At 38.7% G+C, this 72,089-nt stretch overlaps 1 protein-coding gene, 1 non-coding gene and 1 pseudogene across 2 annotated transcripts; 2 read left to right on the top strand and 1 right to left on the bottom strand.

Annotated features, from left to right (window-relative positions):
* Positions 1-28,482: 28,482 nt before the first annotated feature.
* On the bottom strand, positions 28,483-28,589 carry LOC132604800 (small nucleolar RNA R71). Its single transcript, XR_009568898.1, has one exon. It is a non-coding gene; the product is annotated as a small nucleolar RNA R71 (small nucleolar RNA).
* An 11,608-nt stretch (positions 28,590-40,197) lies between these two features.
* LOC132602174 (uncharacterized) lies at positions 40,198-45,309 on the top strand. Its single transcript, XM_060315159.1, has 2 exons — positions 40,198-41,226; positions 45,133-45,309. The coding sequence occupies exons 1-2, from the start codon at positions 40,227-40,229 to the stop codon at positions 45,159-45,161; spliced, it is 1,029 nt and encodes a 342-aa protein (XP_060171142.1). The 5' UTR covers positions 40,198-40,226; the 3' UTR covers positions 45,162-45,309.
* Positions 45,310-51,876: 6,567 nt separating this feature from the next.
* LOC132601325 (probable inactive purple acid phosphatase 27) lies at positions 51,877-67,782 on the top strand (annotated as a pseudogene).
* The last annotated feature ends 4,307 nt before the right edge of the window (positions 67,783-72,089 follow it).

Below are 72,089 nucleotides of genomic sequence, written 5' to 3'. Positions count from 1 at the left end.
TTAAAACTTAAATAAAAAAACAGGTGTGAGTAGGTACTGCAAACATCACACAGGTATAGGAAACTGAATTTGCACTCTTGTAATGATGAACAAAGCCCAAAATACCACAGTAACAGATCACTTAAGTATAGGACAAGAAAGAAAGATCGTCATTTTAGTCCAATGGACTCAAAGAGGTCCTTAATCCTTATTCATTTTTATCAAACAAAGAGAGAAGCTAGAACTGGCTTCCTGTTTACTAGGCTTATTACAAAATAAGTAGGTTTGAAGTGACAAATTCCTTTTGAAGTAAGTAACTAATATAATCAATCAAGGATATCAAGTTCTATTTCTTAAAAAAAAAAAAGGCAAGTGAGGGTATGCCAAATATTAGTGTTCTATGTTTGGTGAAAAAGGAAGCTGAAAATCTAATCTCAGAAGAAATTCAACTATATCAAATTATCAATGGGTCCATGACCTTAAGGTTTGAAATCAGTATCAACAACACTTTTTAGAAAAACTGAGTATGACAAATATGTAACATTGATTCTTCCCAGAATAACTACAAGTTTTAGCGAAACAAGTCCCATCAGGATTCACTATACACAGAAGAGAGAGAGTTCACATAGGCAAGTATTAAGCACATAGATCACAACAAAAATAAACCACACTAGTTTATGAAACATAAATCCCTATTTTCCTGAATCAATCCATGAGAACCAAACAAGCACATATGATAAAAGATTAGATGTTATTTTTGTGGAAAAAATGTGTTGACCAGTCCATGTCAACTACTTAGATCAAGAATGACAATCAGACACTTAGCAAACCCCAGAACTTCTCTTCTTGTCTTTTAAATAAAGTGATAACAAACAACCAAGTACAGAAATCCAGGCAGTCAACTTATGTCAAATAGTACTCAAATCAAAAGAGAATCCAGGATTTAACTTTACCCTCCACATACCTTCAAACTAACTCGATTTCTATTAACTTTTCATTCTTTTAATACTACTTAAGCTAAGTGAGACATGATAACATAAAAAGAAATGACAATGTTCTTTTTAGACCAAAACAACCCACAAGAACCTTTTCAATCATTTAACACTATTCCATCAATGACATACTTATACAAATAAGACCCTTAACTAAAGTTTGAAAGAAACAGAAACTACAAAGGGGATTTTATGATAAAAACTAGCACTTGACTACAGAACAAACTTTCAGATGACAATAAAAGAGCAATTAGGACTAAGTAGACCAAAGCATACCGAGAAAATCAAACCACAAAACTTTTTTGAACTTAACCCTTTTCCTAGTCTCATCCTTTACTTTGAAACTCATTTTTTACAGGAAAACAATCAAATGTAATGCAAGCAAGTTAACTGAACATAAGGTAATCCAAACAGTTTCAACGAACCATGTTGACCCTTTTTGAAAAGAACAGAATCCATTACTTAGCCATCTACTAGTGAAATCTTATTCAATAAAATATCACTCACAAAGTGATTCGAAGTCCTAGTTCTATATTATTTTAAATTGTACCAGCAAGAAACAAGGTCTTGGACACATCCATTGCATCTAAATGCCAAATTTCAATCCCGATGATCACCCTTTAACTACTATTCAATCTCAGACAATTAATGCAACTTTCTAAACAAGTTCATCAAAAAAAATTCATAAGATGACTAAATTTCACACTGCAATCAGATAATCAAATAGTTTGCAAACAGTTTACAAGTAAGGAACCTTTTTTACTTAAAAACTAATATTTTAGACAATCAAACCTATGAATTAAGTAACTAAGTGATACTTACACCTAGCCGCCTCCTTCTCCTCCTCCTTGCACACAGGCCCCCGTCTTTTAGCTACTTTAATGGACTGGATTCGGTCCTTTTGTTGGACTGGGCCTGGTCCTACCCGTTTTCCTTAAGGCTGGCCAGAGTTCATCTATATATACACACATATGAGTGTATATGCACCATGAATATTGATATGTACATATATATATATATATATATATATATATATATATATATATATATATATATATATATATATATATGGTGTATATACATACATATATACAGAGGGTCGGGGAAAAATAGACTAATACATAAATAAATATTGAAAAACTAATTATTAGTCCATTAGGACTTAAATAATTTAAGAATACGAATCATAAATAAAAGTAAAAATCATTTTGCAGATTCCGATTTTTTTGAGTTAATTAACTAGATAAAAGAAAATTAATTGATTACGTAAACACACACAAAATCAGGATTTAAAGGTTAAAATGGTCATTTCTTTTAATTACTCAAAGTGCCTTGGACAATAAAATTGGAATAAAACTACTCATTAATCTAATTTTTCTTGATTGAATTAACTAAACAAATAATTATCCAAAAAGGATTTTCCTGCCCCTATGATTAATTACAATAAATATTCTTCAAAAATATCAATTTCCACAAGTTTAAAAATACCCTAGATGTTTCATTTTCAACTCAAAAGGGGGAAATACTATGCCAAATAATTCATAAAAATTACCTAGACCACTTTGGGGTGCACACTTGATTTTATTTACTGTCCAAGGACTCCGACCACTTAAAATATATTTCGGGAGGTCAAAAATTAGGTTTCAACAACTGTCCCTTCGGTGTTTGGGATGGCGGAGCCATCCCTAAGCAACGAATTTTGACTAGCCATAATTTTTGACAGACCCGACTCATCTTGCCTTCAAATTTCAAGCAATTCACACATGTGTGGCCGGACCCTGACTTCTTGATTTCTTACACATCTCGAGTTATACGAGAATTCAGGCCACTTGTAGTTTGACTCTATTAAAGCTTTCATATGCATAGCTAAAAGGTCCTGAGATCACCGGTGTTGTGAGGTTTTCTCAGAGACTTGTGGGAGGGTGACCGACTCTCCTTTCTTGAGTTTGCCTACATTTCCCTGGTCTTAGGGAATCAGGCCACATGTAATTTGACTCGCAGGAGAAGAGTGTGTCCCTTATGCGGGAATACCTTCGGACTTCCCGGTGTGCACCCGACCGGTCGCGATTTTTAGTAAAAAGAAATCAAAAGCAAACAAAATTGGCTGAACTTGGGAGTAGGGTCCTCCAAATCCTGGCCGAAGAGCTTGAATCTTATGGGCACCTTTTTTTGGTCGGCTGCGTAAGAAAAGTTCCACATTTGCTCTGTAATTTGCCCGGATCCGATTCAGCAGGTTGACTCTTTCTTGGAGATTGTGCACTTGCTTTCGAAATCTAAATATATCACAGATGTCTTCATGATATCTGCATGAATGATCCTTTCTGCAGCAAAATCAAACATGTGATGGCAGTATGTAATGAAATGAATGAATGGCCCTCTCGACAGTATGAATGAGTGAATGACCCTCTCGACAGTATGAATGAATGTCCCTCTCGGCGGTACAAATGAATGAATGGCTCTCTCAGTAGTATGAATGAATGGCCCTCTCGGCAGAATGAATGAATGAATGAATGACCCTCTCGGCATAATGAATGAATGAATGAATAGCCCTCTAGGCAATATGAATAAATGAATAAATAGCCCTCTCGGTAGTATGAATGAATGAGTGGCCCTCTCGGCACCAGAAAATAAGTGTGCAATGGCCCTGGGAAGCAGAAAATAAACATGCAATGTCCCTTTTGACAGTAGAAAATAAACATGCAATGACCCTTTCGGCAGTAGAAAATAAACGTGCAATGGCCCTCTCGGCGACAGGAAAGTAAAGAATTGAAAAAAATTTAAAGAATAGAAGAACTGAAAGGAATTAAAAGATACGGATATGGCCCTTGCAGTTGGATGATCTTGCTTTCGTTCGTAATGTAGGCTGCGACCCTCGTGGTCAGATATGCCCCTTTGTTTTATGATGACCCTTTTGGTCGAATATGTCTTTGTTGTTTCTCTATTGTGACCCTTTTGGCCTGATATGTCTTTATCGTTCATTCTTTTGTATAACCCTTGTGGTCAGATATGTCTTTTCTCGTTCATTTGTTTTTGTTGACCCTTTTGGTCGAATACTTTTTTGCCATTTTCTTCTTTTGTTGACCGTTTTGGTTGAATATGTCTTTGTTGTTTGTTCTACGTGTGACCCTTTCGGTCCACTGTACTTTTCCATTTATCCCTTTCGAGAACCTTTGGTCAGCGTAGCCTTTGTTATTTATTCCTCTTACGACTTTTTTGGCCAGTTACTTCCTTCAAATCCAGTGTGCCTTTCCTTTATTTGCTGAGCCTCTTGGTCGGTCATGTTTCTCATTCTTTCCTCGTGCAATCCATCTCTTGGTCGGATGTATTTCTTTTGTTCATTTGTTTTGTAGTGCACCTCATATTTCGACGAGTTATTCTTATCGGATTTGGCTTTCGCAGTTTCGTCGTTTTCCTATTAAGACCTTCATCCATAGAAAAATTGTGAGTTTCCTAAACGGCTGATTAGTGTTGTCATTCTCCCGTTTGACGACTTCTCTATACGTTCTTTTGAATCTTCTTGGCGTCAGTACTCCTAGAGATGATTTTAGAGCGCGCTTATACTAACGAGTGTATATATTTTCTTGAAATATGCAATACAAATTAGCAAAGTGCATTGTTCTATATATACAAGTTCGTTATTTTTGTTATATATATAGGAAAATCTTTTGTCATGACATGTGACTTTGAGTGCGATCTTCCGGATCCCGGGAGTTATGACTATTGATTCCTGATCTTGATGGAAAAACCTTAAGACCTTTCTCAAAAGTTCTGTCTAAGCTCGGGCTTGCCCCAAGCGGCTCTCGCTGTTTCTCATCATGCGGGAATTTTTAAGGCCCTCTAAAAAATTCTACCCCACTGTAGGGTTGTTTTGCTATCTCCCCGTTGATTGTTTCTGATAGGAATTTTTAAGATTCTCTTAAAAATTCTGCCCCAGAGTGGAGTTGACACAAGTCGGCCCTTGCATCGACCCTCATAGCTCAAGTTCGCCACTTCTATTTTGCTTCATTGTCTCTGGGGTTTTTTTAATGGTTTCTGGATTTTTCTTTTATGACGATCGAGCTTGAAAGCGCCTACGTATCCTGTTGCAGTAGGAATTCAGGTGAACGTAGTTCAGAATAAAGTAATAGAGTTTTTTTTCTAATAAAGCAACCGGGTCCGATATGGACCGTCTACATATCCCACCATAGGGAAGCCAGGTCATTACGTAGTTCATTACATAGATGATTTGTTTTTCTCCTATTCTGGTACAAGTACAAGCAGAAGGTATGATTACAAGGAAATAACAATGCGATTACAAACAAATGGAATTCCAAGTTATCTCTTGAGTGCATCTGTGTTGATGGCCTTGGGCCACTCTTGTCCATCCATCTCGGTTAAGACTACGACTTCTCCCGAGAGCACTTTCCTAATCATGTACGGCCCTTACCATTTCAGCATGAATTTTTCCTTATATTCTTCTTGGTGGGGGAAGACTCCCTTAAGTCTGAGTTGTCCGATCTGAAAAAGTCGAGCTCTGACTCATTGTTGAAAGCTCAAGACATCTTTTGACTGTATAGCTATCTGTGGCATACTGCCACCATTATTTTCTCCTTTATCATAGCCATTTGTTCGTAACAATGTCTAACCCATTTCGCGTCTTGCAGCTCCACATCTTGGATGATACGGATCGAGCAGATCTCCACTTTTGTGGGTATGACCGCTTCTGTACCATAAACAAGGAGGTATGGAGTTGCCTCGGTGGAAGTGCGGGTCGTCGTTCGGTGCCCTAACAAAGCATGAGGCAGTTGTTTGTGCCAATCCCGGTAGTTGTCGATCATCTTTCTTAGGATTCTCTTGATATTTTGGTTGGCTGCCTGTACAGCTCTATTCGTTTGTGGTCGGTAGGCAGTAGAGTTTCTGTGTGTTATCTTGTTGTTCGCAAATGTCCTTTATCAAGTGACTATTTAAATTGGAACCATTATTCGTGATGATGGATTCTGGTACACCAAAGTGGCATATTAGAATGTTTTTGACAAGGTCGGCCATGACTTTCTTGGTCACTGACTTGTGGGAAGTGGCTTCCACCCATTTGGTAAAGTAGTCAATGGCGACTAAAATGAAATGGTGTCCATTGGAGGCCAAGGGTTCTATGGGTCCTATGACGTCCATCCCCCATGCTAAGAAAGGTCATGGTAAGCTCATCGCGTGTAGCATGGTAGGAAGAACCTTGATCAAATCCCGATGTATCTAGCATTGATGGCATTTCTGCACGAATTTGCACAAGTCATGCTCTATGGTCATCCAGCAGTATCCTATCCTTACGATTTTCTTCGCAAGGACGAATCCATTCATGTGAGGACCGCATGACCCTGTGTGCACCTTCTTTAACAGTTTTGTGGCTTTCTCGGCGTCCACACGCCTGAGTAAACCGAGGTCAGGCGTCTTTTTGTACAACACTTCTTTGTTCAGGAAAAAACTATTGGCCAGCGTTCTGACGGTCTTTTTCTGATTTGCTGAACTCTCTGAGGGGTATTCTCCTGTCACGACCCAACTAGGGGCCGCGACGGGTACCCGGGGTTAACCACCGAGCACCGCTCGTTCTATTACTCGTCATACTCATTTACACTCTTTTATCAAATTATATTCAAATCATAGAAAATCATCTTTCATTTGAAATATACACACTTTCGTATACATTGGCCTTTCGTCTATCTAAACAATATATACATACATATATCCGGAATAGCAACTTCGTGAGACCATATAACCCACACTGCGTATCTACGAGCCTCTACTAGAGTACTAGACATATGGATGGGACAAGACCCCGCCGTGCCCAAAATACACATACATATATATATATACACACAAAATTATAAACCCGATTAGCACCTCCAGAATAATGGAGTGCTCCTGAAAATCTGCTAATAGCTCCTATAGGTCCGCGCTGTCTCCCTGTCTACCTGTGGGCATAAACACAGCGTTCAAAGAAAACGGACGTCAGTACGAATATTGTACTGAGTATGTAAGGCAAAGAAATAAACATAATAGAGAATCATAAGTCATGAGGTGAAGGCAAAACCTGTGCGACCTAAGGGTGAATGCATTTCATACATATATCACATATACATAATCGTCGTACATGAATCATCATAGCGTATACATCATCATGTCATATATTTCATCATCGTAATACCGTATCTTCTCATACACATATAACATTATCCGTATTCGGCCACGTAGGGCTCCACAATATCCGTATTCGGCCACGTAGTGGCTGAACTGTATCACACACACAATATCCGTATTAGGCCACATAGTGGCTCGACAATATCACATACATGTCTTCCATATTCGTCCACGTAGTGGCTTGACCATATTACATACATCATAACATGGATTGGTACATATCATTATCATAATTGTCATCACATATATCTCATAAGCGTATTGTAACCTTTCATTAATGCACATATTTAAATTCAAGACAATCTATGAAAATCACATCATATTCGTAGCACGAATTTCTAATAAGTATCGTATGATAGTCTTTATAATCTTTTCGGCTTAAGCTCATCATTACCATTATCGTTTCTATAGCATATCTCTCTCCTTTATCTCATACGAAATCTTTTATGAACATAGACTCGTAATTTTTAGGAACATTGGTCACAGGACATGTATCAAGGCTCATGGACAATCTATAACAATGTCGGGGTGACATAAGGTCGAGAACCCCCGAGTCCATTATGGAGCATTCATAAGCACTATGCCTCACCTTGAAGGAATTAACATATAAGGTGAATGTAGTCAATGAACAATATCAATGGATCGTAATATGGATCATTAGCCTTGTAGAACCATGATATTATAGGCCTTAGTATCTTTATACTTAGACTAATCATCATCATTATCGCATTCGTAACATGCCTCTTATCTTATCCCATATGGCTATTTATGAACATAGGCTCTTAGTTTTTCGGAAAGTAGGAAAGTCATGGAGAGGTAAGGAAAATACTAACATAGGAATCATATAAGGATCATTAACTTCGTAGGAATATCATATCATGAGCTTTATGACTTCTAGAATTAGATTCATCATCAAAATCTTCATGCTCGTAACATGTCTCTTTTCTTTATCTTGTGATGCTCTTTATAATCGTAGACTTATAGTTTTTGATACGTAGGAAAATCATGAAGAATGAAGGAATATCATATCATAGGAGTCATGCCTTAGAAAGACGGGACTAGACTTGCATACCTTTGTCGTTTAGCTATTCTATTGCTTGCTCGTTCTCCTTCAATGCTCGCGTCTCTACCTTCAAGAGAATTCACATGAGCGTTAGCTAATCAACTACAAGAACATGTTACTATTCCTAGAGAATATTAAGCAGCACTTCCTTTTTTTATACTATTTTCCCCACATTTCATTTCAACTCCCAAACGTTCACAACAATACTCACAATATCATGTCAACAATCGTCATTTATCCACATTTACTACATTCCACCATTTTCTCCAATTTCCCTACTTTTATTGGTTTTAGCTCATCATCACGTGTTCTCATACATAATACTTATTCTTGGTATAAACGTCATTTATAACATATTTATACTCACAACACACCAACAATTATGATTCAATCCAACTATCATCCAACTATGGCACTATTCACATTTTATGACCCATTTACTGCACTTTCCTATAATCCAAGTGTTTGAACGTATAAATACTTCAATCGTCATGAGAAAGTCATAAAACTTACCTTAGATAGTGGTTGAACAAGCTTTGAGTGGAGTTACTCCTCTAACACCAAAACCCTACTTCACTTCCCTTGGATTTTCTTGAATTAGATGAACTTTTACTAAGTTTCACACACTTGTTTTTATGGATTTGAAGTGGTTGATCTTGGATTGCCTTTGATTTTCTTGTGGATGAAGAGTGGAGATAGTATTCTAGAGTTTCTTGACCAAAAATGGTGAAAAAATGAGTTTTGGGTCGAGTTTAATATATATATATATATATATATATATAGTGGTCCAGAAAATTCTGGACCGACACAACATGCGGCACACTTTGCGAGACACAAAACATGCTTTTCTAAAATCATGTTGTGTCGCAAACCATGCAAGTCCAACAAAAATTTCACTGGAACACTTTGCTACGCAATTGCGTGGCCGCATGTCATGTTTGCGGGCCGCATGTTGCGCCGCAAAGTGCGCCAGAATGTGATTTCGCCCAAACAGTCTGTCGTAAAATGGCCATAAATTTTGATCCCGATATGATGTGAGGGCCCACGACCTATGGTTGGAAATCTATTTCAATTATCTAAAACTTTAATTTGTAGAGTTTTTTCCAAATTCCAAACTTATAATGATGTTTTGTCCCCTCCAAGTAAGATCATCCGAAAATGTTTCTTTAAATTGCCCTTTTGGGATGGCTTATGCCCATATTTGGCTTATGGATCCTTCTTGACACTTACTTAACACTTCATTATCAATATAAGGGACATCATAACTCTTCTCCAAAATGTCATTAAGCCATCATTAATTCGATACTCAAAATTCTTGCCCGACACACAACATATACCTTGCTTTCCTTAACAACTTTCGTCTCCTACCTCAAATGTCCTTGAAATCTCATTTAGAATCATTGAATATTTTTTCTTAATTATCAAAACACCGTATGTATCATGACCTTCGCCAGTCAATTCACTGTGTATGAACGAAAAATTTTCCGAGGTATAACATCTCCCTTCGCTAAGTGTGTCTTGATGTCGGCGTACTACGGTCGACCATCCGACTCGACCTCGACATGGGCTCAGTGAGCTTATTTTTCCCTTATAGTGATCTCCAGATGGTCGATGTAAGCGCTTTCAGAGTGCTGGATCATAGAGGCTATTGTAGTTAACGCATCTGGAAACTCGTTTTGGACTCTCAGGGTATGCCTGAAGTCGATATTCTTGAATCTCCCACATAGTATTTGCACCAAATTCACATATGGGAGTATCTTATCGTTCTTGGGTGCCCAACTTCCTATTACCTGATTTACAAGTAAATCTAAGTCCGCGATTACCAACAAATAGGTATATTTATGTCCAATTCCATCCTAAGGTCGAGGACACATTGCTCGTACTCTGCCATGTTGTTAGTACACCTAACGTTGAGCTTGCTTCCATCGGATAGTGTTGTCTTATTTCTGATATCAATACCGCCCTAGTGCCTGATCCTTTGTAATTGACTGCCCCGTCAAAGAATATCCTCAATCGTTTATATAGATCTGTTATTTCTTCTTCCATAGCTAGTACCTCCTCGTATGGGAAGGAAGTCCGCAAATGCTCAAGCTCGTCATCGATAGGGATTTCTGCTAGCAGATCGGCCATGGGTTGTCCTTTGATTACCTTTTGTGCTACGTATATGATGTCGAATTCACTTAGCAATATCTGCCATTTAGAAAACTTTCCCACGGGCATGGGTTTCCCGAAAATATATCTCACAGAATCTATTTGGGATATGAGGTGTGTGGTGAACACCGATAGATAGTGCCTCAGCTGCTGAGCGATATCAGTCAGAGCGCATCAAGTCTTTTTACGAGCGTGTACCGCGCCTCGCAGGATGTAAACTTTTTGCTCAGACAATAGATGGCATGTTCCTTTTTGCCTTCTTCATCATGCTGGGCCAGCATACAACCGAAAGCGTTCTTTAATACTCACATGTACGGTAAGAGAGGACTCCCTTGCCTGGGCGACACCAGAATAGAGGGATTGGAGAGATATCTCTTGATTTTGTTGAATGCCTTTTGGCATTCCTCCGTCCAGTTCATGGGAGCACTTTCTTGCACAATTTAAGGATTGACTCTATGATCACAGTGGATTGGGCTATGAACCTCCTAATGTAGTTCAACCTTCCTAAGAAAGCCATGATTTCTTTCTTAGTTTTGGGCAGCGGTAATTCCTGAATTGCTTTGATTTTGGTAGGATCCAGTTCAATGCCCCTGCGGCTGACTATGAATCCTAACAACTTTCTAGCAGGTACTCCAAACGCTCACTTAGCAGGGTTCAACTTCGAATTGAATTTGCAAAGCCTGTCAAAGAAGTTGCACAAGTGTATGGTGTGTCTCGATGCATCATATCATGGAATAGGGTGGTCATGACTTTTATATATGTGGTGCCGATATTCTTTAGGCCGAACGACATCACCCTATAATGATAGATCTCCAGGAGGTGATGAAAGGTGTTTTCTCAGTGTCTTCCATGCTCATAAGTATTTGATGGTACCTAGTGAAACAATCTATGAATGACTGTAGGTCGTGCGTTGCGCAATATCTATCAGGATGTGGATGTTTAGGAGAGGAAATTTATCCTTTGGACTAGCCTGATTGCGATCTCAGTAGTCCATATAGATTCGGATCTTTCCGTCCTTCTTGGGCACTGACACTACATTGGCCACCCAAGTAGGGTAGAACGTTATTTCCACTATTCTCGACTCGATATGTTTTTCGATTTCATCATTTATCCTGATACTCATGTCTAGTTTGAATGTTTGCATCCTTTGTTCGATTAGGGCAAAACCTTCCTTGATGAGCAATATGTGGGCCACTATCTCATTTCTCAACTGTAGCATATCTGCGTACGACCAAGAAAAGACATCCACATATTCTTTTAGTAAAGCTATAAGCTTTTCCCTTTTCAAGGCCTTTTAGTGAGCGCTGATTCGTGTCTCCTTGAAACCTTTTCTGTCACCGAGGTCGATTACCCCAGTTTCATCTATATTTGGATTTTTCTTTTCTTCTAATTCTTCTACCATCCCTTCTGGCATCATTGCTGATTCATCGTACTCTTCGTACTCCTATTGGTGTTATGCGCCCTATTATTAAGGATCCGTACTATACGGTTGACTTTCGAATTTCCATGTGTGAGTATTTGCATGAACTGTTTATTTTCCACAAAAGATTTGTCATGTTGTTATCAGGTTTTGAAAAAAGGAGTTGAATATATCCCCTTTATATATAGGGTATTTAGGTTCAGATTTATGATATCCGGGTACAATTAGTTCCTTTTATATATAAGGATAGTAGTTTTTCTTATGTGGAAAGATAGAAAGCTCATTTATTTTTTGGGTAACCGAGTTTTATCCATGCTTTGCTCACACGTGGACCAGGTTAATCCATTTAATTCACTTTCAGAATACTCTTACCTAAATTCTATAGTTAAGCGTAATTTGGACTGTTTTGATTTTTAAGGAAAAGAACTCTTTATATGTTTCATGTCATTGGTTTTAAAAAGATGAATTGTACCCATTGTAAAAAAAGAGGCCTTTCATTATTTTTGTTTTCAAATATCAGACCAAGTGCGCTCTAACCCGAAATATTTGATGATCATTCATTTTCTTGAGAAAAGACAAGTGGGCTATGGCCCAAAAATTTCAAAACCTTTTACCAAAAACCAAAACCAGGAAAGATATGCTTTCAAATCATTTTTAAGAAAGAAGCCTTTTGCCTAATCTATTTATCCTCTAAGTTTTAAGAAAGAAGCCTTTTGCCTAATCTATTTATGCCAAATTTTTTCTAGTTATTACTCATTAAAAATGTAGCAGTTGCCTCCCATTTATTAAATCTTCAAACATCAGTACACATTCTCGAGGTTTTGAAAAAATTTCAGGTGGTAAGTCAATCTAAACGGCATATGTACTATTTGTATTAAATTCCTAATTCATAATAAAGTTTCCAATAATATTTGTGGGTTTACAAACAACAAGCACAATACAAGAAAGCCAAATATAATAGAAATACGATGGAATTTAACAAAATAAAATGTGGGGTGTACCAAACCCAACCATTTTCATCCATGGCTGGGCCTTCATATCATTTTCACCTATTATTGGGCCTTCAACATACTAGCTTCCCTTTCTTCCTCTTGGACTCAAATACGTTTGAAGGAAATTTTCCTTATTGGGCTTCTAACCCAATAAGCTGGCTGGACGTCAGCTCGATGGCCATGCAGTAGAGAGGGAAAAATGAAAGGCCCCGGTTAGTTTATATTTTTTGTTCCTACCATACATATGATATGTACACATAATATACAAAGCATTCTACTATTTTACAAATCCTATTCTATGAATGAATATACAACATATATAAACAGTATATCATATTTATTCAAGAGACCATGGGGAAGCATGTGTTTCCATCCCTAAACTCAACATCCTAAACTTGGGGGTAGGAGGCCAAGTCATCACCTCCTTTTAATCCCGAGCCGCACAAATTCCAAGAGGTTTCATGAACCTCCGGCATAGCTGGTCACCAGGGAAGGGTTCAAACTAGATCCCCCCTTTACCTAAACTGCCTCTCAACCAACAAACGGGGAAGACACAGATTCACACACCCGCACATGGTTCAGAATAAATAAGATATACCTAATATATATATGTATGGAATCACTATCAGTCAACAAGAAATAATGGTACTAGTAAAGAAAAACATGATTTATGCAACAAAAAAAAAAATGGAAGTAACCTTTGTGGGCACATCATAGCCTAAGTTAAACTTTAACCAAACAAACCACAACAGATCAGTCAAATGCAGTTCTAAACAACATGAAATCAGACAGATGGGATGAAGTGTAGAAACACAAAGAGGAAAATCATTCTCTAAACACAATGTCATTATAACAGGTTTAGCATACATAGAGTATACATGTGGCTTTCTAAGCATAAAACCAACTGCCTAGGACCTTTTAAGCTATTAAGTTCTTATATGGAGTATACAAATTCTAAACCTGGTCAGTTACACCCTTTTAAATGACTTAAGCTAGTAAGCAGGTCATAGTCTCAAAATGCATAGGGATAAAATATTCTTTTATTCTAGGTGTCCTAACCTTTACTCTTGATCCTATCTTATTTGCAAGAAAGTTTAAATCAACTCAAGGGGTGCACTTAATCTTAGCTATGACTTTATTTCTAATCTTCATCTTTTCTTTAAAACTTGAATAAGTATCACATACTTCCAACTTTACATGTTGCATAGAAGGAAACCAGCTTCATTAAAACATGACTAGAGTAGGGCCAACTTTATCTATTGCCGGGCCTCTGTATTAATGGACTCATGACTTAGTTCAGAGGAAGAAATGGAAAGAAAACATGAGTTATTGTTTAAAGATTCACAGAGAAGAAAGGTCAAATATAACACCCCCTCCCCACAATATCAGCTTGCATTGTTATCCTGATTAAAAAACAATATGATAGACCTTCTTACCTTTTAAAAGAGTCACTTATTGGGACTTAGGGTGAAAGGAAGAAATAGATCACTTTTCAGAACACAGATTGAAATCACAAAAATACACACAGAATCTACATATGATCTAAATCATAAACCTAACATAACTGATTGCTAAAAGTTCTGTCATGTGTCATCATGTTCTTTTCACAAAGAGGAAGGGCTTCTCCATGTTTATTTATCAAAAGCAAGCAGTGTCCCTGGAAAAAAAAACAAATTTCTTTTCTATTTTTATTACAGTTTCCAACTAATCCAAACATTTCCTTAAGGCACATTAAAATATACACAACAAAAATCGAACTAAATCAGTTCTAACAGTCCATTACAAGTGTATAAACAATTCCATCCGTTAAGACTCAAACAACTTTAACAGAATGACAAGATGAAACCAAAGTACAAAGGGTGAAAGGCTATACCTTATAGACTTGAAAGGGATTCCATGACAATCTTTCATTTGGGAGAATAGATACTATGGGTCAAGCATTAATCCTCTCCTAAGGTGTCTCTAAAAGACCTCCCCCATCTAGCCAAGTGGTTTTTAACCTTACCCATACAATTATGACCTTTTATTACTCCCTCTTCCAATCATACACCAAATGACACTAGGCAGTTTACAGATCAGCAGACAAGTTTCTTTTTTCTTTTTTTGGCTCTCACATCCTGCTTTATTCTATTTCGTTCCTTCTTACTCCCCTCTTTTACTTAGATTATTATCATGAGGCTTTTCTTTCTAACTTTGCCTATTTTTTAATGCCTAGGCAGTATGCAAACAAGGGATTTGTCATGCCCCGAACCATGGCCTAGGCGTAACACAGCACTCGGTGCCTGACTACATGTGACCGAGCGAACCACATGACTTTCTGAACTATCATGAGGCATACATGAGCAGAAATATAACATGAAGTGCATGATGAGCTTTTATAAAATATAGTAAGTCATAATATTAAACATAAATACTTGATTAAGTCATGAATGCGGACAATATCATAAATGAGCCAAACCAGCTAACTAACTCTGGAAGTCTAACATGACACCTGTCTTGTCGGTGAAACCTCTAACATGAGTCTGAAAAACACGTAATATACTTGCTAGGACAAGGCTCCCACATACCTGTAGATGCAAAACTAGATAAAGAAAGATAATGCCAAAACCTCAAATGAGATGGGGCTCACCAATAAGCTGGTACGTGCAGATCCTAATGAGCAGAAGCGTCGTCCAGTAAATCCGTACCTACATCGTGAAATGCAGCCCCCCCCCCCCCCCCCCCCCCCGACAATAAAAGGGGACGTCAGCACATTGAATGTACTGGTATGTAAAACAACTGAAAGAAACAACATGGAACATGGAATAACATGATAAGAACTGAAACTGAAAACCTGGACGTGAACATTGAACATGAGCATAAGTGTAGATATATATATATATATATATATATATATATATATATATATATATATATATATATATATGTATAACGTAAGTAAAACATGATAAGTAGGGAAAGCATTTCATAAATCGACATGTGATATCACCACGTGGGTATGTGGAGTATGGTCCTCGCCGTGATCAGTAGAGCCCTCATACCTTACCAGGGTATAAGATGGTATCGTACCTGATGGATCCATACAGTGTAAAATTAAGGTATCGTCCTAACTGGGCGGAGCGATCCTTGTCCTATGGTGGGTACATAGTTTCAGGCTATCTGAGCCTTCTCGGTAATTCGTGCAACTCCCAAAAACATTAACATAGTATAATTAGCTAAGAAGCCCATGATTTTCGTGAATTAACTTGTACTTGTCTTGTAATCACGATTTCACGAAATAACTTGTAAACATGTTTTCATGAAATAACTTGTAAACATGGTTTCATGAAATAATTTGTAAATATGGTTTCATGAAATAACTTGTATTTAGTACGTATGTATCTTGTATCATAGCCTGAAAGTAATTATATAATACGGTTACATGAAAACTTGTAGACATGTAGGATATTCATGAAACAATCATTCTTAGTCAAAAACATGCATGCAAGAACCCATGAAATACAAGATATGGGTTTTCATGGATTAAAGACTGATTCTCAATAATCATATGGAGTTATTAAGAATAAAATGATAGAATAATAGCAATTCATACATAATATAATCATGGGCATGGACCTAGGGTTATCATGAGTATGGTATAGAATAGAAACCCTAATTTTGTAAAGTTTCATACTTTATGGATTACGAGGCGTTGGGAAGAACAATGATGTTCCCACACATAGATAGTTACTCTACATACCTTACTCGCTCCAAAACTTGAATTAAAGACTTGAGTTTTGAAGAAGATTTCCAAAATCTTGAATTCTTGAACCTTGAGATGGGTTTTCTTGAAAATCCTAGTTTAGGGATGATGATCTCTTGTTTAGATTAATAGAGTATATGTTAGAATTGAGTTGGAATAATTAGAGTAGGCTTACCTTGGTGTTCTTGATGATGGGGGAGGGTAGGAAGTCATTCTAGGGCTTGAAGGAATGAAAAATAATGACTTGAACTGGTATGGACGAATATATACTGTCCTGGGAAATTGCAGTTTACGTCCAATACAGTGCTCGAATGATGGGTGGGCTGATCATGGCTTGAATACATAAACTCAAAGAAAACATGACATGAAACATGAGACATGAAATGATGTGATTACTTGAAAACATAGATACTTCTGGCATGAGACAGGAAACATAAGCGCTGGATACATGACATGAGCGTGAAACATGAGACATAACATGACATGGGCTACGGAAAGTTGCCTTGAAGGTTCTCTGCTGGCTGTTCAAACAAAAATGGGTACTTGGATTTCATATCCTCCTCGGCTTCCCATGTAGCTTCCTCAACCTTCTGGCTCCTCCATAAGACTTTCACTGAGGCTACTTCCTTAGTCCTCAACTTGCGAACCTGACGGTAAAGAATAGCTACGGGGATCTCCTCATAAGTCAACCCATCCTTAACTGTTATAGTATCAGCAGGAACAACCAACGATGAGTCTCCTATACACTTCCTCAACATGGACACATGAAACACGGGATGTACGGCAGCCAAATCTTGTGGCAACTCAAGTTCATAAGCTACTATACTGACCTTTCGTACAATTCTGTAAGGTCCAATATATCTGGGACTAAGCTTCCCTTTCTTTCCAAATCTCATAACACCCTTTATGGGTGAGACTTTAAGGAACGCCCAATCATCAACTGGAAATTCTAAGTCTCTTCGCCTTACATCTGTGTAAGACTTCTGGCGACTCTGAGCCGTTTTCAAACGCTCTTGTATTAACTTGACCTTCTCCATATCTTGGTAAACCAAATATGGTCCTAATAACTCTGCTTCACCAACTTCGAACCAACCAATTGCTTATCTACACCTTTGCCCATACAGAGCTTCAAACGGTGCCATCCCAATGCTAGCATGATAACTATTATTATAGGAAAACTCGATAAGAGGCAAGTGATCATCCCAATTACCTTTGAAATCCAAAACGCATGCTCTCAACATGTCCTCCAGAGTCTAAATAGTACGCTCTGCCTGGCCATCTGTCTACGGATGAAAAGTTGTGCTAAGGTTCACTTTGGTACCTAATCCTTTCTGAAAGGATTTTCAGAAGTTCACTGTAAACTGAGCACCATGATCTGAAATAATGGACACTGGTGTCCCATGCAATCTGGCAATCTCATTAACATACAGTTTGGCATAATCTTCTGCTGAATCTGTGGTCTTGACTAGCAAAAAGTGTGTCGACTTAGTAAGCCTGTCAGCAATCACCCAAATAGAGTCATGTCTCCTGGCTGAGCGAGGTAGACCTGATACAAAATCCATATTGATCATTTCCCATTTCCAGACAGGAATTTCAATAATCTGAGCTAAGCCACTAGGCCTTTGGTGTTCGGCTTTCACTTGCTGATAATTCAGACACTTAGCTACAAAATTTGCAACATTTTTCTTCATATCGTTCCACCAATAAATCTCTTTAAGATCATGATACATCTTAGTGGAACCTGGGTGAATAGAATACCTGGAATTGTGAGCTTCTGACATGATTCGCTCTCTGGGGCCATCTACATCTGGAACACACAAGCTACCTTGGTACCTCAAGGTACCATCATCTCCCCCTTGTTCGAAAGCTGTCGTCTTATGCTTGTGAATCCCCTCTTTCAGCTGCAACAAGTAGGGATCATTAAACTATTTCTCCTTGACTTCCATGACTAAAGAGGAAAGAGACCTATTCTGAACAACCACACCACAATCCTCGGAGTCCAAAAGTTGAACTCCAAGATTGGCTAAACGGTGAACTTCCTTTGTCATAACTCTCTTATCTACGTCCATGTGGGCTAGACTTCCCATGGAACGCCGAATAAGAGCATCAGCTACAACATTCGCTTTCCCCGGATGATAAAGAATATCTACATCGTAATTCTTAAGCAATTCGAGCCATCTCTTTTGCCTAAGATTCAGCTCCCTTTGCTTGAAGATATACTGCAGGCTTTTATGATCTGTGAAAATATCAACATGCACCCCATACAAATAATGACGCCATATCTTAAGTGCAAAAACTACAGCTGCTAACTCTAGTTCATGAGTCGGATAATTCTTCTCGTGAACCTTGAGCTGACAAGATGCATAAGCTACGACCTTACCATGCTGCATTAAGACACATCCGAGACCAACTCCCGAAGCATCACAATAAACCATGAACCCTTCAGTTCCCTCTAGCAACGTCAAAACTGGAGTAGTAGTCAATCTCTTCTTCAACTCTTCAAAGCTTCGCTCACAAGCATCTGACCATTGGAACTTTACTTTCTTCTGAGTCAACTTAGTCAACGGAGCAGAGATAGAAGAAAATCCTTCTACGAAGCGTCAATAATAGCTTGCCATACCTAAGAAACTTCTTATATTAGAAATTGAGGTGGGTCTGGGCCAACTCCTTATGGCATCAATCTTCTGAGAATCAACTTTAGCACATTCACCTGAGATCACATGGCCTAAGAATGCCACTGATTTATGCCAAAACTCACACTTTGAGAATTTTGCAAAAATTTCACAATCTTTAAGAGTCTACAACACTATTCTGAGATGTTATGCATGATCAGCCTCGTTACGGGAATACACCAAAATATCATCAATGAAGACAATGACGAATAAGTCAAGATCATGCTTGAAGACCCTGTTCACAAGATCTATGAAGGCAGCTGCCGCATTTTTCAACCCAAATGACATAACAAGAAATTCAAAACGACCCTGACGGGTTCTGAAAGCGGTCTCCAGAATATCAACTTCCTTTACCCTTAATTGATGATATCCTGATCTGAGGTCAATCGTGGAATAATATTGAGCGCCCTGTAGTTGGTCAAATAAGTCGTCTATTATAGGAAGAGGGTACCTGTTCTTAATGGTAACCTTGTTCATCTGATGGTAGTTTATACACATACGTAAGGAACCATCCTTCTTTCGGACAAATAATACTGGCGCACCCCAAGGCGAAACACTGGGCCTAATAAACCCCTTATCAAGAAGATCTTTCAACTGGGCTTTTAACTCTGCTGGAGCCATTCTGTATGGCGGAATAGATATCGGCTGAGTATCGGGAAGTAGATCAATTCCAAATTCAATCTCCCTGTTAGGAGGGACTCCTCGAAGATCTTCGGGAAACACCTCTGAAAATTCATTTACAACTGGAACAGACTTGAGAGTTGGAGTCTGGGAATTTGAATCCTTTACTCGAACTAGGTGGTATATATAACCTTTGGAAATTATTTTTCTGGATTTTAGGTAAGAAATAAATCTACTCCTGGGTACTACTGAATTACCCTCCCATTCTATGTCTGGCTCATTAGGAAACTCGAATCTTACAACTTTAGTTCTACAACATATTGTGGCATAACATGAAGCTAACCAGTCCATACTCATGATCACATCAAAGTCTACCATTTCTAATTCGGCTAAATCAGCTATGGTTCTGTGGTGATAGACTAAAACTGGGCAACTCCTATAAATACGTCTAGCTATGACTGATTCCCCAACTAGGATGGACACCTCAAAGGGTTCATACAATTTTTCAGGTTCAATATCAAATTTCTTAGCAACAAAAAGGGTTACATAAGATAGGGTGGATCCCGGGTCAATAAGGGCATATAGTTCAAAAGTGAAAACTGTAAGTGTACCTGTGACAACATCTGATCTAGCCTTTGTATCCTGACGACCTGTCAATGCATACAAACTGTTCTGACCACCGCCTGTATTGTCAGACCTTGCCTTTCCACGCCCCTGCTGGGCCTGATTGTGATGAGGAGCTGCTGAATTTATAGACTGCGTGACATTACCTCCAGTACCCTGTTTGGCTGATGGATAGCCTTTCTGAAAATAGCCCTTCTGACCACATCTAAAACAGGCATCAGTACCCACACGATAATCTCCTGAGTGTCTCCTATTACACTTGCCGCATATCGGATGAGTATAAGTCGACTGACCCACACTAGCCTGAGAGTAAGAATTTGATGGTCTAAAATTCTGCTTCTTATCATTACGGAACGTGGGGAGTGGGGCACTTGTTGTGGACGGAGCAGGTCCTCTGACCTGTTCTTAAAGAATTTCTTGTTACCATTCCTGCTAAACTGTCCGGTAGACTTGACTCTCTTGTTGAACTCCCTGTCTTTCTCTTTCTACAAGGCTTCCTCTTCTTTTAGCCTTGTCTCATTTCCCTGTACGAAAGCAACCATCTTGGAGATGATCATTCCCCCATTCTATGCAACAATGTTGGCCCTATCATACAAATGGGAATCAAGTCCTCTAACAAACCTCCTCACTCTTGCCCTCATATCTGGTACCATATATGGAGCATTCTTAGCCAGACTGACAAATTCCAGATAGTAGTCCTGAACTGACCTGCCATTCTGCTTAAGCTTCAGAAATTGCTCAGCCTTAGCCTCTTTGACTTCTATTGGCATGAAGTGGTCCATAAATGCACTTGTAAATTCATCCCATGTAGAATCAGGTGCATCCTCACCTCGGGATAATTCCCAAGATTCATACCAAGTGTTAGCAATGCCATGTAGCTGATGAGCTCCAAAAGTAGCTGCTTCAGTTTCTGTAACTGTCATAATTCTGAAGATCTTTTGTCGAGCATCAATATAGTCCTGAGGGTCCTCATCTTTCTTTGTCCCAGTAAAGTCTAGGGGATTCATCCTGAGAAAGTCCTTAGTCTTAGAAGACTCTCAATTACCTCTTGAGCTTGACCCAGATTCCTGACATTGGGCCTGAGCTGCTACCAGTTGTGTGAGCATATTGATAGCATTCCTAACATCCCCATCCGAATCACTAGGAGGTGTAACTGTACGAGCGGTTGGGGTTGCTGTCTGGGTCAGAACGGTTTCTTTGCGAGTTGCTTCAGCAGTAGCCCCTTGGCTGGTGGTTGTAGCCTTTCTAGTGTATTTCCTTTTCATAGGCGTTTTCTAAAAATACGTACACGCACGAATTATAAAGATATCCTAAAAGAAATGGTCTAAATGCACGATCTAGAATATGAAAGAATATAGACAATCCTGAATGCCTTGGTGGTCAACTGTTTATATGTGTGGGGCCTTCACACATATAAAAGTGACCCCACTAGACACGGATTCATAGAATTCCTAAATACACTTGAACCTAGGCTTTGATACCAAGCTTTGTCACGCCCCGAATCGTGGTCTGGGCGTAACACGACACTCGGTGCCTGACTGCATGTGACCGAGCGAACCACATGGCTTGCCGAACCATCATGAGGCATACATGAGCGAAAATATAATGTGAAGTGCATGATGAGCTTTTATAAAACATAGTAAGTCATACATAATATAATCATGACATAGACCTAGGGTTATCATGAGCATGGTATAGAATAGAAACCCTAATTTTGTAAAGTTTCATACTTTATGGATTAGGAGGCGTGGGAAATAGTAACTCTACATACCTTAGTCGCTCTAAAATTTGAATTAAAGACTTGAGCTTTGAAGAAGATTTCCAAAATCTTGAATTCTTGAACCTTGAGATGGGTTTTTTTAAAAACCCTAGTTTAGGAATGATGATCTATTGTTTAGATTAATAAAGTATATGTTAGAATTGAGTTGGAATAATTAGAGTAGGCTTATCTTGGTGTTCTTGATCATGGAGGAGGGTAGGAAGTCGTTCTAGGGCTTGAAGGAATGAAAAATAATGACTTGAACTGGTATGGATGAATATATACTGTCCTAGAAAATTGCAGTTTACGTCCAGCACAGTGCTGGTCGTATTTTCAGTTTACGGGTCGTAAACTGAAATACGGTCCGTATTTTGCAATACGGACTATATTGCGTCTCTTCAGTAAAATGGCCATAACTCTTTGCACAGATGTCCGTTTGAACCCCATAATATACCGTTGGAAAGATATTTCAAAGCTATACAACTTTCATCAAGAAAGTATTCTCGAATTCCAAATACGTTTAGAAATACGGGTCATAAATTAAAATACGATCCGTATTTAACCATGTGACATCAAAATGCCAAATTTCAGAATGTTCAGAAATTCTTGATTTCAGTTTACGATTTGAAACGGGCCGTATAGTGAAATATGGTCCGTATTTAACCATATGATATTCAACTGCCAAATTCCAGAATGCTCAGAAATCCTTGGTACCAGTTTACGACTTGGTTTACGGCCCGTAAACTCAAATACGTCCACTATTCATGGGAGTAAACCACTATCTCACAACTTAACAGAAAAATTCCAATTCCCACATTCTTTATCTGATTTTTCCAAGTAGGATCATGGTTAAAGCTTACGATAAAATTACGAGGTGTTACAGGATTGTAATAACTATATCAGTTATTTACACATATAGGAGAATAAAGATAATAGTCATGTCCCAAGGTAGAGCCTTAATCTCTAAATTGCTCATGACATGGGCAAATCCAAGTCAAGTTGCTTCTTTCATTCTTCTTTCAACACTTAGACTCACAAACTTAAACATTCATGACCCCTTACCAAATTTAGACTCATATATGGGTGAAGACAACACAGATATAAGAGCATGATATATTAGTCCCTCACTTTTCATAATAGATTAATTCATTTCTAAATTAAGACCAACTAATTGGGAAATGTCAGCAAAAGGATTCACAGACAAGAGAACAGAGCTCTCACCCTTTTTAGTTTTAATATGACTAGGTGGCAAGGTTGGCAGGTAGTCCACTAACCATTTAGCAACTAAATCAATTCTAGTTAGCCTTAAATGAAGACATGATCATGTGGTCTCTATTACTTCTCCTATTTTTATTTTTCCTTTCCTATTAGATTCTGCACATTTAGGGAGGTAAATTACTTCTAGGTGAAGGGCTTATGGTGTAGAATATCAATACAAGATGTGAACACTATGTGCACAAGCAAACAAATTCCAACAAGATAAAACAACCTTAAGAAGATAAAAAAAGAAACAGGATTCACATTTAGGTACCATGTTCACAATAGTTTCTAGGATTCCTGCTATGAATCATGGACCGTTAGCAGACACTTGTCACAAGTCCTAGGTAATCATACATAATCTATATTAGGCAATGACACAAGCATAGTCACAACCATGAACAAACAATAAAACTATAGACCTAAGGCATGAACCTGCCACTCCTTTTTTCTATTATTAGACAACAAACAAACAATTAGCTTATCTTGTCTTACTCTACTCTAGGTGTAAGATTATTTAAGAGGAAAGGAGCAATGAGATACCCCACTGTTATACTCAGAGGTTCAGCATAATAGATTCATATTTTTATCTAAATCTTCCTTTATTCATTCATTTCCAGAAAAAATAAGGAGCACATCAAAAGCTATATCCAGAAATAACTAAGCAAATTCCAACAACCCAGTTAAGATTTTGCCAACAGACTTCACTTTAGAAATAAGGCAATTCATGTCTGACTAGCAAAATAGGGATATTTAACTGTAATCACAAGCACACATTACTAACAAATCAATCATGTTCAACTGTGTTACACATGGACAGTCTCACCCTCTTTCTCTTTAATTTAAATTGAACTTATTGCACCTTACTCTACTTAGGATCATGCTCAGTAAACTAACCATAATATTCAAAAAAAAAAAAAAAAGGCAAGGAAAATAGACCTTCAAAACAACTCTCACACACCTCTTTATGATGAACATAGAACCTTAAAACCACATGAACAGATAAAAACTAAAAGCACTTCAACAGTCTACATTATTATATGAACTTTGCTATGATATTCTCCTTCATCCTTATCATGTTCGTATCAAATGAATCACACATTAATCACTTAACTAGTCAAGACATGAACATATGAGCATAAATAACCTACAAATATATTTAAACTAGGCAGAATATTAAGTACTGAATACGAAAATGAAATAAACTAAATCAAGGTTTACCTTTTAAATGCGCAACCAAGAAAATAACGAATTTATGAGCCTCTATGCTTCCAAATTAGCAAACTCAGCCACACATGAAGAAAGAACAAGTAAGAACCAAATATTTTGACTAAAGCCCCAACTACTTAGTCTAGGTTTTCAAAATTCCTTTTACTAAGAAGTTTTTCTGAAAAATCTGAGTTTTTCGCTTCCTTTTTCTAATTTTTTTCTCAATATATATATTTTTCATTGCTATTTTTTAGTCTTCGAACTTTTCCCCCGAAAGAAAAACTTGCTTTTGTGCAAAGGCTGGGGTTCTATTTATAAAACTCCAACGTTCAAATGAAATCAACAGCAAACGATGTGGGACAAATCCCTTTCCTTACAATCTAACAAATTAGCCAACAAATCAACGATCTAGATCAGAAACGAGAAAAAACACCGTCAGATCTGACCCTCTTGAGTCGATCTGACCCAATGAATATGGTCCAATAGCAAAATACCAGCGAAAAAAATCGTAAAAGAAAAAATAAAGACGATTTTGACTAAAAATTTGAAAACAACAGAGTAAAATAAAGATTTTACCATATTCGAGTAAGAGTGAGCACGAAAATCGAGTAAACTTTAGCACTTTCACCATAATAGGCATGCAACTACTGTGCATGTCATCCCAGGTATGTAAACATGCTGTTTTTGGCATGAGAAAGGTGAAGAAATTTGGCGGCTACTAGGGTTTCGTGGAAGATGTAAGAAAGAGAGAGAGAGAGAGAGAGAGAGAGAGAGAGAGAGAGAGAGAGAGAGAGAGAAAGAGAGAGAGAGAGAAGCGAGGTGGGGTCGGTTTTCGCAAAAAGAAAAGAAAATGAAATAAGGGGTGGGGTGGGGATATGTTTATTATCCGTTTAAAATTAATTGGGCCAGGTCTCAGCCTGGTCTTGGGTTGGACTCGATCTAACATGCTGGTTATTAATTAAAGGGCCAATTCGTATATGTGTATATTAGTATACTTGGTGTCTACATGTGTATATCTAATACATAAAAACTAGTAATTACAGAAAATATTAAAATTAAAAAAGCTTTAAATTATGGGAAAATTAGGTCGTAATTATTTTATTAAAATAATTATAAATAAGTCGGTCAATTTATTAATGGGCCTAAAATGGCCTTAATTTTTAACCCAGCATAATTATTTCAATTGTGGCCTTGCTTGGCCTAATTAGAAATTTTTAAATTAAATTAAACTAGTTATTTCAAACATAACATTAACGGGATGATTTGGCAAGACAACTCCAATTTCTGTAAATCTTAAGCTGGCCTATTTAATTATGGCCAAGACAATATATTTATGAAAAAGATCAATTTTGCAGTAGTTATCACTTAATTAATTAAGTAATTAATTAACCTAATTAAAACATTTATGGACAAATATGCCTATTTTTGACAAATCATGCAGATTATATAAAAATCAGAAGTTTAATTACTTAAATTTTTTAAATTACTCAAACTTTCAAAGATTAAAAAGACAATGAAGTATTTGCAAAATTTTTATAATTTTAAACAATTAAATAAATGAAAACCCTTCTTCTTCTTTTTTAATTAAATTTAACAAAATCTCATAAAATATTATGAAAATACTCATTAATTTCCAAATAAATTTATGATGCGTTAAAATCCCTTTTATTAATTTAAGGGGAAAGAAATATTGACCTAGACAATTTATAAAAATCATTTAAAGCTTTCAAAATTCTCAGCTCATTTATTTATCACTGGAGGACTCTGAGTGATGTGCCGTGAATTTCGGCACATTTTATGCCTTTGTAACTAGAAATGTTGCTTGATTTTAAGCATTTTTACATTGTTTCTTATGTTATTTTTGTGTTTTATAGGGTTGATTAACTAAGGATCGGAAATAAGATGAAATGCTGAAAAACGGACATATTGGAGCTAAACGACGATCCGTAACTCATGTTACGGACGGGATCCGTAACTCATGTTACGGCTCGTACCATTGAACCGTAACAGGGCCTAAATTTCCAGAGAGTTTTCATTGAAACCATCAGATTTACGGTGTAGTGTTACGGTCCGTAACTCATGTTACGGTCTGTAACATATCACCGTAACTTCAGCTAAAATTCCAGAGAGTTTTCAATGGAACCATCAGTGTTACGGTGTAGTGTTACGGTCCGTAACGCATCTTCCAGTCCGTAACATATCACCGTAACATCAGCCAAATTTCCAGAGAGTTGCCAAGTAAAATCACAAGTTACGCCTCAGAAGGACGGACCGTAACACAGGTTACGGTCCGTCGCATGGTGACCGTAACATCAAGCTGACGAATGACGAACTGAAGGACGGACCGTAACCTGAGTTACGGTCCGTAACAATGCGGCGAAAGGGCATTTTTGTCCAGAAACTTGGCGCTATTTTTGGCTCTATAAATACTTAATGTAGGGTTTTAATTCAACATTCAGATTTTGTTTTGGAGGCACAAACCCTAGGTCCTTAATCTTAGAAGTGGTTGAAGCATTTAAGACAACAACTTCACTCTCATTCCATCTTGTAATTGCATTGTAAGTTCATTATATTTACTTGTAAGTTTTCTTTGTTATCTCATGTGTAGCTAATTTTAAAGCTGAGGTTGTCGAACCCATGATGGATATTATGTGAATGGGTTTCTATTATTGATATATGTATAATGGTTGTTGGTATTCATTCAGTTTTTATACTTTAGTGTTGGATGATGATTGCAAGCATTATCTAAGCCATTATATTAACTGTTCTTGGGAAAGAAAGTTAGTATTGGTAAGATTGAATGACAATAACTCGAGGCGTTAACCCTCATTTAATAGACTAACTTAGGAATAAGAATAAGTCTAAATTGGCATCATTGGTCGCTCTTCGATTGTAACTCTTTTATATTCGGAAGAATCATAAAGAGGAAATACGACTTAACTGTTGGGAAACATTAAGAAGTGCTTAAGAGACCAAGTGCATATTCATAGAACAACTATTAGAAGTATATCACATTGAAACCTGAAGCATAATATCTAATCAAACTGGGGAACACAACCTTAGTCTCTCTCTCACATTAATTACATTTTAAGTCACAGTATTCAATTACATTATTCAACAATCAATTCAAACTATCCGGAATAGGATTAAAGCATTTAAAGACTGGTATCGCATACGATTAGTACTCTTTTCTCTCCATATTCCCTGTGGGATTCGACCCCAACCTTGTTGGGTTACTATATTTGACAATGTCCGCTTTACATCATTAATAGGTTTAATTTGAGCGTATCAAATTTTGGCGTCGTTGCCGGGGAATATGGTTTAGAAATTACTAATTGTTGTGTACTATTCTTTAAAACTTTTTCTATTCCATCACACCTCGTTTGTTTTTTTAGTTAACCAGGTGAACGTGGCAGGACGACCCCATCGCAATCAAGAAAATCAAGGGGGAATCCATGTGAACTATCCTGCACCAGAAGAAGAGGAGGACATCGAGGAAGCTGATTATGCTTCAGCTGTAGTTCCGCTTAGAACAGGAAATGCAAATTTCAAAATTGATAGTTCTATCTATCAGCTATTGAAACTTGAAGGCTATTTCCGCAATTCTTCGGAGGATTGTCCACTCCGACACTTGAGAAATTTCCTGCACGTATGCTCTCAACAATCCCAAGGTGTTGTCCCTGCTGATGCACTGTGATTAAGGGTTTTCAAATATTCTTTGGCTGGCCAAGCGAGGGAATGGTATGAAAAGCTCCCCAGCAATACTATTCACACCTGGAACAAGTTGGCCAATATATTTCTGAAAAAATGGTTCCCACCAAGCAAAAAGGCTGAGTTTCGGGACAAGATCTTTGGGTTCAAACAACTTCCGAGGGAACAGTTATATGCAGCATGGGAGCGTTTCAAAATATTACCTAGCTCAATCTCCGACTCATGGATTTCCGGATGCAATCCTCACTGAGAAGTTCTACAAGGGGCTAGATACCATGAATCAAATTTCTGTCAACACTGCAGCTGGGGGATGGTTCATGGACAAATCCTTTGTTAACATCACCAGGTTGCTCGACAAGCTTACTACCCACAATCAAGCCTGGCATTCGAGTGATAGCGAAGTCCTATCATATGGTAGTCCCTCTGCTGCCGCGGTGGCCAAAGAAAATCATGAGCGAGATCATGCATTCGCTCAATTGCAAACCACCGTGGATTTATTATCGAAAAGGCTTATGGAGAAAGAAGCCAAAAGTGTGAATGTTGTCGATGAGATGCCACCTCATGCTCCCGGAATGTACCAAGTCTCTGACGAAACTTATCTAGAGGGGCAGCCACAATATGAGGATGTGAATTATGTCAATAACTCGCAAGGGGGTTATCAATGGCAAAACTATCAAGGTCCCGGTAATCATCCATGGAAAAGGCCTCAACAACAATTCCAAGGAAATAATTATGGAAGAAATGATCAGGGCAATCCCAATCAAGGGAATTACAACAACTATAATTATGGTAACAAGAGCTTCAACCCCTACATTCCACCTAGAGGGCAAGCATCCAATTCCCAACAATGGAGATATAATTCAGCTAGCAACTCTGCTGGCAGCACATCTAATGACTCTACCGAATTAAAGAGTATGATGCAGAAAATGCTGATGAATCAAGACAGAACAGAGAGCACAATCAAGGGAATGTATCAGGTCCAACTATCTCATTCATCTTCCATTCAGAAGCTTGAAGCGCAATTTAGAGACCTTTCCCGAGAATTGCATACTCCTCATCGAGGACAACTACCGAGTGATACAGTTTCAAATCCAAAAGGTAATGGAGTAAACTCTATGGAAAATGTACTTGCTATTAGCACCAGAAGTGGAAAAATACTTGAAGATGCTAATAAAAAGGTGATTGAGCTTGAGCAAATTGTTGAAGAAGAAGGGCAGCCTGATGTATCTAATGATATTGTGGAGGAAGAAGTAGGGGAGGAAGTCCCTAATGTAGCCGAAGAAGAGCAGAATATTGATAACCCCAAGGCACCGGTGGAAAACCAGGAAAAGGGGAAAGCAAAACTTTCCGGTGCTCTTCACCGCTTGAGCCGATTATTCAAATCCTCACCACCTTTTCCTCAAAGACTAGTGAGAAAAACAGAAGATGAGAAGTGCTTACGGTTTTATGATCAACTCAAGCAGTTGACGATGAACATTCCTTTCATGGACGTTGTCCAAGAAATGCTCGACTTTGCTAAGTATTTGAAGGATCTCTTAACAAAGAAGAAAAAGCCATTGAAACACGACACTGTGGGCATCACTCACCGCGTTAGTGCCATTCTTTCCAAGACCATAGTGCAAAAGAGGAAAGATCCTGGAGAACTCACAATTCCATGCACCATAGGGCAGCAGAATTTTTCCAGGGCTTTGTGTGATAACGGGGCTAGCATAAATCTTATGCCCCTGGAAATTTTTAAGAGATCGGGGCTAGCGATGCCAAGGACAACTACCATGAGGTTGGAGATGGCTGACAGATCGATAAAAAAGCCAATGGGGGTAGTTGATGATGTGCTAGTTCAAATCGGGAAATTTCTACTGCCGGCAGATTTCGTGATTCTTGATTGTGCTATTGATCAATAAATTCCTATTATTCTGGGAAGACCTTTCCTTGCCACAGGGAGGGCTCTTATGGATTCCGAAAAGTACGAAATAAAGTTTCGAGTGAATGATAAGGAGGTGACTTTTCACGCAAGCAGAGGTATGAAATTACCTAGTCCTTATCAAAGTATTTCAGTCATCAATTCAGTTGATGAGGTGGATGAAGCGGTGGAATTCAAAATGGAGGAAGAATGCTTGAGTGAAGCACTATCGGCCATCTTGGTGAATTTTGATGCTGAACAGATGGAGGGATATACTGAGACAGTGAATGCACTCATCGGTCTGGGGTCTTACTCTTATGAACCCAAGAAACTGTCTCTTGAAATAGAGAAACGAACAACTCCTCCAGCAAAACCATCAATTATTGAGCCACCGAAGTTGGACCTCAAGCAACTTCCATCCCATCTTAAATATGTGTTTCTTGGAGAAAATGCCACCCTCCCAGTGATTATGTCATCACTTCTGAATGAGGGCCAAATCCAAAGACTCATCGCAGTATTGAGGAAGCATTTAAGAGCTTTGGGTTGGACTATTGCAGACATCCGGGGGATTCCATCCGGAATTTATGAGCACCGAATACAGTTGGAGGATGAAAGTTTGACAAGTGTTGAGCATCAGCGAAGATTAAATCCACCGATGAAAGAGGTGGTGAAGAAGGAGATTATTAAGTGGCTAGATGCTGGAGTGGTTTACCCGATTGCCAACAGCCCATGGGTAAGCCCAGTCCAGTGTGTGCCAAAGAAAGGGGACATCACTGTTGTCCCTAACTCTAAAAATGAGTTGATTCCAACAAGGACTGTCACCGGTTGGAGAGTGTGTATGGACTACCGGAAGCAGAATACCGCATCTTGCAAGAATCACTTCCCTATGCCTTTTATTGATCAAATGCTTGATCGGCTAGCTGGAAGATCTTATTACTGTTTCTTGGATGGGTACTCAGGGTACAACCAAATCAATATCGCATTGGAAGACCAAGAAAAGACTACTTTCACTTGTCCCTATGGGACATTCGCTTTCAGCCGGATGCCATTTGGTCTTTACAATGCCCCAGCTACCTTCCAATGATGCATGATGTCCATATTCTCTGATATGGTTGAAAACTTTCTTGAAGTTTTCATGGATGATTTCTCTGTGGTGGGAGATTCATTCGATGAATGTTTGGGTCATCTTGATCGGGTGCTACAACGGTGTGAGGAGACCAACCTTGTGCTCAACTGGGAGAAGTGTCATTTCATGGTTAAGGAGGGCATTTTCCTTGGCCATAAGATTTCAGAAAGAGGGATTGAGGTTGATCAAGCTAAAATCGATGTGATTTCACAACTCCCTCCGCCCGTTTCAGTAAAAGGAGTTCGGAGTTTCTTGGGACACGCCGGATTCTATAGAAGGTTTATCAAAGACTTCTCCAAAATTGCAAATCCAATGTGCAAACTCTTGGAAAAAGATTCCAAATTCAATTTTGATGAGAAGTGCATCAAGGCGTTCGACGAGTTGAAGCTAAAATTAACCTCCGCACCTATTGTTGTGTCCCCGGATTGGTCACTTCCCTTTGAATTAATGTGTGACGCTAGTGGTCTAGCAATTGGCGCTGTGCTTGGTCAGCGGCTAAATAAAATCCTGCACCCAATTTATTATGCCAGCAGAACATTGAATGGAGCTCAACTGAACTATACAGTAACATAACAAGAATTACTTGCTATTGTATATGCCTTTGAAAAGTTCCGGGCTTATTTGTTGGGTGCCAAAGTGGTGGTTCATACTGACCATACTGCATTGCGCTATTTGATGGCAAAGAAGGATGCCAAGCCTCGATTGATAAGATGGGTGTTGTTGCTACAGGAATTTGACTTTAAAGTCAAAGACCGAAAAGGGTCAGAAAATCAAGTAGCTAACCATCTTTCCAAACTTGAAGCACCAGGGAGACCTATTGATGTGTTGGATATTGATGACACTTTTCCAGATGAAAGATTCTTGGTCATCTCCAATGATGTGGCACCATGGTATGCCGATATTGCCAATTATTTGGTAACTGGCATCGTTTCTGAAGAGTTGAAGACATATCAAAAGAAGAAGTTCTTGAGAGACAACCGACAGTATTGTTGGGATGAGCCTTACTTGTTCAGAACGTGTGCTGACAACATGATCCGGAGATGTGTGGCGGAATCTGAGGTGATGGATATTTTGAAGGCATACCATGATTCTCCGGTTGGTGGACATCACAGTGGAAATCGAACTGCAGCCAAGGTGCTAGAGTGTGGCTACTACTGGCCAGCCATATATCGTGATGCAAATATGTTGGCACGCTCTTGTGATAAATGCCAACGCCAGGGCACAATAGGTCGGAGGCATGAAACTCCTGAAATACATTCTTGTCGCGGTGGATTATGTATCCAAATGGGTGGAGGCGGTGGCCTTGCCTAACAATGATGGTAGGAGAGTCAATGCGTTTCTTAAAAAGAACATCTTTACTAGATTTGGCACTCCTAGAGCTAATATTAGTGATGGTGGCTCTCATTTATGCAATAAACCATTTGCTGACCTTCTTGAAAAATATGGCGTGCATCACAGGGTTGCCACTCCATATCATCCTCAGACGAGTGGTCAGGTTGAGGTCTCGAACAGAGAAATAAAAAGCATATTGGAAAAGACGGTCAATGTGAATTGCACTGACTGGTCTAAAAAGCTGGATGATGCTTTATGGGCATATCGCACGACATTCAAAACGCCTATAGGGACTTCACTGTATAAGTTGGTATTTGGGAAGGCATGTAATTTGCCTATTGAGCTTGAGCATAAAGCCCTTTGGGCATTGAAAAAGTTGAATATGGATTGGCATGAAGCAACCAAGCTACGATTGTTTCAAATCAACGAGATGGATCAATTTAGGTACAATGCCTATGAAAGTGCAACACTATACAAGGAAAAGATGAAATACTATCACGACTCGAAGATCCTAAAAAGGGATTTTTAGCCAAAGGATTTGGTCTTGTTGTACAATTCACGCCTAAAGTTCTTTCCGGACAAGTTAAAGTCTCGGTGGTCTGGTCTTTTTAAAATCCAAAGTGTTTCCCCAAATGGAAGTGTCATTGAGGTGAAATCCGAGGATGGCACTCGGACTTTTAAGGTGAATGCATAAAGAGTGAAGAATTACCATTGGTGTATTGATGATGGTAAGGTCGTGGATAGGTATCGTTTGAAATATGGCTCCTAAACTCGAAAATGAGGTACCACGTCGAGCTGTGACGTTAAACCAAGCGATGTGTGGAAGGCAACCCACATTTATCGCTTTGTAAATAGTTTAAAGTTTGTATTTTCTTTGTGTTCTTGTGTGTTTTTGATGTGCTAATGTGGTAGGATTTGGGGCACCGAAGAGGCAAATTACTTGCTGAGTGTTTCCAGCACGGGACGCTCCATGTTACGGACCGTACCTCATGTTACGGCTCGTATCATGTAGCGTAACAGGCTAGACGAAACCCAGAAATCACTGAAGGATGGCAGAATAGTGTTACGGTATGAGTTACGGATCGTCATACAGGTTACGGACCGTAACACATGACCGTAACTTTGATACAAAATCTGGGCATTCACTGGAAATTTTGACCATGTTATGCCAGGTAATACGGACCGTAACACAGGTTACGGTCCGTCGGCTGTAGTGTCAGGTCATTAATGAAAATGGGGAACGGTGTCGTTTGGTTGACTGTAACACATGATACGGTTCGTATCCTGTGTTACGGTCCGTAACAGGGAACATAACCGTCGGACATGTTTAAATACATGAACCGACGGTTACAAAAATTATAACCGGTGCCTTAAATTTTTTTTAAACTCCCTCTTCCCACACTTTCCCTCTTCTCATCTTCCATTCTACCCCTTTCATCTTCTATTCTCCCCCATATTTCTCTAAATCTCATTACTATTTTCTTATCAAAATCACTGCTTTAAGTTCGACTTTCATCCTAACAATCGCCAACGATCAGGTATTTCATGTCTTGACTCTTTTCTTTTAGCTATAAACGAAATTTCTATTATCTTCATGAATAATTTCGTATGATATGTGGTGAAATTTGTGAATTGATTGTGTTTGATGAATTTGAATTTCAATTGAAAAATTGAGCGGGATTTCGTAATGGTTGGGGGCGGGGATTGGTATTTGTGCTGTTTAAAAGACTCGTGGGCACAAGCACATTGTTTCCCACTGAGTCGGAGGGCATCCCTATTGAATGTTTCATTCTTGAAATGACTAAATCGGCTTGCCCACCAACTGTTCGATAAAAGTCCCCAGTGAAAACTTTAGTAAAATCGGGTGAAGTCTGAGTAACCCGAGGCATGTGAGGGGATATAATATTGTTTTACAACATACCCATGGAGCCTTAAGTCAAAAATCATGGCCTCGTGCTTAAAACGAGAAAATTTGGCCAAGCCATTTGTTTGTTATTCTGTTGCCCGTCATACTGTGTTACGGACCGTATCCTATGTTACGGACCGTAACACCACACCGTAACATCGATGGATTCCACGAAAACTCTCTGGAATTTTGAGATACGTTACGATGAGGTGTTACGGACCGTAACATCATACCGTAACACCTCTGAAATTTCCAGTAACTTTTCTGGAAATTTGGGTCATGTTACGATGAGCTGTTAAGGACCGTAACCTATGTTACGGACCGTCGACTGTGTTACGGTCCCTGTGCTAGAAATTAACAAACTCAATTACGATTTGATTATACGGATCGTAACTCGTATGACGGTCCGTCGACTGTGTTACGGTACATCAGTTAATGAAGTCTTTTAACTTCCATTAATAAAGTGTATAATTGAAACGTTTCTCCCGTATCATATCTAATTGTTCCGTACGCAGGTATGGGTAAACCACGACAATCAAAGAAGGCTTCACCTAAAGTCGCGGAAAAAGAAAAAGGTCGTGTTGCAAGCAAAGTAACCTCACGGCTATGCGACCACGATCTAATCAAGGACGTCAGGCCTACAAAGAGGCCAGTCGCACCTAGCAAGCCAGCCCCACCAGTCGCACCCAGCCGGCCAGTCCCACAATCAGAAAGTTCCTCCTCGTCTGAGGAGTCGAGAGAGTCGAGCTCGTCGAGTTCGTCGAGCCAAAGTGAACCCTAGTGGGCTGTCATACCAACACACCGAACTCAACCACCCATTAGACAGACTGCTGCGGAGGAGCGCGAAAAAGAGCGCGAGCAGCAAAAGGCGAGAAACCAACCTTCGAATGCAGGCTGTATATGAGCAGGCCCTCCGGTTTTCTGTGGAGGGATCTGCAGATTTGTACAACAAGGGGTGTGAGCTGGTAAAGAATGAGGGGACGGACCCAAGGCGGAGTATTTTCGAGGAACGAAATGTCATCTTCGATGGTATAGAAGGATATCCAGGCATTCGTGATACTATCCGATTCCACATCCCGGTTTTTATTAGGGAATTCTACGCTTCATATGGGGCTGTTGTATTCAAAGCAGTGAAGAAAGGGCAACAAGCAACTCAAGTGTCGGCAATGAATGAGGTAGTATTCCGGAAAAAGAAGATAGATGTCTCTCCGTCGGCCATAAATAAAACACTATTCGGGGAAGATTATATAGAGCCTACATCAGCGGAAGAAGGGGAGTTTGCATAAAAAATTGAACAGAAGGATACAATCCCCGTCCGAAAATGGGTAGCTTCAGTTATTGCACGGACAACAGATCCTGAATGGGCCATAGTGCCAAAATTGACAGCCACCACACGGATTTGGAAAAACACCCTAACTCCAGAAGCAAAGTTTTGGTGGCAGATTGTTCTGTTCCGCATCCGTCCTACCCAATCAGATAATTATTTGACTCCAGACAGAGCTGTTCTTGTGGCTTCCATAATGTCAAGGTATAAGATCAACTTCGGACGACTGATAGCCGAAGATCTCCGAGAGAGAGCCACCCTGTTATACCCCGCGTTTTATGCAATTGGATAATTCAAGACAATCGCGGGAAGACGACAAGCAAGGCTACATTTTATTGTGTTTGGCATTTGAGTTATTTATGAAGAGTCTAGAAGTGGAAATAATGAGAGAGGTCAAGAGCATAAGGGGAATCCACGACATGACTCGTGAAAATATGAAGGAAGACGAAGGGCAAAATTGGAAGTTGGAAAAAAAAATGTGTTTCATTAATTTCAAGAGCTAGCCCAAAATAAAGTTGGGCTTGAAATTTTAATCCAAAGAAGAGAGCCCAACCGGCCATGTTCATGGCCCAAAGCCCATGGGAAATTAAAATACATGGATAAATAAGATGGTTATCCTCATTTTCCTCCATAACTTAAGAAAGTTCAAGAAGAAACTTGAAGGAGAAAAACCAAGCTAGGTTTCGGCCATAGATAAATTTTCCAAGAAAAATTGATAAAATTCCCCTAAAAATCATTTCCTACCAAGCAAAGAGTGCTTAACAAGGTGGAGTAGTCTTTGGAGCAAGAAAGATTCAAGATCCTCCAAGTTTCCAAGAGTTAAGCAAGTTGAGGAGTTGAAGAGGAAAGGTGAGTTTTTAATCTTGTTTTGTGTGTTATGAAGGTTTATATGTGTTGTTGTATGCCAAAATGGATGAAACTCATGAAGTAGAGGGAAATAGTATGTGGCCGTGTACCTCTACATAGGTATAGGAACCATGCTTCAATTAATTGGATTAGTTTTTGGTTATTATTTTGGGAATGTTATGTGAAAAGTGGAAGTTGAATGATTTTGGAGAGATTGTAGTTGTGTGTGCATGAGGTTGAAGCCGTGTGGTGTAGTGTGTGTGGTGACCGTGTGTGTGTGTTGTTGTTGTGTAGAGAAAGAGTGAATTAATGTTATTAGTAGCTTGATTGTTGGGTTGTGGATCCTTGTCGCTAACGAATGCTTAATAATTTTTGTGAAGTTGTTGCAATTAGAGACTTGTTTAGGAGTTATATGAATGGAATATGATGTCTCTTTGTATGTATGAATGACAATGACGTTAGTATGGGATTGTCGGAATGTATATTATAAGGTTGATATTGTACTCATTGAAGTTGTATGGCTTTGAAGAAAGTGGCAAATTGATATTATGTGCCTGAATTGGAATATGTGAAGCGCTAGTGTGATTGTCGAATTTTGTTAACCGTTTGGCCGGGTTTGAATTCCCGAGTGGTGTTTGATGAAAATTTGATGAAATTGAATGTCGAGGATGGTATATTTACAGAGGAAATGCTGCCGAAATTTCGGTAGCAAAGTCCTTCCTTAAGATTCTAACTCAAAGTGTACTAATGAAAGTTTTGGTAAACTTGACCAAATTGCAGATTTTGACGACCTTGTGACGCGAAATTGGAGTAGCTAAAGGAGCGGGAAAAGGTATGTAAGGCTTCACCCTTCTTTGTATGGCATGTCCTAGATATAATAAGTCGGGTACAAGCCTCGGGGACAACCCTAATCCCCGGAATCCGCACCTAAAGTTTTCAACTTTTCATTCAATGGAATTGAAGTAGAAAGTGCGTAAAATGATAGGAAGACCTCCTAGACCTCTATAACTTGCGTAAATGGGACCCGATCACCCTAGAACCCCCACAAGTAATGACATGACATGTAATACATGTAAATAGTACACGCTACCTCATCCGGCCCGAGGTGGGCCCGTTACTCCCGGACTTTCCTAAAAGTCTTGGTGGATGTACTTAAAGTGAATCCGAAGGGGACCTTTGATCCCGATCTTGTTACCAAATGGTAAGTACTATGATTCCCCTAACGAGGATGCCCCTAGGATGATAATAATGACCATGACGTTAGAAAAAAAAAGGAACGCCTATGATACGTACTACCGGAACGACTCTATGACTAAGACGACTAAGCTAAGTATCTTACGCAAACATGAAAGTGTTAAATTAAATTTTGAAACTTATTTATATCTCCAAGCTACGACTTTATTTTCTAAAGGATTTCAAAGCCTGTGAAATTACATCGATGATGCCCCGATCCTATTTTACGTCTACTTTACTATTATTCTCCGTTGTTAGTCCTACCTTAAGATACTCGTTCTTCCAAGGTGAGACAAAACTATAATTAGCATTCCATAATTAAATCGGAGGTCACCGACCTTACGTCACTCCGATGGATATATGATTTTCCTTGGGCTCCCTCGTGTGCTTATATGATGTATAATTATATGAAACATGCATATGTATATAAGAAAGATATAAGTATATGAAGTACGTATATGTATATAAGATAAGTAAATGTATATAAGACATGTATATGTATACAAGCTATGTATATGAACCTGGGCTGGGGGAAAAGGATATATGGGGGAAAGGGAGGGAAATATGTTCACTACCACCTGATCAGCTGGTTTATCATCCCGGACGCGGGGTGCCCGGACGCGGGATATATGGGAGAGCCGATTTATATATATCTACATCGGCGCCATGTGGGTGAGCCGACATTGTTCGGTGCTATGATATGACCTACCATGTCATGACCAGACATGATATGCTATGATACGCTATGACATGATATGCTATGATACGCTATGACATGAAATGCTATGATACACTAAGCTATGCTATGATAGGACAGACTATGCTATGACATGATAAGCTATGATATGATACGATAAGCCATACTATGACGCGATATGCTATGACACGCTATGCTATGACATGATGCGTTAGGATATCATACCCGTGACATGACCAGCTACGATATGATAGGATGCGATACACTACGATAGTGCAGGGCGTAACACGATAAAACGTAACATGATATAAACCCTAGTTCCTATGTCTGCAGAAAAGAAACGTTGTAAAAAGAGAAAGACAAGTCCATATGACAGCCGGCCCGAGAAGGGGCCTCGCTAAGTGCAGGTTATTTTCTTGCCGCATTATCGATCCTATGACTCCCTGATGTTGTGAATCATGCTCTATATTACTGCTTGTATTATTTTCCATGCCTTACATACTCGGTACATTATTCGTACTGACGTCCCTTCTTGTGGGCGCTGCGTTCATGCCACGCAGGTCAGCAGACAGGTGGACGCGATCTTTAGGAGCTTACCAGCAGTACCCCACAGTGCTCCAGTTGTTCCGGAGCTTTATCTCAGCGGTACTATTCTGTATATGTATATTCGGGCACGATAGTACTCGGCCCTTTCTATGTATAAGTATACTATGTCTAGAGGCTCGTAGACAGATATGTACAGTCAGTCGGGTACAGTAGATTTATGATGTTTGGCATGATAATGTTGTTGTCTAAAGTATTAACTATGTTTGCCAGTTTATGTTTCAAAAAAAAAATATATGGCACTGTTTATATAAGATAGCTAAGGGGTGCTCGGTACAAGTATCGGGTACTCGTCACGGCCCCTAGTCGGGTCGTGACAGAAGTGGTATCAGAGCAGTTCGGTCCTAGGGTTTGTCTACGAGCCGTGTCCAGTAGAGTCTTGTCTATGGGTGTGTAGCGCGCCATACTTATAGACAGGAAGCTACAGGGCATTTAGGGAATGTGACCTTCCTTGTATCCTAAGATCGTGCGATAGAGCTATGCTGGTAGGTTTCCATATTCCTTTTTCCTAATCCAATGCTATGATTTCAGTAATGCCGCCGAAGAGAAAGGCTACGGCAGCCGAGAAGGGCAAGAGGGTGCCCGGTAGTAGGATCGAGCGGGAGCTAGAAGAAGGAGAGCCTCATAATGCAGCTCCCCCTCAGACTGCTCCTATCCCCCCTGCACCGGCAGAGCAGGGAAGAGCTCCAGCTCCAGTTCCACCACCAGCAGCTCCGGGCCAGCAGATGGCAGAGGCCATCCAGCTATTGACCCAGTTAGTTGCCGCACAGGCTCAGCGACAAGATGTGGACCCGGGAGACAGGGCGGTAAGCGCAAGGGCTCGCGACTTTACCACTTTGAGGCCTCCAGAGTTTTATGGATCAAAGCCAGAGGAGGACCCGCAGAACTTTATAGATGAGATGCTGCGGACTCTGAGGATTATACATGCTTCTGACACAGAGTCCGTAGAGTTGGCTTCATACAGGCTGCGGGATGTGGCAGTCCTATGGTACAGCAGTTGGATATCCTCGAGGGGAGCAAATGCACCCCCTCCGGTTTGGCAGGAGTTCACTGAGGCTTTCCTACGACATTTCCTACCGCCAGAGGTTCGACGGGCTCGAGCCGATATGTTCCTGAACCTTAGACAGGGAAATATGAGTGTTCGGGAATACAGTCTTCGTTTCAACTCACTGGCCAGATATGCCCCAGCTATGATAGCAGATAGGGGAGATCATGTGCACCGTTTCGTGAGTGGGCTAGGGCCACATTTGGTTAAAGAATGCTTGACGGCCTCACTCCAGGACGGGATGACTATTACCCGTATCCAGGCCCACGCCCAAAATCTGGAGGAGCAATATCAGCCGCGGAGAGAAGAGCGCTATCCAGACAGGGGTTCCCGAAAGAGAGGCAGGTTTTCCAGGACCAGAAGTGAGTATAGAGGGGGACAGACACAGGGGCAATTCGGGTACTCAGACCAGCCGGTAGCCAGTGCACCTCCTCGAGTTGCAGATAGGGGATTTGACCGTCCTACGGATTCGGGGGCAGGGCAGAGCACCAGAGCTCCGGGATACCAGTATAGAGATGATTCCAGTAGAATGATGCCACCCCCGCCACGGTGTACTCGGTGTGGCAGGCCACACTCAGGACAGTGTTACCGGGATACAGGTGCGTGCTATGCTTGTGGACGGGCCGACCATTTGATGCGAGATTGTCCGCTACGGAATGAGGGGGGCAGAACTCAGCCAGCCGGATCAGCGATCGGTTCATCGTCAACCGTGCGCCCTCGTGGACAGATTTCTCAGGCCCCAACGGGCCGCGGCCGAGGTAGAGGAGGGGCACCTAGTTTAGCCGGTCCTCCACACCGTATATATGCACTGACAGGACGACAGGACCCTGAGCCTCCCGCGGACGCGGCCACAGGTACTTTTCGGCATTTTCTATAATATGTGCATTAATTGATTCGAATTCTATCTTATCCTACCCTGCCTTTGTATTGCCGAACATACTAGGAATTTGGAAATTAGAGCGGAGAATAGCCACCCACGCAGGTAAAAAGTGAATAGTAGTGACCTCGAAGGCTAAAATAGTCATTAAAAGGGAAACACGCGCTACAAGTGCGTTTGAACATTGTCGAGACCCCAACTTACCCCATATTAGGTGCTAGAGGTAGTACGGGGAAGCGGAAGTAAAAATACTAACACTGAAACGCTGAAATGCATCAAAGTTTCAAGGTTAAGCGTGCTCAGGTGGGAGTAATTCCATGATGGGTGACCCCCTGGGAAATATGCTGAGAATTTCGTAAATGTGGAAATAAGAGACGAGTGAAAAAGTAAGTCACCCAGATTAAATTAGGGGTGTGGAAAGTGGTTAGAAACCCCACATGGGTCATATAGGCCGAGACGAACTAAGATAACAGAAGAAAAGGGGAGCCATGATAACAGGAAGCTTTGGGAATAAAGGAGGAAAGTACAGAGGTCACAGGGTGAGACCGATATTGAGCCCACATTAGCTAAGGCAAGGAATCCCTAATATGGTAATATACGGGAATATTTCTAGTGAGGGAATTGACACAGTAGACGTCACGAAGGAAGAAGCACAACTGCGAAGATCGCAAAGAGGGCAACCTAAGCTTCTAAGATGGACATGCTAAGTGACACGAGGCATCTGCGAAGGAGACCTCCCCGAAGTATAATACTATGCTATGAGGCCAGTTCAACATTCGAGGACGAATGTTCTAAAGCGGGGGAGGATGTTATACCCCGCGTTTTATGCAATTGGATAATTCAAGACAATCGCGGGAAGACGACAAGCAAGGCTACATTTTATTGTGTTTGGCATTTGAGTTATTTATGAAGAGTCTAGAAGTGGAAATAATGAGAGAGGTCAAGAGCATAAGGGGAATCCACGACATGACTCGTGAAAATATGAAGGAAGACGAAGGGCAAAATTGGAAGTTGGAAAAAAAAATGTGTTTCATTAATTTCAAGAGCTAGCCCAAAATAAAGTTGGGCTTGAAATTTTAATCCAAAGAAGAGAGCCCAACCGGCCATGTTCATGGCCCAAAGCCCATGGGAAATTAAAATACATGGATAAATAAGATGGTTATCCTCATTTTCCTCCATAACTTAAGAAAGTTCAAGAAGAAACTTGAAGGAGAAAAACCAAGCTAGGTTTCGGCCATAGATAAATTTTCCAAGAAAAATTGATAAAATTCCCCTAAAAATCATTTCCTACCAAGCAAAGAGTGCTTAACAAGGTGGAGTAGTCTTTGGAGCAAGAAAGATTCAAGATCCTCCAAGTTTCCAAGAGTTAAGCAAGTTGAGGAGTTGAAGAGGAAAGGTGAGTTTTTAATCTTGTTTTGTGTGTTATGAAGGTTTATATGTGTTGTTGTATGCCAAAATGGATGAAACTCATGAAGTAGAGGGAAATAGTATGTGGCCGTGTACCTCTACATAGGTATAGGAACCATGCTTCAATTAATTGGATTAGTTTTTGGTTATTATTTTGGGAATGTTATGTGAAAAGTGGAAGTTGAATGATTTTGGAGAGATTGTAGTTGTGTGTGCATGAGGTTGAAGCCGTGTGGTGTAGTGTGTGTGGTGACCGTGTGTGTGTGTTGTTGTTGTGTAGAGAAAGAGTGAATTAATGTTATTAGTAGCTTGATTGTTGGGTTGTGGATCCTTGTCGCTAACGAATGCTTAATAATTTTTGTGAAGTTGTTGCAATTAGAGACTTGTTTAGGAGTTATATGAATGGAATATGATGTCTCTTTGTATGTATGAATGACAATGACGTTAGTATGGGATTGTCGGAATGTATATTATAAGGTTGATATTGTACTCATTGAAGTTGTATGGCTTTGAAGAAAGTGGCAAATTGATATTATGTGCCTGAATTGGAATATGTGAAGCGCTAGTGTGATTGTCGAATTTTGTTAACCGTTTGGCCGGGTTTGAATTCCCGAGTGGTGTTTGATGAAAATTTGATGAAATTGAATGTCGAGGATGGTATATTTACAGAGGAAATGCTGCCGAAATTTCGGTAGCAAAGTCCTTCCTTAAGATTCTAACTCAAAGTGTACTAATGAAAGTTTTGGTAAACTTGACCAAATTGCAGATTTTGACGACCTTGTGACGCGAAATTGGAGTAGCTAAAGGAGCGGGAAAAGGTATGTAAGGCTTCACCCTTCTTTGTATGGCATGTCCTAGATATAATAAGTCGGGTACAAGCCTCGGGGACAACCCTAATCCCCGGAATCCGCACCTAAAGTTTTCAACTTTTCATTCAATGGAATTGAAGTAGAAAGTGCGTAAAATGATAGGAAGACCTCCTAGACCTCTATAACTTGCGTAAATGGGACCCGATCACCCTAGAACCCCCACAAGTAATGACATGACATGTAATACATGTAAATAGTACACGCTACCTCATCCGGCCCGAGGTGGGCCCGTTACTCCCGGACTTTCCTAAAAGTCTTGGTGGATGTACTTAAAGTGAATCCGAAGGGGACCTTTGATCCCGATCTTGTTACCAAATGGTAAGTACTATGATTCCCCTAACGAGGATGCCCCTAGGATGATAATAATGACCATGACGTTAGAAAAAAAAAGGAACGCCTATGATACGTACTACCGGAACGACTCTATGACTAAGACGACTAAGCTAAGTATCTTACGCAAACATGAAAGTGTTAAATTAAATTTTGAAACTTATTTATATCTCCAAGCTACGACTTTATTTTCTAAAGGATTTCAAAGCCTGTGAAATTACATCGATGATGCCCCGATCCTATTTTACGTCTACTTTACTATTATTCTCCGTTGTTAGTCCTACCTTAAGATACTCGTTCTTCCAAGGTGAGACAAAACTATAATTAGCATTCCATAATTAAATCGGAGGTCACCGACCTTACGTCACTCCGATGGATATATGATTTTCCTTGGGCTCCCTCGTGTGCTTATATGATGTATAATTATATGAAACATGCATATGTATATAAGAAAGATATAAGTATATGAAGTACGTATATGTATATAAGATAAGTAAATGTATATAAGACATGTATATGTATACAAGCTATGTATATGAACCTGGGCTGGGGGAAAAGGATATATGGGGGAAAGGGAGGGAAATATGTTCACTACCACCTGATCAGCTGGTTTATCATCCCGGACGCGGGGTGCCCGGACGCGGGATATATGGGAGAGCCGATTTATATATATCTACATCGGCGCCATGTGGGTGAGCCGACATTGTTCGGTGCTATGATATGACCTACCATGTCATGACCAGACATGATATGCTATGATACGCTATGACATGATATGCTATGATACGCTATGACATGAAATGCTATGATACACTAAGCTATGCTATGATAGGACAGACTATGCTATGACATGATAAGCTATGATATGATACGATAAGCCATACTATGACGCGATATGCTATGACACGCTATGCTATGACATGATGCGTTAGGATATCATACCCGTGACATGACCAGCTACGATATGATAGGATGCGATACACTACGATAGTGCAGGGCGTAACACGATAAAACGTAACATGATATAAACCCTAGTTCCTATGTCTGCAGAAAAGAAACGTTGTAAAAAGAGAAAGACAAGTCCATATGACAGCCGGCCCGAGAAGGGGCCTCGCTAAGTGCAGGTTATTTTCTTGCCGCATTATCGATCCTATGACTCCCTGATGTTGTGAATCATGCTCTATATTACTGCTTGTATTATTTTCCATGCCTTACATACTCGGTACATTATTCGTACTGACGTCCCTTCTTGTGGGCGCTGCGTTCATGCCACGCAGGTCAGCAGACAGGTGGACGCGATCTTTAGGAGCTTACCAGCAGTACCCCACAGTGCTCCAGTTGTTCCGGAGCTTTATCTCAGCGGTACTATTCTGTATATGTATATTCGGGCACGATAGTACTCGGCCCTTTCTATGTATAAGTATACTATGTCTAGAGGCTCGTAGACAGATATGTACAGTCAGTCGGGTACAGTAGATTTATGATGTTTGGCATGATAATGTTGTTGTCTAAAGTATTAACTATGTTTGCCAGTTTATGTTTCAAAAAAAAAATATATGGCACTGTTTATATAAGATAGCTAAGGGGTGCTCGGTACAAGTATCGGGTACTCGTCACGGCCCCTAGTCGGGTCGTGACACACCCAGCCGGCCATTTCCCTCATTCATCCATGTCTGCTTACGCTACTATGCTTGCGTGCAGAACCAGAACCCCTACCCCATATCGATCACAGTGTGATTGCCAGCCATTTTTATGATATCACAAAAGAGAAAGATGATGTGTTGAGCCACGGTTCAGTGTCATCTGCATCGTCTTCTGAGGTGCCGGAAGGGCCAACGGGATCAGATATTATACCCTTGGCTATTATGGGTGCTGAGGACGCTGCTGCAGATCAGCCCACAGATTCTGAGGCTCCACCGGCTGATCATGCTACACAGCTTATGCCAGCTCCAGCCGCACCTACTTCGGGTGGTCCTACCTCTTCCACTGGAGCAAGCCCAGCACCACCGCAGGGAATACCAGGAGTCCCACGAGAGCTTGCGAGAAAAATGATGTTCAATCGGGAGAATTTTAGGGCGGTGGTCCTGCAAGCAGATCGCACAGATAGGCAGGTCAAGGAGCTCATGACTGAGCTGAAATTGTACACTAAAAGAGCCATTGATGCTGCGTTGCGGCCAATCAAAGAACAGCTGGCTGAGGACCACCTGCGGATCCACTCTCAGATAGATGTTATTGAGAGCAGGATGACCGAGCTGACTAGGACACACCCTGCTATGGAGTTGGCCGCTATTCGGAGTGAGTTGCGGTCTGTCAAGGATGATGTGCAGAAATTGAAAGCCCAGGAAGTGGCTGTGGTGACAGACCAGCTTCCTAAAGTACACACGGAGTTGGTACAAAGCCTATACCAGCCTGTTCAGAGCCTACTAGGGGATGATGATGTCGAGGACACGGTTGAGGAAGAGCACGACGAGGAGTTGGAAGAGGATATCCCCTCTTTGTCCAAAGGGAAGCGCAGCAGAGCCTCGCCGGATGATGAAAACCTCGACCCCATTCTCCAGAACATTGATCCATTTGCTGATTTGCGCCCACGGAATGAGGAGGAGGAGCGGCATACTTTGAAGAGGCTCCGCCAAGAGTCCCAGCTGAGTTCTGACACCGCAGGAGCTACTTCTAGCTCAGCCCAGCCTAGTGAGCCAGCTCACCGTACTTCTCCCCCACCCATTGCTCCACCCCATGATGCTGCGACAGATCCGAGCGCCTAGTGCGCTCCAGGGAGGCCCTCCGTTCTTTGAATGCGTTATATTGATGCCTTGAGAGCAATGCATGCTTTTAAGTTGGGGGTGTGGGTAATTGATGTTGGTTGTTGGGATTGCTGTTTTAGTATACTGGATATTATTGTTTTTATTGTTTTTGTTTTGATGGGTATTTTATCCCAAATCGTGATAGTAAGCATGTGTTTAAGACAATTGTTATTGTTTGTGTTTTTATTGGTATTGTTTTTATTATTAAGTATGTGTTAGGACCTTCTTCGGCTATTCTTTGTTGTGGGTTCTATTCCCGAAGAATGCGATGTGTATGTTGAAGGCATGTTTAGGATGTTTAATATAGAAGTAAAGTAATGATGACTTAAGTGGTAGTGATCCGTGTTTCTAGCATAGATAAAAGTGGTTTTTACAGTTCAATGATATCCTTCCGAAAAATAATTTGTGATGTACATCAAGAATGAGTTGTTGATATTGACATGTATGGTTCTTTTAATGACATTGCAAAGAAAGGGTGTTCATGCATTTGAAATCTTCAAACGGAAATGAAATCAAGAGTATTTAAGCAATCCTTATGCCATTGTGTTGTGAGTTCTTAGTTTCTATTTGCATATGATGCTTGTAATCTAGAACTTGCCCGGTTGGTCGTGCGTGAATTCTAAGAAGAGTTTGATTGTGCAGTGATCTTAGGCTTTCTTTATATTAACCCCAAAGCCTGTTTATCTTAAACGAGCCTAGCCCGTACAGAAAATGATCCCTAGTCTCCCATTTTGATCCTATAGACCTTTTCTTCGATTAACCGTGAACTAACCTCTTTCCCTTCGGTGAATAAACCCATTTAGCACCAAGTCCCTCCTTGACACGGAAGAATGACAAATGAGGCTAAAAGCCGAAGTTGGGGGTGATAAGTCAAAAATGCGGAAAATGAGGCCAAAGGCCTGTTGGGGGTTATCACGAATATAAAGGGGCATAATTCAGCGTGGATATATATATATATATATATATATATATATATATATATATATATATATATATATATATATATATATATATATATATATATAAGTTCTAAATAAATTCACGCTGAAGATGGAGGGTTGGAAATAATAGGAAGAATGGTGAATGAAGTCAAAAAGAAGTGTCGAGGAGGGTGAGTCACCAATATCCAAATATTCACATACCCGTCCGTAAGCCAATGTTACAAGCCCAAAAAGTCCTAATGTGATCACAATCAAATTGTTCAAAGTTCAAGGCATGGAAAATAAAGGCAAGCGTATGGTATGTGCACACATGATATGCAAATTTCTTTATGAGTGTGAGTGTTCTTTTGTCTTTTTAGTATTCTGTCCCATTTATGTTGTAAATATGTGTTGGGACATTCTTTGGTCTATGTGAGGGCATAAGGATTGTAAGTTTCAAAGTAACTGGCTTTCCGGAAGTTGAAATTCATGTGCATAGAGACCCCCGTACTATGATTGTGTCATTAATTGAGGTTGCATAGTGAGTGCAATTTTTTCTGAAATGTGCGTCTTGTGACACAAATACGAGATGGATAAAAGCCTTAATATTTTTATTGGATTGAAGAGTCAGTGCTAGAAACACATGCCAAAACCACCGTAGTTATTCTTATTTTGCTAAGATGCCGTGTGTTAGTAGTGAGTCTTATTGTAGTTGCTTGAGGACAAGCAAAAGCTTAAGTTGGGGGCGTTGATGTGCCGTGAATTTCGGCACATTTTATGCCTTTGTAACTAGAAATGTTGCTTGATTTTAAGCATTTTACATTGTTTCTTATGTTATTTTTGTGTTTTATAGGGTTGATGAACTAAGGATCGGAAATGAGATGAAATTCTGAAAAACGGACATATTGGAGCTAAACGACGGTCCATAACTCATGTTACGGACCGTAATGGGATCCGTAACTCATGTTATGGCTCGTACCATTGAACCGTAACAGGGCCTAAATTTCCAGAGAGTTTTCATTGAAACCATCAGAGTTACGGTGTAGTGTTACGGTCCGTAACATATCACCGTAACTTCAGATAAAATTCCAGAGAGTTTTCAATGGAACCATCAGTGTTACGGTGTAGTGTTACGGTCCGTAACTCATCTTACAGTCCGTAACATATCACCGTAACATCAGCCAAATTTCCAGAGAGTTGCCAAGTAAAATCACAAGATACGCCTCAGAAGGACGAACCGTAACACAAGTTACTGTCCGTCGCATGGTGACCGTAACATCAAGCTGACAAATGACGAACTGAAGGACGGACCGTAACCTGAGTTACGGTCCGTAACAATGCGGCGTAAGGGCATTTTTGTCCAGAAACTTGGCGCAATTTTTGGCTCTATAAATACTTAATGTAGGGTTTTAATTCAACATTCAGATTTTGTTTTGGAGGCACAAACCCTAGGTCCTTAATCTTAGAAGTGGTTGAAGCATTTAAGACAACAACTTCACTCTCATTCCATCTTGTAATTGCATTGTAAGTTCATTATATTTACTTGTAAGTTTTCTTTGTTATCCAAAATCATGTGTAGCTAATTTTAAAGCTGAGGTTGTGGAACCCATGATGGATATTATGTGAATGGGTTTCTATTATTGATATATGTATAATGGTTGTTGGTATTCATTCAGTTTTTATACTTTAGTGTTGGATGATGATTGCAAGTATTATCTAAGCCATTATATTAACTGTTCTTGGGAAAGAAAGTTAGTATTGGTAAGATTGAATGACAATAACTCGAGGCGTTAACCCTCGTTTAATAGACTAACTTAGGAATAAGAATAAGTCTAAATTGGCATCATTGGTCGCTCTTCGATTGTAACTCTTTTATATTCGGAAGAATCATAAATAGGAAATACGACTTAACTGTTGGGAAACATTAAAAAGTTCTTAAGAGACCAAGTGCATATTCATAGAACAACTATTAGAAGTATATCACATTGAAACCTGAAGCATAATATCTAATCAAATTGGGGAACACAACCTTAGTCTCTCTCTCACATTAATTACATTTTAAGTCACAGTATTCAATTACATTATTCAACAATCAATTCAAACTATCCGGAATAGGATTAAAGCATTTAAAGACTGGTATCGCATATGATTAGTACTCTTTTCTCTCCATATTCCCTGTGGGATTCGACCCCAACCTTGTTGAGTTACTATATTTGACAACGTCCACTTTACATCATTAATAGGTTTAATTTGAGCATATCACTAAGTGATTAAAATATTTTATGGGAGGTCAAAAATTAGGTGTCAACAAATTCCCCTTCGGTGTTCGGGGATGGCAGGAGTATCCCTGAGCAACGAAATTTGACAAACCTTAATTTTTGACTGACCCGATTCCTTGTACCCTTTGTCTCTATGCAATTTTCACATATATGGCTAGACCTTGGTTTCTCGATTTCCTATATATCTCATGTCATATGAGAAATTCAGGCTGCTTGTAGTTCGACTCAACTAAATCCCTTCAAGTTATTTGGGAGAAACTCTCTGGGGATCCCAATATTGTGATTAGGTTTGGATTCTTAGAATGTGACCAACTCTCGGGGCTTGAGTTTTCCTACATATCCCTAGTTCTTGGAATTAGGTCACATGTAGTTCGACTCGCTGGAGAAGAGTGTATCCCTTATATGCGAACATCTTCAGACTTCCCGATATGTATCTGACCGCTTGCGATTTTCAATGAAAAAGGACAAAGCAAGACAAATTGTGGCTGAGTCTGAGATTGGATGGCTTCTAAATCCGGGCCGAAGAGCTTGACTCTCATGGGACCCTATCTTGACTGGCTGCGTAAGAAAAAGTTCCATGTTCGCTCTTTAATTTATCTGTATCTGGTTCAGCGACTGACTCCTTTTGGGTTGTTGTGTGCCTTTTTCTTGGATTTTGAAAATATGCAGATATTCTTGTGGAAATTTAGATGAATGGCCCTCTTGGTTGTTTGTATGAATGACCTTCTTGGTTGTTTGTATGAATGGCCCTCTCGGCTGTTTGTATGAATGACCCTCTTGGCGAAATAAATGAATGGCCCTTGTGGGATGCAAATGACAATTATGCCCTTTATGGCTGGATGATCTTTGTTTTGCCCGTTGTATTAGTTGTTGCCCTTATGGTCAGATATACCTTTTTTGTGCTTGCCATGACTCTTTGGGTCGCATGTACCTTTATGCTTACCGATTGTGGCCCTCTTGGTTTGATACATCTTTGTTATTCACTCTTTATGTGACCCTTTTGGTCAGATGCATCTTCATTACACATTTCTGCGGTGATCCTTTTGATCTCTCTCCTCCGTTAGGCTCTTGCCTTTCACTTTTGTTGTGAGTAAGCTAGTTGGTGGTGTATCTGCTATCCTGTAGAAGGAAAAACCTGCATTCACAAAAAAAAATATTGAGTTTCCTAAGAAGCCAATTAGCTTTGTTGTCTTCTCGCCTGGTGTCTCCTTCTGATATTCCTCCGGACCCCCTTGGGTCGGGTATTTGGAGAGATATTTCTGGGACGTAATTATGCTATATATTTTGAAAATTCAGAGTAAAATTCATAATTTTAAAAGGCAAATGTTTGTTTCGTTTTATGCGTCATGACGTGTGTTTTCTTCGAACGAGGTCTTTTGGTGTTTCTCGGTAGCCTAATTGCTATTTTAGAATTTTAAGATCTTTCTCAAAAATTCTGCTTCGATTTCAGGACTCGCTTCGGGTGTCCCTTGTATTGTCTTGCTAAGCGGGAATTTTTGAGTTACCTTAAAAAATTTTGCCCCAGTGTACGGTTTTACTTTGTCCCTTTCTTTGTTGACTGTTTCTGATAGGAATTTTTTAGGTTCCCTAAAATATTCTGCCCCAGTGTAGGGTTCGTACTGTCTTGTTCTTATACTGGCTCTTGCAAGCTTGATTTTGTTGACTTTTTACGCTTTATTGCCTCTGAGGTTTCTTAGGGGGTTTTCAGTTTTTCTTTTTATGGCGACCGAGCTCGAAAGCGCCTATGTATCTTGTCGCAGCAGGAATTCAGGTCAAACATTGTTCGGAATATATTAATTGAGTTTTGATTTTACTAATAAAGTGACCGGGTCCAGTATGGACTGCCTACGTATCTTATCGTGGGGAATTCAAGTCATTGCGTAATTCATTACACAGATGGTTTGTTTTTCTCCTATTCTACTGTGATTACAAGCAGAAGGTACAATTACAAAGAAAAACAAAAATGCGAGTACAAGCAAATAAGATCCTAAATGTAGTATCTCTTGAGGGCATCTGCATTGATGGACTTGGGCCACTCTTGCTTGTCCATCTCGGCAAAGACTACAGCTCCTCCTGAGAGTACTTTCCTGACCATGTATGATCCTTGCCAGTTCGGCGCGAATTTTCCTTTATATTCCTCTTGGAGGGAAGAGTCGCTTGAGCACGAGTTATCCGATCTACAAAAGTCGTGTTCTGACCCATTTGTTGAAGGCTCTAGACATTCTTTATTTGTATAGCTGTCTGTGGCATACCACCACCATTCTCTTTTTGTCTATCATGGACAATTGTTCATAATGATTCTTGACCCGTTCTGCATCTTTCAGTTGTGCCTCTTGGATGATCCTGGGTGAAGGTATTTCAACTTCTGCGGATATGATCGCTTCTGTACTGTAAAGGAGGAGGTATGGGATTTCCCTGATCAAAGTTCTAGTCATTGTTTTGTATCCCAATAGAGCATAAGGCAGCTGCTCGTGCCAATTCTTGTAGTTGTCGACCATCTTCCTCAAAATCCTTTTGATGTTCTTGTTGGCAGCTTCTATGGCTCTCATCTGCTGCTGGTAGGCGGTAGAGTTCCTGCGAGTGATTTTGAATTGTTCACTGATGTCCTTTATCAAATGGCTATTCAGATTGGCACAATTGTCCGTGATGATGGATTTCGGCACATCGAAATGACATATCAGATTGTTCTTGACGAAGTCAGCCACGACTTTCTTGGTCAGTGATTTGTGGGAAGTTGCCTCTACCCATTAGGTGAAGTAGTCTATGGCGACTAAGATGAAGTGATATCCCTTGGAGGCTGGAGGTTCAATGGGTTCTATGACGTCTATTCTCTATGCCACGAAAGTCTAAGGGGAGCACATTGCATGTAATTCTGTGGGTGGAACCTTGATCAAATCCCTATGCATCTGACACTGGTGTCACTTTTGCACGAATTTACAGGAGTCGTGTTCTATGGTCATCTAGTAACATCCTGTCCTAAGGCTTTTCTTAGTGATGACGAATCCGTTTATGTGGGGTCCGCATGTTCCTGCGTGCACTTTTTTTTAGCAATTTTGTGGCTTCTTCAGCGTCTATGCATCTGAGCAAGCCGAGATCAGGGGTCCTTTTGTATAGCACTTCCTTGTTCAAGAAGAAACCGTTGGCCAATCTCCTGATGGTTTTCTTTTGATTAGCCGTACTTTCTGAGGGATACTCTTTTTTTTTTCCAGATAGGTCTTGATGTCGACGTATCATGGTTGGTCATCTAGCTCAGCCTCTATATAGACGTAGTGAGCCTGCTCTTCCTTCAGTGTGATCTCTAACGGATCAATGTGGGCGCTCTTGGGATGTTGGATCATAGACGCTATTGTGGCCAACGCATCTGCGAACTCGTTTTGGGCCTTTGGAGTATGTTTGAAGTCAATACTCGTAAATCTTCCACACAATATTTGTGCCAGATTCACATATGGGAGTATTTTATCATTTTTTGGTCGCTCAATTTCCTTTTACCTGATTGATGAACTGATTGGAGTCTCCGATTACCAATAATTCCTGTATGTTTATATCTAGCGCCATCCTGAGGCCAAGGATACATGCTTCGTATTTCGCCATATTGTTGGTACGCCTAAAGTTAAGCTTTGCGGCCATCGGACAGTGTTGACCTGTTTCCGATACAAACACTGCCCCGATGCCTGATCCTTTGTAATTGACTTCTCCATCGAAGAACAGTCTCCAGCCCGAATATGGTTCTACCACCTCTCCTTCCATGGCCATCACCTCCTCGTTCGGGAAAAAGTCTGTACTGGTTCCAGTTCATCATCCACGGGATTTTCTGCCCAGAGGTCTGCTAGGGCCAGTCCTTTGAATGCCTTTTGCGCCGCGTACACGATGTCGAATTCGCTCAGCAGCATTTTCCACTTAGCTACTTTTCCTATGGGCATTGGTTGTCGGAAAATGTATCTTAGCATATCCCAACTATTAGTTGTTTCTTTTTCCTATCTAAGCTATCACCATTTATATATTAAAACACATCTCGAGTTTAGGTATCCATTAAAACACACCTACCTAAACTCGAGCTGTGTCTTAATATATACATGGTGATAATTGAAGTAGAAAAAAAGAATGGCTAATAGTTCGGTGTGAAATTCGCTTAAAAGTGATAACTGAAATGTGTTTTAATCTGACCATTATCTCAATTGAAAGTAAAAGAGGAAGCAAATTTCAAATTTTAAATTAGAAGATGATGGTTGGAGTGTCTATTAAGGAAATTGCCTCTGTTTGAATATGTGTTATAATAGACACCATATATATATTATTATTTTTAACACATCTAATCAGATTGTACCTAATAATTTACTTTTGTTCTTTTCCATACTGTGTTCCTTTAGGAAAATTAAACTTATTGAACTTGAATTTCGTTTGAATTTGTAAAATCTTGAAAGAATTCCGTCACAATCCCAACAACAACACAATGAGAGCTTAAATTAGCCATCATTTTTCTGTTATCCACATTTTTTTTTTGGTTCTTTTGTGGTTAATCTAAATAAAAGTTAATGGTTCTTGCAGCAAATCCATTTGTCCTCCAGAAACAATTAAAGAACGAAATATGAAGCTCCATTTATCTGTACTGCCCCCTTGAAGGTATATCTAACAACTTCAAAATTCCATATATTGATGGACTTTCAAAGAGTCTTAAATTAATGTAAATTCTTTTTGTTTGCCAAAAACTTATCTTGGAGTAAATAAAATACACATGTTGAAATTGTATACTCTATGTATTCCTTCCGTCCCAAAAAAAATGTCTTACTTTTCTTATTAATTCATCCAAAAAGATTAGCACATTTCTATATTTAGAAACAATTGAGATGGTCTAAAGATACACAAATATTTAAGGCTTATTTTGGACTACATATCTCAAAAATCTTCCTTTATTTTTTAAACTCTCAGTCAAGTCAAACTAAGAAAATCTTTTGGGACAAAGGGATATATACTTATCTCTTCCAATTTGTATAACACTTCTTTTGGCGTTCGTTTTGAGTTAATGGTCAAAAACACATGTAAATTGTCACTTTTTCTTGAGTTTCATACTTAACGAATTGTTCCATTTACCTACCTAAATTATCACCCTTTGTTGTTAAAACACACCTCGACGTTGAGTTGCCTTCATGCGGTTGTTGTCGATTGATTTTAAATATTTGGTTAACTTAGCATCGAGGTGTGTTTCATTACAAATTGAGCGATAATTAGGTAGGTAAATGAAATAATGGATAGTTAGAAGTATGAAACTCGTGAAAGACTGAAATGTTTAAGTGTGTTTTTTAACATTAACTATAATCTGTTTTAGCCTTAAAAAGAAAAAGAAAAGAAAAGAAAAAAGGTATTTGTCTGTATGCATGTCTATAGTTTATTCTATTTTTGTTCGTTTTACAGTTCAAATTTGCAAATTACAGTAATGATAAGTACACAGTGACTGGGAAACATCACTAAAATTCAGGCTAATTAACCAGCGTGGTGATTTCTCATTTGCCTTCTTCTCTAGTGGTTTAGTTACTGTAAGTATATATTTCCATATTCTGCAAATTATGATGCTTCCCAAGAGTATTTCTCGTATACACTTTTATATTTTATTTGTTACTGAATATGGTTCTATTATTGCGTGTTGGCATTTGATTTATGAATTATGTGTGCGAAAATTACAGCCAAATACCATTCGATCATCTAGTTTAGTGTATAGTTTATACTAAATATACATATAATATACACAACAATACACAACATATACAACCAAAGTGTATAGATAGTGTATACTTCGGCAGTAAACTAGTTGGGAGAAGTGTATTTTTACGTTAGTTTCCCATTACGTGTTAATGTTACCAAGGGGTATCCTAGTCGTCAATGGTTGACAACCATGAGTTCTCGGCTTCAATTCCCAACCTTGACAAAAAACACTAGGCGGTGCCTTCGTGGTATCCTGTGAAATTAATCGAGGTTCCCGCAAGCTGGTCCGGACACTATGGTTATAAAAAACAATAATTATGTACTCTCATTTCTGTTTTTTTTTTTTTAAAATCCCAAATGCTAGAGAAAATCCCAAATATTTTCAATAGAGTACTCTTTCTTCACTATACTCTGTCCTTCTTGGAATCAAGTTGTGCTAATGTGTTGGAAATCAGATTGATTTTACTTGAAGCTTTTATGTATTAACTTTTAAAGACCAGGTCTGTTAGTTAGAAGTAACTTGATCTAGAGAATGACTAATAGCCTTTTTGGCTAAGCTTCCATAATCTGGTTATTGTGGAAATATTTTTTAGTCATAAGTGATTTTCGAAAAAGTACTTTTAAAGTGTAGCAATTTGTGTTTGGCTAGCTAGTCAATTTGAAAAATACTTTTGCCAATATTAGAGCAACCATTTGTGTTGGTCCAAGGTTCCAAAAGTGGTTTTGGGAAAAGCTATTTTTTTCTGCTTTTGGAAAACAATTTTTGCTCCTCAAAAGCATTTTTTTCTTCATAAAAGTTTGGTCTAATACCTCAACTCTCTAAAATAAGCATTTTATCTAAAAAGAATAAACACTTCAGGCTTTCAAGAATCAGGCTATAAAAATTGATCATTGCAATGATTTAAACTGTAATTGTCTAAATAAATTACTTCAGCTTCTCCAAGTTGGTGCAACCGTGCAAGTACTTGAGCATTGTAGGATATTTTACTTCATGCCGTTGATCATTATGGTTTCTGTTTTGCTTATGTTTTAAAATGAACTTTGAAGAGACTTGGATATGGACTAATAGATTCATGCATGCTACAGCCTAAGTTGATATCCGTCTCAAAATACATCGCGTTTTCCTATCCGAAAGAGCCTCTTTTTCCGCGTCTTGCTCTTGGGAAGTCATGGGATATTGTAAGTTTTTCTCTTGTTATGCATCTATGATCTTTTTCAGCATATCTTAATTTCCTTAAGACACTTTCTTTTTGCTCTTTATTCACCTATGTTACATGGGATTCAGTATCAACATTGATCCATGAATTCCTTAAATTGGGGAGCATGTTAAATTGTTAAGAATCCCATCTAGTGGTTGTATCAAATCATGCGATTAACTTATAGCTTCCTCCTAGATGACTGTTACTTGGACAAGTAGCTACAACATCGATGAGGCTGTTCCATTCGTCGAATGGGGTTGGAAGGGCCATGCTCAACAACGCTCCCCGGCAGGGACACTGACATTTCACTGGAACAGCATGTGTGGTATGTGCACTTCTATTCAATAACTATGTTGATCTGTGATAACAATTTCATGCCACTGTCATTTGCATGCATGCAATGCTCTTTTTGGGTGGGGGCCGCAACTAGGGATACTATTAAAGCTTGAAGCGTCTAGGACATTGTCCTTAAGGATATTTTGTCGGTGTAATCGTATCTCCCAGGATTCAATAAAACGAAAAAAGATCCCACAAGAGGAGAAAGCCCAACAGTTTTAAAAGAATTATGGATTCAATTTTTCATTTATATACTGAATAATGTTATGAACGCGTTTGTAGGACCGCCTGCTAGAACTGTGGGCTGGCGTGATCCTGGATTCATACATACAAGTTTCTTGAAGGATCTGTGGCCAAATGTGGTGTAAGTTTTTCTTGTTGTCCATTTTCTTGCAGCAAGTTCATCATTGACATGTACACCACCCCTTCTTGAACTTTTGTTTTTGAAATTTCAGGCACACATACAAGTTGGGGCATTTGTTAAGAAATGGTTCGATTGTTTGGAGCAAGCAATATTCATTTAAATCTCATCCATTTCCAGCACAAGAGTCAATACAATGCGTTGTGATATTTGGAGACATGGGGAAGGTAATCAACTCATGTTTTCTGTTCTTCTCCCACAATACAAATAATTTTCTCTTGCTTTAATGTCTAAACCTTGAACATTGCCGTTTTCCCATATATAAACAGCAAACATGAGGCATAAAAATTCATTAACATGAGTTTCCAGTAATGGAAAGTTAAAAAAAAAAAAAAAGACATATAGCCATACCATGTTTATGTTATGGGAGGATGAGACGTGTGCATAAATCGTGCGTTAAATTAATGTACCGTCCAAAATTCGAAAAGTTTGGTTACTGTGAGAAATATATTGATATTTGAATACTGTTTGTTCTTCCAGCAAGAGCGGCGATGGTTCAAATGAATATGCTAATTATAAGCCTGGCTCGATTATGACAACTGACACTCTTATTGAGGACTTTGATAACATTGACATAGTTTTCGAGATCTCCTGTAACTACCCATTTGGTCGTTTATCATTTTTTGTCTCATTTCGCTAAAATACACTTTCGTATTTTTAAAAGGTATTTTTGACCTATAAAGTGGGTGGCACGGCGATTTAATTGATGGGTAATTCTTGAAATATATTTATTTAATGTGTGTGAATAGCTAGTTACATGAATATGAGTTGTTGACACCCAATTTTGTCTCTCCTTTATTTAATTTTTATTTACTCGGGCTTCTAAATTTACTGCCGAGCTAAATACTTTATTTTCACTATTCTATTTTTATTTCACTACTATTATTTTCGCTACTTTTATTTTCAACATTACGAGCATTACTTTATCACAAATTTTAAGTGTTCGTCATCGTTTCATTTTCGGGTTTGGAATCGTTAAATTAATTACAAGACAACACTTTGCAAAATCTTTATTTTTCTACATATTAATTATTAATTGTCTTTACATAGTATATATTGTGGCAGTTATTAAATTAGAAGCCCAAAAATAATTTAAATAAAGGAAGAAGGATCCATATTTTCATCCAATTGCTGGCCCAAACAACAAAGCACAATATGCCAAATAAATGGCCCAACCCATGTTTTAATTTCATCAGACCAGTCCATTATCCACAATACCCAACCAGCCCACACTTTAATTAATTAGACCAGCCCATATCCTAACAGATCAGCCCACTACCATTTCAATTCAGTCTAGCCCAATTAATTCCCTGGACCCGCTTACCCGACCGGCCCAACCCATTTCCCCTTCACTTATTCTCTTCACTTTAACCCTAATCCCTTTTTCTCTTCATCACTGCCGCACACCCCTAACCCTTCTCTCTCCTACGTTCTTCTCCCCTCTCTCTCTCCCGCTCCTCCTTACCCCACACCACGCTCCTCCCCACTCAACACCGACGACCCTACGCTCCTCTTCCTCCGCTCCACTACGCCCCTCCATTTTTCCCATAAAAAAGGGGAATCGAGAACAAAGTGGGGGGGGGGGGGGGGAACGGAAAAAGAGATCAAGAAACGGACCGAAAAATCCCAAGATTTGAAATCCAAAAAAATCTCCCCACAAAACAAAATCTTACACTTTGAACAACAAGGACTCATCATATTTCTTAGAAAGAATGAATTATTCAGTGTTTGGGAGACCCAACTATCTTCTACGCTTGATTTTTCCTTTTCCGGTGAACTTTAGCCGCGACAAAGGGTTTCCAACAAAATTCAATTTGATTTCTTTGGCTTTAAAACTTTCTTCTGCGGATTTGTTGAGTTTAGAATTCAAAAAGAATTCGAGTGTCGTTCGCGTTCGAGTTTAGATTTCGAGACCCCGACGACCTCTGTTCACTGCACTCGAAGAAGGTAAACAATCCTTCTTCAATTAGTTTAATGTCAGTCTAATAATTATCGAGTGTTTATGTGTTCATACATGCTTTGTTGCCTCAGTTGGTTAAATTCGGCTCAGTAGCCTAGCAGCATTATGTACGTTCCTGTTTTCTAGTTAATTTAGTTTCGGTTTAGTAGTTAAAATATTTAAAGGTTCATGTCTCATTTTGGCTTAGTTTCCAGTTTAGGAGTTGACAGAATCTATTTATTTATGTCTTAATCTTAGTTTAGTTTAATTTCATTATTAGTGTTTAGATGTTCGAGTGTGGATGATTATGATGATGGTGTTTGATTTCAAATTTGACATAGTCACGTTTGTTTGGATCTGTTTAAATTAGTTTAGTCATCTGCTGGTTTTCGTTTAAGGGGATTTTGGTGTTTAAAGTCTGTGCTATCTTTTTTTTCTCTCGCCATTTTGTTCAGATCTCAAGGTGTATTAATGGTTTTGTGTTTATGCGTTAGAAGGTCTTTAGTTCGCGAAGTGCTTCTTCATATTGTAGATATCCTTAGAATAAGGATTCTTTTCCATTTAGGTTGTATACACTAAAGTCAGTAAGTCTCTTGGCATTAGGTTCTGTTTTAACTATTTGTAATTTATTTAGTAGTTTAGTTCATTTTTGTGGTTATGCATGTTCTCTATGTCATTTTAGTTGGACAAGCTGATTAGTGTAATATTCATAGCAAGATTTAAATGCAGTTAGTATCCGTAAATTCGCGCTAGTGCCCTGTTGAATCTTATAATTGTGTTTGAAGTCACCTGTTGACGTAGTCTGTCAGTCATGTGCTGTATGATCTAGATGTGATTATGTATGCTTGCTTCATTACATGTATGTTTGTTTGCTTCTGTTCGTGTCTGTTAAACTGGGGATTGATGTATAAACTTTATGGGAATGAGGCAGCCTAAATGTTGTCTGGTTTCAGTTCAGTAAACTCTAAAGAATTTCCTAATAAGAGGATATGTGAAAAGAGAGTTAGTCTCAGACATCTGTTTCATCTTGTTTGGTTTTGAGATGGTTCAAATCTGTTAAGATCCGGTAGAAGTGCTCATCTGATAATTAAGGAGCTTTTAGTTTAAGTAGTCTTCCTCTTTTTTCCACTTAACTTCTCATGTGCTACTAAAAGGGAAGTAATGGCATATTGCACAACAGTTTAAAGAAAGGTAAAAAATCATTATTGTTGTATGCTTGTGTGTACTATTAGAAATGCAACTTGCGAATTTTCAGAGTCATCTTGTTAATTTAAGAACCAAAGTATAACTGGAAAATTTTCTCCCAGTTTCGGCATGTTGAAACAGTCAGATGAAGAGGGGGCTGGATCAGTTGCATATTCATCCAGATCTTATTTTAATCGAACTAGTTTAACACATAGCAATTACGAGGTCTAAGTATATTGAGTTTTTCAAGCTGGTATAAACATCTAAGCATAGAATTTCCTTTTGGGTCTAGTAAGCTGATGCACAATATGTACCAGAGCCCGAGAAGTTGGCAAATTATATCAGCTGTGTACTATTGGTGTTATTAAGAGATACCATTTAAAAGTTTGTCTTCTATCTGTGTTCAACTCTAACTGTTGTGATCTACTAAAGCCTGTTTTGGGCTGGAATCGTTGGTGCGTTTCAGCCATTTTACTGCCTTACTTTGGGTCATGAAATATTACATTTCAGTCATTTTCTGCTTCACTTAGGGTCACGAACTGTTGTGATTTTAGCCACTCTGTTTTTTGTACTTTTGGGGCCATGAACTACTGTCTTTTTTGAACTGAATTCCTACAACGATTTGAGTTAAATCTCAGTTTCATTCTAAGCTGCGTTATTGTTGCATTTCGAGGCCGAAAACACTGCCTCTAGATTAGTGTTGCTTTTGGATTAAGTTGGCTGCTGCAAGTTTGCAGCCAGTGTTTGCTATAATCAGCTGGACTGATTCTTTGTTTTAGTGCAAATTTTGAGACGAGATTGCTGTTGGTGGTTGCTACACTGTTTATTGTTACATTGTGCCGCTTCTCATATTACTCTTCTTTGTTTGCATATACAAGTCATATTCAGTCCCGCACACACTCGAGTATGTAAGTTGGTATATCTGATTATATAGGGTATATCATTCCTTATTTGGTTGATTGATAAGCTGCCTTTGTTTAAATTAGGCCCTACTACTATCATATCACTCCCTTGGCTTATTCTGTACCCTTCTTATATCTTATATGGCTGTCCGTCGCAAATGTACCATGTGATTATATATATATATATATATATATATATATATATATATATATATATATATATATATATATATATATTATATATGACCAGTATAATCTACTGGTTTGTTGAGTTTAAATTTTACATGTTTAATCTCATTCGCTGATTATATGCTAATCCTTTTCTTTTTGTTCTTATCCATGAACATCGCATACGAGTCCGAGGGGACTCGCCTTCTTCCGCATTCGGTATTGGGCTAAAAGCCCAACATAACTTCTCTCGAGTCAGCCCCGTCAGCCATCCGCAGCGACATACTAAAATCTGTTGGGCCGAGGCCCATAACAGTAGCAGTGAACAACAGCAGTCCTAAATGGGCTGAACCCATTTAAATCATTTCATCCCTCTATTTTATTTTACTTCATGGATTTAATTTGTACTATATGACTAACACTTGTTTTTATTTGCTTAGATTAGGTGAACCTTAGCGGAATTAGTGGGTTTGATTTTAGCAAAATGGGTAGGAAGAAACAATAATTAATTCCTTAGTTTCATTTTCTTCTTTCATATTAAATTATTTATAGTACCTATAATATTTATCTATATTAAAGCCATTTTCAAGGGCGAAGCCATAAACACATATTTTGAATTAAGATCATGTTTTCATTCTTACTGTATTAGAAATTTCAAAACATCACTTATACGCATATATAAACTTAAGTATATTCTCTAAACATTCTCTTAAGCTTCATTCAATTGTACGTATTTTTCTTAGCCAAATAATGCTAAATAAAAGTGATAAAAAAGAGAAAGAAAATTCATGTTTTTCTCATCATATTTAAAAAATAAGTCTAGGCTTTTCTACATCGCAATATTCATACAATACAATTTTTATCTGAAGTTCACATTTGCTGAATCTCCTTTACAAATATTATTTTAAACAGCGTTATTATACTTTCGTTTAAAGCCTTAACAACATGTATAAGTTGTATTTTTAAAATAGCATTGGAAGTATTCTTTTATGCAAATTATTATTTTTCTACAAGTCCTATTTTAAACAACATTCTTATATTTGTAACTTTAGCTATATTTACAAAGCTACGTTCCTTTTTCTATAATACTATATTTACACTTAGCCTAACCAATTGTAAGTTCGGTCGGTTAACCATTGTTAATGGGTCTTAAAGGATGCTTAATACCTTCCCTTTAGACTAATTGAACCCTTACCTAGAAGCTTAAGTTTCGCAGACTTTTAAAGCAGAGTTAACTTTAAAATAACTTTAATAAACTTTAGGTGTCCTAATTCACCATAAATAATTAGGTGGCGACTCTTTAACATAAACAAGAATAGGAATCACCAATATGTCGTACTTCTACTTTAACCCGGTTAAAATGGGGTATGACATGAGTTTCACACTTATAAGGTATAAGTTGATAAATAAAATAATTGAGGTATGAACTTTATACAAATAGGTAAGTGCATAGGTAAATTGTAGAAATTATAGGGATAAGTTATTGGGCTTAGCCCACTTCTCATGACCCATATATCTTAGTGGCATAGGGTATCAAATAATTTATTAATTCTGGCATGAAAAAAAAAAAAGGAGAGGAACACTTTTGACACAACAAAGTGACGGCAATAACTGAAGAGTCAGTTTCTTCGTGACTAAGACCTTGCGAAAACAACCGGAATCTCTTTTACATTTGGTCGTTTCACTTAAATAAAGGCTTAATGATTATTCATAATCGATGAACATGATGAGTACTACTATTTGAGTGGTGAGATAGAGAAATGGCTACAATTGAATTGCTGTACGGGAGTGATTTGGCAAATGAAAGGAGTAATAATGGGGCTATCATTAGGTAATCATTCGAACATTATTAATGTTGTGTGGAAGGGATAGGATTTTAGGGGTAGTTACATGTTTTTTTTCCGTTACGTACTTGAATGGTGGAAACTACTTTATTTATGATGATATAATGTTTACAAAATTATTTGTGGGCTAATGATAATCTAATGATGACTAATCATTGGGAAATGATGATAAGACTAATGGTTAAATTGTTTCTGCAAATTTGCTACGTAATTGAAGTTACAGTTTTGTAACTTAGGCTACAGTTATTGGAATTTCCTTTCCACGTATTATCATGATTGCACTTCAATTCAAATACATACGGTAAAAAGATTTTGGTATTGAATTATATGAATACCTTCAGATTCATGGTATTTGAATTGTGGAAAGTTAGGTTTTTGTCCGAAATTAAGATATTAGAGTAATTAAAGGTTTCGAGCCCTAGTCATAAGAAAGGAGAATTAACGATTTGAGAGTCCATTTATGGATAAAATTGACCAATTTTAAAAATATATGATCCTTAGATAATGGGTGAAATTATTTTCCAATAAAATTCCAATCTTTCCCTTGTGGGCCCAAGGTCACTTTTTGGGGTGCGTTTTTGGGTTTCAAATATAAATATAGCAATATGGGTATCCTTAGATTTGTATTCTAACGTAGATTGCATATTCTATAGATTTTGATGGTTCAGAGGCTCTACGCAAAAGGAAGACATTAGTTTGATTGTTCGTGGCACCCGTTCGGCATTGAGCTGGGTTACGGTCTACTTTAGTTAGACTCTGATTAGAGAATCATATGTAGTTGTAGAAAGTGACAGGGATAGCATGATAGGCCTTCGGGCATGAAGTGGAGGTGAATTTCAATTAGGTGGGTTTTGTCAGCTGTTATGTGGGCTTGTCGCCAAAATTTGTTATTTCTGTGATTATCATGTATCTCTGTCACATACTAGTTCACTCGTCACACGGAAAGGAATGGTAATATTAATAATTGAACAGTGGACAGTAATATGACTTGTAGTTGTTGATTTATATTGTGATATTGTTGAGACTGATATCATGCATGGCATGCTTCCCATATTATTGTTGTGATGATTGGTGAGGTGAGTGATTGAGAAACTCCGAGGTATTTGCCGGAGATGGAGAGGAGATTGAGAGTGATTAATAGCCTCCGAGGTTTCTGCCGGAGAGCACGAGTGGTACATGGACTTCGCGGGTCCCCATGGGTCATGACTTTGAGGCACTGCCCTTAGCATGTGTGTACGAGAGTGGAGTGAGAGAGGTGACTATTGTATTGCATTGCATTCATCCACTCATATATTTGACTTATTATTTGGTGAATTATATCTGTCTTGGTTGATTTCATGATTCCTTCACACTTTACTTGTAAATGATACGTGACCATACCTGTTTGATCTATGTGCTACTTGTTGGTTTCAACTTCTTCATGTGTTATCTAATCATTGTTGGCCTATGATGCTTACCGGTACAAGTGTTGTACTGATACTACTCTTGCTGTACTTTTGTTGAGTGCAGAGTACGATCCAGGTTCCAGTTCTACACCTCGTGGCGGATACGCAAGGGTGACATATTTCAGTCATTCAGGGTAAGCTACTTGGTCCTCCGTGGCCCCTGAAGGATCTCCTCTGTTTATTTCTATTTTTGTATTCAACAGACAATATGTAGCCTTCGGGTATTTTCATACTTCTATTCCGTACTATGTTAGCTCTCTTGTACCCTTTGACCAAATTTTGGGGATGTCATGACATTTCTAGTTATGATAAGTATTTAAGACTTGATAACTTATTCTTTTTAATTTTCCGCTTATTTAACTTGTTATTAGTAATGTGGTTCGCCTACTCGGAGGGATAGTGTAGATGCCACCACGACTCGCGAAATGGGTCGTGACATCTCCCCAACGCAAACGGCTATATCTCACAATGGGACCAATTTACAGCACAGGTGGAACCAATAACATCTAAAGTACCCTTCATGATTGCAAGGTTTGTTCATCATCAAGAATGTCTTTATGAATATGGATAGCCTGCTTTTGATTATTTGATATTGCATTTCACATATTTCTTGTTTTCTGTTTTCATTCTTTTCTTGGCAACCATAGTCTTATTCTTCTTTTTTTCTTTTTTTCTTTTTGCAGCGGTAATCATGAAAGAACTTGGGAGAACAGTGGATCAATATACAGTGGCCGTGACTTGGGTGGAGAATGTGGTGTACAAGCCGAAACACTATACTATGTTCCAGCAGAAAACAGAGCTAAGTTCTGGTATGTAATTCATGTACTTTATTGTAGCAAATTTACTTGCAAGTGATGATAATATGTGGAAAGTCTATAACAGCATCCGATAGGGTACTGATACAGTTTTAAGTTTTATATTCAATTTTCATGTTTATCACATGTATAAGGGGATTCTTAAGAGAACTGCTTGCGTGCATAACGCACGATAACTAGATGTCAATATCATTAAATTTTTCTAGAGGTACGCGTAAGTCCCTGACGTTAAGTAGGCTAATCACTTCGCCTTACTTAAATGATGCTTCAATACAGTCACCATCACGATAAGAACACTAGAAAAGAATTGAACATTAAAAATTTGAACTGCATCGTTTGATGTGGATTAGAAATTAAAATGGTTTCTGAAAGTACTCTTAATTCATATTCTTGATTTGCTCCATTCTTTACTAAAAGCATGCACTTTATTTACACTTGTCCTTGAAGCTTCAATAGAAGTTGATAAAAAATGCTGCCTTCATTTAAACTTGTCTGTCATGTTACTTTTCAGTGTTTCTATCACACTTGCAACAACTTCTATGCCTCAAAAGAAAGCAAGTTATGGTCGGCTCTACGAATCCTCATTGTCCATGTCATTACATTTATGCTCATCTCAGTCTAATATCAGTTCACGTGTTTCTGTGCTTTCCTTTATTTTTCCTTGTGAGAACTGCAGTTTAATTTAATAGAATGTGCCAATTTTCACATGAAGTGTTTATCTTGTTGGCAGGTATACATCAGATTATGGCATGTTCCGATTCTGTACAGCAGACACTGAGCACGATTGGAGAGAGGGATCTGAATTAACAATACAAGTTCATCGAGCAATGCTTTGCGTCAGCCAATAGACATAAACAACCTCGGTTGATTTTTGCTGCTCGTCGTGTCCTTGGTGACTTGTCTAATGCCTGGTATGCAACGGAAGGATCATTTGAAGAGCCCATGGGAAGGGAGCACTTGCAAAAGCTCTGGCAAAAGTACAAGGTTGATATGGCATTCTTCGGGCATGTCCATAATTATGAAAGAGTTTGCCCAATTTACCAGTTATGCTTTATACATATCTAAACATAATGAAAGTATTATATAGTTATGATTAATTTACACAAACTAGTAAATGGTAGACATGATTGATTTAGGTAAACTTGTGTTTTACATGTAGTAGAATTTGCCTAATTTTAACCCTTTTTCACAATATCTACTAGTTTCGACTCTTGTTGATCTCAGACATTTACCTTCTTGTTAATAATTCGACTCTTATTCTCTCACACATTTTTCTTGTTGTTAACGTAATTTGTCATAAACATACACTACTCCTTTTGGTCTATAATAGATATACTAGAATTTCATCATTCTCCTTTTCTCCTCGTGGCATTTCTAGGCATTTGTACAACTTCAATGTGTTGATGCTACAATGCATGTAGTTGTATTCACGATTTGAGTATTTCATGTGTGCAATGGATCATTCATTTCTTCATATTACTAGTTTTAGCATTAAGATTTTTCGAATAATGAGTTTGGATAGCCACCTCTAGTTAACTTTCTGTTGGCATTTTAATTGAAACTAGAGAACTTTTTTACTAAACTTGCACAAACCTTCAACCTTTTGAAAGAAAAAGAACCAGAATTTGCAGCGATATAGGACATGATACTGTTATTTTACTTAAATAGTTGAAAGCCATTCATTTTATTGTTTATCAAATTGTTGTATGAACAGAATCAATGTGTGAACAAGGAGAAATCACACTACTCGGGCGTAGTGAACGGGACAATTCACATTGTTGCTGGTGGAGGAGGAAGTCATTTGAGTAAATTCACCACTATGGATCAAAGATCATGACCATGGATTTGTCAAACTTACAGCATTTAACCAATCTTCCCTTTTTTTTGAGTACAAGAAGAGCAGAGATGGACAGGTGTATGATTCTTTTACAATATCAAGGGACTATAAGAATGTCTTAGCTTGTATCCATGATGGTTTTGAACCAACTACTTTGGCTAATTAAACGCATGTATCTAAGCGTTTAGTTCTTTTGTTCTTTCTAGATTTAATCATCAGGCATCTGATGCCTACTGGCACGACTTATCTAGATTCGTGCCACCGGATAAGCCCACCTAAGGGGCTAAAGAGTATCTGAAGTCTCTTATTTTGTTTCCTTGGTTGTCTTATTGGCTCCTATTAAGCGGATGTAAACTACCCGTTGTTCATGATTTCAAAATAAATAAGAGGGGCATATCTAATAGATTTCCCTAGATTTATTTTGTCCGAAAATGACAACCATATCATCTCTGGTCTTGCCACTCTATATGGGCCCATGTTTTAAATGGATATAAGACAAACTTGCAGAATATGTTTTCCCCCAATCATTATCGAGTGAAAAAATTGCACGTTTCTTCCCTTCAAATGAGAGTGGGGAACCAAAATGATCCATTAAAAGACCAAGTGAATTAGAATATCCCATAAAAAATGGTATAAAAGTACCTTTGGCGCAGTATTTTACCGTGCTAAAAGTTTTTGACTCTCCCTTTTAACACAGTAAAATATTGTGCTATAGGAACCAACATAAATCACAACAGGTTCCACCACTGGTCTCCTTCCACCGGCAAAAAAAAATTCAAAAACGCCATTAGAGGGCTTTTTAAGTTGGACCACACTTAAAATAACGTCGTTTTCTATTAATTTTCGTCAGGAAAGTTCAGATTATGGGTATATTCAAGTCAAGGAGCAAGAATCTAAGCTCGAATTTTGAAAAAAAAGCGGCTACAACTCGATTAAAATAACCCTACAATAATCTTCGATTAAGGTTTTCTACTATGAACCTTTGTTATTAGTTTGTTAAATACATTATATTCTAAGCATGTTTAACATTTAATCGTAATGAATTTCGATTTTTTGTTGTTGTTGATCGGGATGGGCAGTAGCGTTTTGCTACTGTTCTTGATTTTTTTGGCTAATTTATTATTTGTTATATGTTTATGAATTGTTAATTTGCTAATGTTTATAAATTGTTAATTTGTTAAATGCTTATGAATTGTTAATTTGTTAATTATTTATGAATTTTTTAATATTGTAATGTACTATTATTTGTAAAATATTCCATTATTAATTAATTAGTTGTTAATTATTGTTTATGAATTGATATTTTGATAATTGTTTATGAGTTATTAATTTGTTAATTGATTATGAATTGTTAAATCTATATTATTTTAAAAGCATGAATATATACGTTAGCTACTCTATTCTATGTCAACTAGGTAACATATTAAAACAAAAAAAGATTAACAACTAAACCTAAATTTGAGAGAACTCGCTGAAGCTATGGTTAAGAACACGATATTTAGATAATTATGTTCTATATGCCAACTAGGTAACATACAAAATAAATAAATAAAAAGATTATCTATTAAACTTAAAAAAGAATAGTTAAAGTTCTTCTTTTAATATATATGTTCACGGAAATAAGAATTATTATGAATTTCATAAATAGATACGTTAACGATAAAATGCAAAGTTTCTAGAAACATATGTGGTCTACGAATATATTCTTTTAGTCTAATTTTATCATATTTGTGTTGGCTATTTCGGTCAAATAAAAAAATATCACATATTTAAAATAGAGTTCTAAGCAAATACTACTGCTAAATTTCGATTCCCAAATTAATTAACTAAAAAGTCTTTTCCATCATATAATTCAAATCCCCATGTCCTTACTATCACATATTAAATTTACTGCACATTTAATATGACAAAAGTTATTCTGAAAAATAATTATTTTCTTCCAATATTTGATTAGAGAGTGAAAATAATTTTTGGAAAAGACTATCTACTAAAGATTGATAACAAAATTACCAAATCAAATATTCAGAATCGTGCGAGGCAGTAAATATTTGATTTTTATACATTCAAAATAAATATTATATACAAGATAATAATTAGATATTATTTTTTCAAGTTGCTTATATATAGAATATAAATAATATTATAATAATCGACAAGAAATATTCGTGCAACGCACGTACATAGAGACTAGTTACAATAAATATACTAATCTCCTATTATTTGTTGATTATGGCATTGTTACTTTATTTATTTGTGAAATTGTTTATCCCATGTTAATTAATTATTCACAAGATATAATACAACACATATTCCCTATATTATACTAATTGGTTAATAGAATTTCTCTTTAATTTGAAGAATAATGAATAATTTAGTATCTACAGACCTGACTATTTCATGGATCTGAATGTTCATCCAGGCCCCGATGATAGATCAGTGTTGTCTTTGCAAGACAATCATAGGTCAGAGTTATTATGGACTGGTGCGATGGGGATATCAACTAGGCTTCGTCCCCGTAGGCTACAGAGAGCATGGGCTCTTTTACGCGAGTGCTCCCCACACTCTCGCGTCTTAGATATATTGTTTCAAGGCGGAATCTATCGTTGCGTTACAACATGATTGGGCTCTCATTACGGCCATGGTTGAGCAGTGAAGGCCGGAGACACATACATTTCATCTTCGCACTAGTGAAGACGCGATTACACTTCAGGATGTGGAGGTCCTGTTTGGATTGCGGGTAGATAGAGAGCCATTATACACTCGGTACGACCCTCCTGGTAGAAAATGGGTGACAGATTTGACTAGGCTCACTCACTTCGTGCTTGGTGCCGTGACCCAAATCTCGAGAAAGAGTCGAGTGCAGATTAGCGTACTCTGCATTTATCTGCTGACAGAGCATCCTGTTGAGGATGACACTCAACAAGACATTGTTGATCATCATGCCTGTTTGTACTTTCTTATTATATTCGGGAGCATATTTTTACCGAACACATCGAGTGCCTATTTCAGCTTATGAAATTTAGCCTTCTTGGAGCATCTGGACCACTTGGGAGACTACAGTTGGGGCGGTGCTGTTTTGGCGTACCTCTACCGATGCTTATACCGAGCATCTACTGGACATATCAGTGATGTGTGTGAATTTTTAGCTCTTCTCTATGTAATATTTTAAGTGTGCGTTCCTTTAATGTAAAGAGTCAAACTTCTTGAAATGACAACTAAAAAATCGTATTTTCTAAAATCGCTTACAGTTATAGGCATGGGAGAGGATGATGTCTTTTCATCCTATACCTAGGCATCACCTTAAATTTGACGTGCCCTGTGCGAGGAGGTGGACGGCGGGTTTTGACTGGGATGTAGATATGCACAACAATATTCTTCCATTCCGGCACCAGCTTGATCACATGACGGACGATGCAGTAAAACTATTTAACTTTATATTATTAATTTAATTAAACGTCTTTTCTACTTGGTGATCACTAATTTGTATTTATATTTTATGTAGCTATTTATATGGACGTCATACATTGCTATATTGGATAGGTTGCCAGCCTTTTGCAGGGCAGGTCAGGCTGTGTGGAGGTCATGATGTCCACTGATACACCTGGACATTGTTGAGGACCACGTGCCCGAGCGCATCTTACGACAGTTTGGGCATACATAGAGTATACCCCCTGACGTTCGTCATGAGCGCCGACACTACCAGCGAGATAATCGAGACGCCACTGATGATGCATTTCTAGCCTTTATGGGAGTGTCCAGCTCCAGCATTGGCAGGACAGGTCGAGCACTTTAGCAGTGGTCGGCCATGTGACTCCCATCATGGATTATATGCACTGGTATCACAGGATCACACGCCGATTGATCGACAACCCAGATTTATGTCCCGCAAGGGATGTAGGATACACAACGCTCGCGGGACAGTACGAGGAATTAGTAAATTTGTCGTATTTAGATTTATTTAATTGTATTAATTGTTGCGTTTTAAAAATATTTTTTTTTACTGTTGAACACAAATGTAGCAGGTAGTCGTACAACGATTACGCATATTGGGGTTAGAGCATATGTCCTATCTCGGGGTTGCGGGGGTTGCACCAGAGATGGTACGGATATCCAAGGATGGTATCGGCAGGCAAGAGAGTTTAGGCACATAAATGTTCCTGTTCCAGAGACTGAGCATCAGGCGGCGCGAGGAGGAGGACGTGGTGCTCGTAGAGGTCGCCTGCTGCTAGAGGACCTAGTGGTGGAGCACACCATCTGGTAGATGAGGCCACTTCCATTCCAGAGGTCGTTCCCGTTTTAGTCCATCCGCAACCGCTCCAGGCCAGTGGTAGCTCAACTGGACAGTCACCTACCTTTACGTCGGCACGTCTACTTGCTGAAATACCTAGGTCTTCATATCAGCCGAGCCAGAATGCATACATGGAAGAGCGTGATGACTTCGATTGG

The sequence above is a fragment of the Lycium barbarum genome, chromosome 7 (assembly GCF_019175385.1).
Source record: "Lycium barbarum isolate Lr01 chromosome 7, ASM1917538v2, whole genome shotgun sequence".
Lineage (NCBI taxonomy): Eukaryota > Viridiplantae > Streptophyta > Magnoliopsida > Solanales > Solanaceae > Lycium > Lycium barbarum.
The sequence above is the reverse complement of the archived record's forward strand: the minus strand, read 5'-3'. Positions and strand labels throughout refer to the sequence as shown.

Bases quoted from the DNA above. Each gene is read 5' to 3' on its own strand.
- LOC132602174 (XM_060315159.1), top strand. From the start codon at position 40,227: ATGCTGCGGACTCTGAGGATTATACATGCTTCTGACACAGAGTCCGTA. The intron at 41,227-45,132 runs GTACTTTTCGGC...CATGCCACGCAG, and splicing joins TCCCGCGGACGCGGCCACAG to GTCAGCAGACAGGTGGACGC.